Source organism: Uloborus diversus, unplaced genomic scaffold (genome assembly GCF_026930045.1).
Source record: "Uloborus diversus isolate 005 unplaced genomic scaffold, Udiv.v.3.1 scaffold_11, whole genome shotgun sequence".
Lineage (NCBI taxonomy): Eukaryota > Metazoa > Arthropoda > Arachnida > Araneae > Uloboridae > Uloborus > Uloborus diversus.
The window spans coordinates 197,682-268,514 of record NW_026557765.1 but is presented as its reverse complement, the minus strand read 5'-3'; the positions used below and the strand labels follow the sequence as shown (position 1 = coordinate 268,514).

General features: G+C 35.7%; 1 protein-coding gene across 2 annotated transcripts; it reads left to right on the top strand.

Annotated features, from left to right (window-relative positions):
• The first annotated feature begins 15,075 nt into the window (after positions 1-15,075).
• LOC129232193 (serine/threonine-protein phosphatase 6 regulatory ankyrin repeat subunit A-like) lies at positions 15,076-66,801 on the top strand. Of its 2 annotated transcripts, none has more exons than XM_054866434.1 (6): positions 15,076-15,158; positions 23,375-23,504; positions 28,294-28,392; positions 31,162-31,311; positions 39,899-39,984; positions 62,921-66,801. In XM_054866434.1, the coding sequence occupies exons 3-6, from the start codon at positions 28,384-28,386 to the stop codon at positions 64,980-64,982; spliced, it is 2,307 nt and encodes a 768-aa protein (XP_054722409.1). In that variant the 5' UTR covers positions 15,076-15,158; positions 23,375-23,504; positions 28,294-28,383; the 3' UTR covers positions 64,983-66,801. The 2 variants fall into 2 exon arrangements, with proteins under 2 accessions (XP_054722409.1, XP_054722408.1); XM_054866433.1 differs by lacking the exon at positions 15,076-15,158 and adding an exon at positions 15,242-15,491.
• Positions 66,802-70,833: the final 4,032 nt, after the last annotated feature.

Genomic DNA, 70,833 nt, shown 5'->3' with positions numbered 1-70,833 from the left:
AGTCTTTTCACTTCATTTATTATATTTGAAAGTAAATATTTGAACTACTAGGGCAGCGTTTCTTAAATTGTGTTCCGCGGAACCCCGGGGTTCCATGGGGATCAATCAAGGGTATCACGAAACTTGCTTTTTTTTCTACACAACTGTCAAATTAATCACTCAAAAATTAAGCTTGAGTTCAGTGTCTAATGAGTATTTTCCGCAGAGAAATTATCAATCGTGGATTAAAAAGCCATTTTATTGTCAATGTATGACCTTCAATGATGTCAGCTCCATAAAACGACTCTTTTATTGACATGGCAAATGATCCTTCCTTGCACCAGAAATTAAAAATAATACCATCCAGTGAAATTCTGGTGCAATTTTAAAGATGAATGTCAATTGTCACGAAATTTCTTGTTGGCATTTTTACTACTTGCAACGAAATTTATGTTTTCAACTTATCTGTCAACAAAAATTAAATATCACCACAGACATAGTACTGAACCTGATCTGAGAATGCAACTTTTTTCCAAAAAGCCTGATGTGAAGGATGTATCTGTCAAAGTAAAAATAAAAACTATATCATTTAAATAAAAACTTTAAAATTTTCTTTGAAACTAGTTTAGATAGTATTCAGAGAAATTCGAGTAAATTTTTAAATTCGTGTTTTAAGTCGAAAAATATTTTTTTCTGAACAAAAAAAGCTTTTATTGAAAGTAAAATGTTGCATGCAAACTATACTATTATGGATAACACAGGGGTTCCACGAAGAAAGTGGAGAATCAAAAGGATTCCACATATCAAACAAATTAAGAAACGCTGTACTAGGGTAAAGGCACCAGTAACAGACATGCTTAAGACATCGCTCTCAGATTAACTTAACTTTCTGAGCTTTCTAATGCATTTAGACTTTTAAAACTATTTTTCTCTCATGCAACTACATCTCAACTAACGTTTGGCTGCTTCTGGATCCTCTGAATGAGTTCATTCTGTGTTTATTTGCTCAATTTTGAAAATAAGGTCCGAGCCCCAATAACAGACACCGCAATTCTGATAATACCCAGTAACAGATGGGATGAGGAAAGGATGAGTAACGGACATAATTCCCCTTTTCTCTTCAAAATGAGCAAAAGTTATTTATTTCTAGATCTAGAACCTTATCAAATTCAAATGAACATGAAACACCGGCAGACCTCGTGGTGGCTGTTCATATAACCTTCCACCACTGCTTTGTAAATACCAACTGGCTCATAAAATTCACTCTGATAATACTAGATTTGCAACGTATTCAAGGATCGTAGCAACATCAGTTTTACCCGCATAGAATTCTTATTATTTAAATCCAAATTTACGACTGCCTGTTATACTGGACCCTCGTCTGTTATTGGTACCCAGAGCCCGATCATTCTGATATTGGACATGGGGCTCATTTGTATTTCAGGGCCCCCTAGGGCCCGACTAAGATTTTTGAAGACACTGCACATGAAATTCATTTTATCCACCTCCCGCCTCCTATAGTTCCGCATAGTCTGAAGCTATAAAATATTTCGATACTTGCGTATTAACACAACCATGCTAAATTTGGTGGTAACCTCATATCACAACGTTTAAAAAGTAGTAGAGATATAGTATACGATAATTATATAAGATGGGGTTAAACTTTGCCAGTTTACCGTAAATATCAAAAGTAGTTATAACTTTTAATAATAAATACAGACTAAACTTGGAGTGGTTTTGATATTTGCAAAGAGATCAATTTTTTAATGGGAATTTTTATCAACAAATAAAGAGATTGTTTCCTTGTCTTTGCTTTTGCAAAGATATCAATGACATCATTGTATTTTAGATTCTGAGTGAAATCACTATTTATTTTTAATTAGCGGTGATAAATTAAGGAGATTTTGTGCCCCCCTGAACCCTGAAATCAAAGAGCAGGGGCTAGTGCCCCGCATGCCCCTGCGGTAATCAGGCTCTGTTGGTGCCGTTACCCTGCTTCTTTTCATTGCTTATGAAATTCACTTGCAACACTTATGTCTTACTTCTTGCCGATTTGGTGCTTTTCATTGACACTCAAGCAATTTTTAGAAATGTTTCGTACCCTACACCGTAGGTTCGTTCATGGGAGGGGGCGGGAGCATCACCCTCTAAAATGGTAGTCTGCAGGACCGTCGCCATAGGGGGGGGGGGGTGAGGGGGGTGTCTCACCCTCCCAGAGATTTCATCCAGTCGGCAAAATCAGTTTAAGTCGGCATTTTCAATATTTCGGATTTTCAAAGCTTTTATTGATTGAATTTTTTTTTTTTTTAAGTTATTTTCATATTTCAAAGTTGCAAAAATCTAACCTTTTGGCCCCCCTTTGCGCAAGAGAAAATAATGAAAAGGATCTTTATTTACATTCATTTTCATTTTGCTCACACTACGTACAGCAAACACTATCATTCAGCATTCCTTCGCCGACTGTTCCCTCGAGCGTGCATCTTCAGGACGCTTCTCTTACCGAGTGCGTAAATACGGCACTGCCCAGTGCCTAATCATAAAATTCACCAGAGTCGGCATTTTTGAGGCCGTGGTAGCCTGATCGGTAAGGCATTGGACTCGGGGCCGGAGGGCCTCGGGTTCGATCCTTGCTGGTCGAAGACCCACCGTCGTCATTAAAGGGGACTGGGCGACGTTAAATATGCTCGTGGTCTCAATGTCCTCCAAGTGAAACGATACCTCTGGGGGTGCTAGTACCAGGTAGCTATTAGCTCTTGGACTAGCTCTAAATTCTCATTAACTGCCCGATCCGGTGATGGTGCTGCCATCTATCGGTATATAAAATAATGGAGGCAAGGCAGCCCTCGACATAAATGCAGTTGAAGTCAGTTGTGACTCTGAATCGAATCGAGTCGGCATTTTTGACTCATTAGTTTCAACATTCACGACACGAAGTGTTAGGTTTTTTAAAATATGTATAATACTCATATACACACATTTATAATTAATAATAAGCATTTACGTGAAGAAAGAAAACATGAAGAGTTTGTGCGGGTATGTATACCATGTTTGACTGCGCTTCATGTTCATTCTGATGAATTCATATCGCAGACACGAACATTTTTTTCATCTGCTCACTATGCCGATTGCTTACTTTGCGACAGCTCATTTTGCCGACACGATAAAGCATCGATCCCCTCAGAAAGTTCATCTATAGAATCGGCATTTTTGCTTTTTCAATTGATTCTAGATTCAAAATATTTGAGTGCAAAGTAATGTGTTTTAATAATGAAAGAAAAATCAAAAACATGTATATATTAGTATAGTTTGTATAGGCATGTCTAGTGCATCCTGTGATCATACTGAAGACTGTTCTTCTGAAAGACATAATCAACTCACCAACTGCTAATTGCACCGTATTCCCAATTTACCGACATTCATATGAACAAAATTTGATTTTGCCGACACTGATCCATTGAACTTAAATTTTTGGAAAATTCTCAATTTGGGAGAAGTTCTCAATTTGCCGAAGAATAAAATATGGGTATGCAACACTGTTAAAACTACAGGTTGCGATTGGCACCTTTCAGTGGTGAAACGCTTGTTCACCAGCGACACCCGATAGAGAGCCGAAATTGCACCCTTAGCAAGGGTGAAAAACTGGCTCCCTTCACCCAACGTACACCGTAGGTGAAAGATGGTACTCTAGGTGAGAAAAATGGCATCTTTATTGCTTCCTAGAGAGATCCCTCCCCCCCCCCCCCCGTGTTTGCGTTTTTTAATACAATTGTGTTTTATTTATTTTGATTTATATATACGAAGGCATTTGATCACATTTCAACTTTCGATCATAGTTTAGAAGTGTTCATGACTTTAATTTGTCTGTTCGTGCACTAACTTTCTTATATTCACACTTGGATTGCTCAGTAATGAATATGTTGTTGACTACTTTTACTGCATGATCCGTACTGGAAATTAATAGGGAAGGTAGTTATCAATCATTTGTCGGAACAACCAGAAATATTAGGTAACATTAGATTAGAATCGTGGGAAAATAAAAGCGTTCATAAACGTTTAAAATTTTAATCGAGCGTAACATATCAATACTTATTATAAGATTCGATTTTTGAGTATCCCTATGCGTACAAGATAAATACTAATTTAAAAGCCCTTCTTTACAATGTCAAGTTTTCCGTCAGATTAAAAATAAAAACGAGTAGATAACTACATTCGCTTCATGCAATAACGCCTAAGAAAGATACGTTAACCAAAACACGATGTGAAACTCATGAGTCAAACGCTGAGTGAGAAAGATGCTTTGTTCGTGGTATTTCATTTGAGAAGAAATAGATATTGGTATATTGGCTGCTCACGTCGATGCATTTTTATTCCGGAATTAGCAATTCAATTATCAGCTGATTTAAACGTTTTTATTTTTAATGTTGTTGTTGTTCAAGATAGTACTGATAAATAGTTTTAGATAACAGTTTTGCAGGATATAAATAGCAAGATATTAAATATTTAATAAGGTAAACGGAACAATAAGTAGTTATCAACATACTTTAAACACTTTAAATATGTTCGAAAGCTCTAAGTGCTACAATATGATCAAATGCCTTTACTTACGCGATATTTCGAAGATTAATCCACGAAATTTTCAGTTTTGTACTTCATTCAATGTGAAAGCAAATTTCGTTGCAACTTCCTTCGTTCGCCATTCAAACTGAAGTCGTCGTTGGACGATAAGTCAGAGCGCATGCGCAATGAGTCGCTCTCCTATTGAATCACTTTTGTTAACGTCGTTCACCCACTGAGGAACCAAAAGCACCTTGACGACACTTCCTAGCCTCCGTTTCACCCCGCGGCACTGTTTTTTCACCCTAGGGTGAAATTCTTTACCCCTGTGGCACTCCTGGTTTTAACAGTGAATGCACACATGAGAAGGAAAATTCAGGAATTAAAAAAAAAAAAAACAATAATGTCCCAAAACTTGCCGAATCATTAAACAAGTTTTGCCGAATAAGAATATTTTGCTGAGGCCACAGGGTCAGTCGGCAGTTTCAGCTACAATCGGCAATTTTTATTTTTAGAGTTAATTCTGAATTTCATGGAAGTTTTGGATTTGAACGTTAAGTCCGACATTCGTAAATTCTAATCGAGTGTTTATTCTGTAAAATCTAAACAGAAAACGAAACCTTAATATATTATTTAGAAATTACCCGAGAATCTGTATTGCACATTAAGATTACCAAACTATGAGCAGTCATGATGCACATTTCAAACATTTTTTTTTTAAATTATTATTTAGAATTATTACTTGAAAAACCCAGGGAACTTCTCAGTTTAAAAATACAATAGCTTCTGGCCGTCGATACATTTATGAAATTGTATCATCAATAAAAACCATATCAAAGTGGAAAACATACATGGGATGCCGAAACTAAAGCAAATTAAAATAGAGAGAAAGATAGGGAAAATATTGCAATACAATGTTACATTTGTACTCATAAGTGTTTATTTTTGAAACAAACTTCTGAACCCACATTAAGCACTATTTCCACTATTTCTACCCTAACGAGTAAAAATCGAAATAGTATTTTACTAGCTGCGATAATTTGTTGACCACACAAGTATCAGGACATTTGTCCGTCAATTGTAGTACTCAGAAATGTCGCCGGCGAGACGGCGTAGTCATGTGGGGGGTTCATAAGAAAGACCCGTTTGGCACCAGAAACACACAAATGTCGGAGCTTCAGGGGGGCCGTGGTAGCCCGATCGGTAGAGTGTCGGATTCGGAGCCGGAGGGCCTCGGGTTCGAACCTCGATGGTCGAAGACCCACCGTCGTCATTAAAGGGGACTGAGCGACGTTAAATATGCTCGTGGTCTCAATGTCCTCCAAGTGAAACGATACCTCTGGGGGTGCTAATTTCAGGTAGCTATTAGCTCCTGGATTAGTTCAAAATTCTCATTAACTGTTGGATTCGGTGGTGGTGCTGCCATCTATCGGTATAAAAAATAATGGAGGCAAGGCACTTAGTATGCAGATCCCTCGACATTATACAGTTGTAGTCAGTTATGACTCGAAATCGGAAATCGGAGCTTCAGGGTCTTTTCCACTGAAAACGTTTTTCTGGAACTAGGAGCTCGAGGGAAAATTAGGGAAATCCTAAATCAACTGTTCTTGTGTGCGTTTAGTTTAGAATGGTTTGTCCGGAGCCCTGCTGTGTGACCTTTCCGCCATAAGAAGAAAATGGTTATTGGCGCTGGTGGAGCCTTGATGACAAAAGTTGCATTGAGTTTGATTTTCATTGCTGGACTGCATCAAGGAGTAGAGCAGACGACTTGAATGACTATCCTACGTAGGGGAGAATTATTTTGTTTATTCAGCACTGCACAAAAGAAGTTTAGTTGAAATTTTGAACTTCACTTTGCAAATGAACGAGCAAAATTCTTTTTGTGGCAAGGAAGGGAAAATCTGAAAGCATTTGATAAGTTTGAGGAAAAAAAACTTATTGAAATGCAGCAGAAGAGGTATGATTATTTTTAATGTAATTTTTCAAAGCTTTATTTTGAGCTTATGTTTTTTATATATCTTCCATTAAAATATTGAAAAATAAAAGCTGTAAATTGGATGCAGGCCGGGATGGAAAAATGGATGTCTATTGGCCCCTGTTACACATTCGCAGTGTTGAAAGTTTTAAAAAAAAAGAAAAGAAAGAAAATTAAAGAAAGAAAAAGAAAACAAATAAATGTTTTTTTTTCTGTAAAATTTAAGAAAATGCAATCTTAAAATATTATTTAGGAACATTTAAAAATGTACATCATTAAAATTACCAAACTAAAGGCAGCTGAAATACGTTTCAAACACTTTTTTAACCAATAAAGTAGAAAAAAAAAAGTAGTGAGTGCGGTATTGAAACGCATAACAAACTTCAGTTTAAAAAAGTGGATAAATAAACGAACAAGACAGTTTCCGAGGGGCAACCCTCACATCCTTCTACTTTTTTACATACTTCTACTTTTTTATATAAACCACGATATCATCACGGAAATCAGAGTAAAGTGGAGCAAAGTAAAGACCACCAAAATATGTTTCGAATAGAGAAAAATATTTAAAATTTAGTAATGAAAAGTCACACCAGTCGCTCTAACGGTAAAAAATTAAAGCTAAATAAAAGTTATCGATAAATGCAGGCATTCAGGATTCCTGATTTTTAAGGGCAAAAAGTTATCAAAGCTATCACTGCAAAATACGTCGTATGAAACTTCAATTTTTGGTATTCAATTTCAAAAAGTGTTCGGGAGAGAGTCTCTGATTCTGAACCTCGTTAACCAAAGATGGCCTACCATCGCATTTTTAAGACCTCAATTTTCAAAAATTTTCGAGAGAAATCAGCTGATACACAACTTTTCCTAACAACACTTATGATCGTTTGACGTTTAAAACTATATGTTTAGGACTACAATTCGAAAAAATTCTGTGGAAAAATTTCGATCCCCCTTTCTCAAACCCAGTGGCGTAGCCAAGACTCTTTCGGACAAGGCTAGATTCTTACCTTTAAGAGATTATCACATTAACTAGAAAGTCGACCGTCGAAATATGACGGGTGAAAATTGCTTCTACATTTGAACGAAGCAGTTGCCTGTTTGATGATATTTTGATAGTTGAAATTTTAACCCTAACACCAGTGGATTAACCCTAAACTCCAGTAGATTGCGTTCATAGTTAACCGCTTTTTCGTTTCTTCATTCCCCTGAACAGACTGTAAATCGGTTGAGTTACCGGATCCAGTTCAGCCTTGTCACGATAAAGCCTTTCCCTGCATGTGTGTTAAACATTACCAAAATATATTATCAAATTATCATGCCAAAGCGCGAGTTTCATTTCTGAAACACGCGGGTTACTCGATCATAGGCTATTATTTATATGAGGATTATTTTTAATTTAATTGCTAAATAAGCTTCATTAAAAATTATGCTAATAATTGGTAGCTTTTAATTAGTAATTAGTAATTTAAATTTCCAGTGCACTCATATTTGTGAATCTGGGTATATTAAAAAAGATATCAATAGTCGCAAAATGTATGCAAGAGTATTATGATTAAAACTTAACTAGGAGACAGAAATACTGAAATGTTTTCACCTACAATAATGTTAATGATTCACTTAAACATGCTCAGAAAATATTTTTAAACATTAAAAATTGAAATAGCTCTTTTTTTTTTCCTTTTTAGTTATTTATAAATAAGACTTTGATTTCACTGTGTGCTGACATCAGACAGAGTTAGACCATTTTGACGCTCTTAACCATCAATACTGTTCTTTAAATTGATCCTCACTCGTTAAATGTCGAAATTGTACTTTCAGTTGCTGCCATAGATTCTAGGGGGCTTGTAAAAAGAGCAGAATGCTATTATTTGGGAAATTGACGTAAAAATCGTAATTTTAGGCACCATTTGGTAATGTGGAAAGAGGATTTGGAGTACCTCTTGGAATATTTGTAAAATTGAAGTCAGTTTTAGGACTATCTTTGCTGATATTAGAGGATTAAGAGTTTCTCCCGGAAATTTTTCGGATTTGGAAGTTTTCAAAACGCAATTTTAGACAATTTTTGCAGACGTTAGGTGAGAGGGGGTTTTTTTCAGAATTTAACTCGGCAAAATTTTGAGCAATTTCAGGCTACCTTTGACATTTGAGAAAGCGTGTGGCTCGGGAACCCTCAACTGGATTTTTTTTTAAAAATTGGAATCCTAAAACGCGTTTGAGGCTAATTTTGATGATGTTTGGGAAAATATAGGTCTTGGAGGATGTCTCAAGAAAATCTTTGATTTTGGAAAGGGGATGAGGGAGTTGTTCGAAATTGGAGGCCTGAAAGCAGGGCCGCCGAGAGCCAAGGCGGCTGGATCCCTTGTTGGTTGTTGGTTTGCTTTCTGGGCCCTTTCCTCCCTTAAAACTGATAAAATTTATACTAGTCTGATTTCGAGCCGGACCCACTGGTCAGACCCCTAGTTTCCTACTAGGTAGACATGGCCTCTCATCGCCAAGGGACTTTTAAACTAATGTTTCGTGACCTCAAAGGAAGAGATAGGTTTCCGTGGTTCTCGTAGCAAAAAATGCAATTTCAAGCCATCTTTGGTGCTGTTCGGAGAAGAAATAAAGTGTCCGGGAGCTGTGTCCCTGCTTAGAAAACTATGTTCATATTTCAGACTATGTTAAAACATTAGAAAACTATGTTCGGTGACGTTAGATGAGGGACAGGAGGAGAAAGTCTTACCGAAAATAGTTTCAAATTTAAGACTCAAAAACCCCACTTTTGGAGACAGAAAAGAAATGTTAAAGTTTTTCGAGGGACATCCTCTGAACATCATCACAGATCGTGTAAAAATACGTTTTTCGAACTTCAATCTCAGAAATTTTCGGGGATGAGCCTTTTAACCTCCCTCTCCCCCCTCCCAACACTAAAAAGATGTCATTCACCTCTTCTTTCCTTAATATGATTAATAGTGGTTTATGATTGCCTATGGAAGTTTAATTTCACAAAATTGCACAGGGAGTGCCCCTGGGCCCCATCCCTTCCCCTAACGGATCCAAAGATAGCTTAATATCGCATTCTTAAGTCTTCAGTTTCGAAAAATTTTCCGAGCCTGCTCTCACCCTAACATCGTCAAAGGTAGTCTAAAATTTCGTTTTCAGAATAACAATTTTTTAAATTCTCAGGGGGAGAACCTCCCGAACCCCGTTATTTCTAACCTTCCATTATTATCATGGTATGACTCATATTATATTCTCTATATCAGTGGCGTAGCTAGACCCGACTTTCGGGGGGGGGGGGGTTACTTCTTTTATATACTGTATATATATATATATATATATATATATATATATATATATATATATATATATATATATATGTATAATCGCTTGGAATTTTTTCCTTTTCTTTTTTCTTTCTTTCTCTTCTCTCTTCTTTTTCTCTTTTTTTTTGAGACTAACTTTTCGGGGGGGGGGGTTTGTCCCCAAAAACCCCCCCCTTAGCTACGCCCCTGCTCTATATCATATTATATACTCTATTTTTCGGCACACAATGCAATTCTCCTGATTTGTATACTTTTAACCTTATTAGTGCGCTATGGAAATATTCAATCAGAAACAAGGTATTTTTCTAGCCCTTTTTTCTAGCTAATCTGCCACTGTCAACTGGACATCTGTCAGTACCTACGCTCTCACCTACAGTCTCCATACCATAAAAAGCCTAAAACTGCATTTTTAAAACTTTAAGTTTGAAAACTTTTCGGGGGATTGCCCCCGAATCCCCCCCCCCATTACTTTTCTTCACGTAAACAAAGATAGCATAAATCTTTATCTCTAGAAATCTTTACACAAAAGCACCCAAAACCATCCTTTCCATAATAAAGCCTAAAATTGACCCCAGCGGAAAAGATAATGAGAAGAAACCTGCACCCTCTCTTTCTTAAAATACACAACAAAGCCTAAAGTCACCTTTTTCGGATTCCAATTCAGGAAATATTTCGGGGAAGAGCAGTATATATTGACTTTTATGGAAACTAATGCATCCCTTAGCATTACTAAAGCAGCATAGCATTACTAAAGACTTCAATCCGTAAGAAATTCCGGTTAAAGGCAATTATTTATATATATATATATATATCAGTGGCGTCACTACGGGGGGGCCAGGGGAGGTCCGCCCCGGGTGTCACCCGTCTGGGAGGTCACGTTTGCACCAAGTGTAATTGCAAGTTTTTTGAGAAATATGCACCTAAAATGCATTTTTAAGACTACAAATTTGGAAATTTTCCGGGGGTAAACCCCCGGACACCCCATTTTTATTCGTTTCTTGTACATTAGCACGCTTAAAATTTCGTTATTCTATTTTGAGACTGATATACATATTCAAATACAACATCACGCATGTTTTATTTGAAATCGCTGCATACGGCTGGCTCCCCATCGTCGATTTGCAGAAGGCATGCCGTGATATCAGCAAATCAACACGGCTGTTGAAAAAAGCTACCCTCATCCTACAGCACTTCGGATCGTCCACACACACACCGATGCGAATTGAGGAAATGACTTTATCAATATTGCTATCTACCCCTTTACCGATAATAGATAACAAACCCCACGTGCGAGTATTATTCACCCCCTAGCCTACGTCTTTCAAGTGTCGTCACTGTTTCTGACCCATTAAAATTAGTTCACGTTTCTCAAATATCAAGCACATAGATCGACAATAGCCTGATGTCAGGTTTTCCAAACAAAATTTTAGATTTTAATTCGTAGTTTCGAATTAATTTCTTTTTCATTTCAAACTTATAAAAAAAATTTCCAGCTTGTAAGAATATTTCTTTCAAAAACAGATTTTTGATTCAAAACAGTATTTTTTCAAACTTGTAATATTTTTCTACTTAGAAAATGAAATCAAAAAATTTTGTTTTCTTCAATCATATAAAATGTTTTTAAGAAATAATTTCTCAAACTTGTAATATTTTTCTACTAATTTAAAAAAAATCAATTTTTTTCAATCATATAAAAATAAATTTTTAATCTTACAACAATAAATTTTTCCACAAAAATATTTTTTTCAAAACAAAAAAAAAAAAAAAAAAAAAATAATAATAATAATATTTTTGTAACATATTATTTTTTTTTTCTTTTCAATCTTTTTTTTTTTTTTTTTTGCAAAACTATTTGTTTTTTTTTTTCAAAAATTACAAAATAAAATTTTTTCAACTGAATCTTCAAACGAAATGATTTAATTAAATTTAAAACTCAATATCACTTGTACTCTTAGTATTAATAACCAATAGCACTTAACCATTTACTCTTTGCACCAGGGTCGGACTGGGTCCTCAAAAAGGCGCATACCCCAATTTTTCTGAAGGCGCATGCCAATGGGGGGGGGGGGGGGATCGTGGAAAGGATATAAGACGATCATTTTAGAGGAGCGATCAGTGGCGGATCCAGACGATCCTGTTGAGAGGGGCGATTGCTTAATTCATTAAGGAGGGGGAGGGTGGACTAATGAAAATAATTTTTTTTAAAAAGTTAAAAATTTGGGTAACAATTTTTTTTTCCGCTCGAATAATGTGTAATGTGCTTCGCTCAAAGAGTTTGAATGAAAGTTATAAGTGTTTCGAGTATCACACACACAAGAATAAAAAAACTGAAAAAAGAGTTTCCAATTATCTAAATTAAACCTTTTAACTTTTGATTCGTTTGGAAATTCGTGAAGTTTTTTCAGTTGTTATTCAGGTTCTCAATTGTTTTTTTTCCTTATAAAAGAAAGGTTGCAGCAATAAAATGGCATCTTTTTTTACCAGTTTACGTACCGAACATAATGAAATACTAAAATTGCATTTGTAAATAAAATTTGAAGATAGTTTTGGATTTGTTTGTTGATTGAGTTTTGTTTAATATTCGCGCAAAGGAAGAAGTGTTTGCAGGCTTTCTCCCGAAAATTTTTGTTCGGAACGCATTTTTAGACTATTTGGAGGTTAACAAGTAAAACGGAGGTTTGGGGGGTCCCGTTCCGGAATTTTTTTTTAATTTAAGGGTATATTTTCGAAAACACAATTATTTGCTATCTTTGTGTTCTTGAAGGAAAAGATGAGAGACGAGTTCTCCCCAGTTGTTTTATGATAGCTTCAAAACGCAATTTTAGTGTTGCTAAAAACCAGGGAGTTCGGGGGCTTACCCCCGGAAATTTTTTTTGTAATTGAACTCCTAAAAACGCAATTGTAGACCATCTTTGATGACGTAGCAGAAGACATGGGGTTCAGAACTTTTCAACAGAAACTTTTCGATGTTAGGAGTTCCAAAAACGCTGTTTTAGACAATCCTTGAATGATGTTGAAAGATGAGGAAAGAAAGACATTGGGGCTCCTCTCCGAAAATTTTTTGAAATTGAAGTCTCAAAAACGCAGTTGTAAGCCAATTTTTATGACGTAGGGGGAAGGAACGGGGTTTGGAACTTTCCATCGGAAATTGTTGGAAATTGGAGCTTTGAAATACGATGATTAGCCATCTTTGGTAGCGCAAAGGGAAGGGATTGAGTCCGGAGTAAACCCTCAAATTTTCAATATTGAAACTTCAAAAACATAAGTTAGTGGGTTTTCATTGACGTTAGGAGAAGGACTCGAGATAGAGGGCTCTCCCCCGTAATGTTTTCGGAACTGAAATTCTAAAAACGTAATTGAAAGCCCTCATTAACGACATTTTCGAAAAAGTTTTCGATTTCGGCGATTTTTTCGAAATTGAAGCTCCAAAAATTCAAAAGTTTTGACAATCTTCGATGGCATTGGAGAGAGGGGGTTGAGGAACTTTCCCCTGCAAAATTTTCGGAATTAAAGTCATAAAAATACAGTTGTAGACGATTTTTCGTGATGTGTTGGGGGGGGGGTGGAGAGAGAGAGAGAGAGAGTTTGTGACCTTTTCCCGGAATTTTTTTAACAGAATTTTAGACGATTTTTGTTTATTTGGGAGAGGAGAGATTTTGTGGACTTCCCATTGAAGTTGTAAAATCTTGACTGTAGGCCATCTTTGTAAACTTTTAGGGGAAAGCACGTTTCATTAGTTTTTTCAATCAAGTGCCAAAAACGGCAATTTAGAAAAAAATAATGAATAAGTACATTCCGAATTTCTGAAGTCGCCCAGTGGTTTGATTTCGCATCTTCTGAGAGAGATTTTTTTTCACTCGACATTGATGTCAAGTGGTCATTATGTTATAAAATGCACTGCTACATATCTATACGAAATTCAACTTTTCCACTATGAAATTCATTAAAACTAAGTGTAGAAAAACTCGCTGACAAAGGTCCTAGACAACTGCATTCAAACGGCAACCCCTACCGACTCCACCAACAATAATAAACTTCTTCTTGTTATTCAAAAATGCAGTTTTAGACTGACTTCGATGATGTTAGAAGATGAAGAGAGAAGGTCTAGTGGCGTTATCTCCAGAAATTGTTTTTAATTTCAATCTTAAAACGCTATTGCCGTCCATCTTTAATGACGTTAGGGAAAAATTATGCGATTCGAAACTTTCTTCCAGAACGTTTTCGAAATCGAAGTTCCAGAATAGGCAGTCTTTTTGATTGAAGATTCGAAGGTCTATCCCCCCTTGATTTTTTTTTTTTTTTTTTTGAAATAAGAGTCTTAAAAACACTCTTGTTGGTCATCTTTGGAAAAATTACGGAAAGGGAGGGGAGATGGGATAGAAGGAACTTTTCCCGGCAATTTTTCGAAATTGAAACTCAAAAGACGGAAAATTTTAGACGATAACATTAGGGAAACCGGGCTCGGAGGAAAATTTTCGAAGCTTCAAAATGAGGGGAAGGTGTGGGAGCTTTCGAATCAATTAGAAAACTTCGTTTTGAATTTGCAAGACAAGTTTTTTTTTTCGTCAGCGAAGGCGTTTGTATTGCATTTCATCTTAAAAAGTAGGAAGGGCGCACCTGCCCTCGGGCAGGTTGGCAGGCGGGCCAGTCCGAGCCTGCTTTGCACAGTATTAATTAACACACACGCATTACAAATAATAATAATAATGTTTAAGATACTTACAAATCATCCACTCAAGCTTTCAAATATCCATCTAGCATGTTATTGTTCATTCGTGTGAGGGAACTTGTAATAAAACTTTACTCATCAACCGAAATTATAAGCGAAAATATCACATTTTTAGCACTTAATATAATCCTACAATTAGCAAATTGGTTTTAACTTTGAATTTAAGAAAAATAAAAACTATTACACACTATTATTCTGCGGCCGTGGTAGCCCGATCGGTAGAGTGTCGGATTCGGGGCCGGAGGGTCCTGGGTTCGAACCTCGATAGTCGAAGACCCACCGCCGTCATTAAAGGGGACTGGGCGACGTTAAATATGCTCGTGGTCTCAATGTCCTCCAAGTGAAACGATACCTCTGGGGGTGCCAGCACCAGGTAGCCATTAGCTCGTGGACTAGTTCTAAATTCTCATTAACTGTTCTATCCGGTGATGGTGCTGCCATCTGTCGGTAGATAAAATAATGGAGGCAAGGCACTTAGTATGCAGTCCTCGACATAAATATAGTTGTAGTCAGTTGCGTCAGTTGTGACTCTGAATAGGAATAGGATATTTTTTTCTGCAAACAAAAGTGAAAGAAAAATAAATCTACCCAAGCAAATTCCAAGTGGAAAAAGGTATGTTATTATCTGTTTTGTGTTTCAATACGTGACGTAATTATTGTTCATTTTTATACCCTTTCATAAAAATTTTTAGCATTAATAACTCTGCTGAATAATGATAAGCCTATTTCATGCTACACTGGTTTTTCATTGGGAAATTCGATGCAGATTCAAACCATCTCTTGTTACTAATGATTATGAAAACAGAAAATTTCCTTTTTATTCCTTTGTTTTATGTTTAAAATTATGTAATATTTGTGTGATTCTAATTGGTTTACTTGTTAGGAATTGATAAAGAATTAAATTGAAAACGTAACAGCACTGACCTTTTCAAGATGTTTGTATTTAGTAAGTCTTGTAGCCTCTTTTCGTGTAATTTTGTAATTTGTTTGTTTCCTTTGTTACAAAGTCATTGCTCTTCTCATCTCTACAATAGCAGGCTATTGCAGTTTACTTCTTTTAAGTGTCTTGTACGGATTGGAATGTTCTGGGAGGGGGGGGGGAGTGTAATGTCAATTACAGAAGGCAGAGGGAGTTTTTTTTTTTGGAAGGGGATTATTGCCCTCGATTGTTTTTTTTTTTTTTTGAAATAGCAGCATAAAATAATGTGTGCACAGACAGTAAGTTTAAAACATTCCAGTGCTTTTTTTCATGTAAATATTTTGTTGATTTTGGTTTCTCACATGAAAACTATCTTCGACAATGCAAGCTGTAGCATAATTTGATCTCCATGTATACATCAAGGCATTTTTTGCAGCTTTTTTTACATTAAAAGCATAGAGCTGAGGAAAATCACTAGTATTAATTAGTGGAAAGTTTGTATTTTTCTCTATTTGTTGTGTACAGTAGACCAGGGCTTCGCAACCGGTGTGCCGCGGCACACTGGTGCGCCGCAACAAGGAACCCGGTGTGCCGCCGTATTTTCGTAGTTATATAAAAAGAATGAGCCTTGAAGTTACGACCGAATAGCGTTCGATCGTTCTGTAACTTCTAAATTCACCCTGTCGATCATGTGCAAAGGGACATACCCGACAAGGGGAGAGGGGGGATTTGATGCCTCACTTCTGTTAAACTTCTTGTGATCCTATTGCTTTCAGTTTTTGAAAACAGATTTTAATTTCCACGAAATCAACAAATAATACAGAAAATTTTCTAAATCTTTCGCAAACGGGAGTATCATCCCCTTCCCCAGGAATTTTACCCCCAGCTTTAGCTTTTGTTTCCCTCTTTTCCAGTTCCGATACTAATTTCCTTTTATCGTAGTTTCGCAAAGCTCGGTTCTGAGACTTAGTAAAATAGAAACTAAAACCATATATTGTTTCCTCCATCATGAAGTTATCATGGCAGAATTTACCGGATAAGCCTGAAGTCAGCTTTGGCTGAAGTCGTGAAAATCGTGAATTTAAAAAAATTGAGACCGCGTAGTTCTTGCCTTTTCTCCGTATTTTGTAAAGAAATGAGGGCAGATCACCACCCCCTACTTCTTCATATAGAGATTCTCTAGCTTTCACGTGGTGAGGCACTATCAAGAATTTTTGATTTGAGGGACGGAGTTACGACAGTTTTTGATTTTAAAAAACGAAATTGCAGTACGCCAGTTTGTTGCAAGACAAATATTGGCTGGCAAAACTAGCGTACATGGCTGACATTTTTGAAAACCTTAACGAATTGAATCGGAAAATGCAAGGACAAGGAGAGAATTTGGGTTATATGTATGAACAAGCTATAAACGGGTTCAAATCAAAAATTCAGCTGTGGAGAGAAGAAGTAGTTCGTGGCTCATTGAACATGTTCAAACGGACCGTCAGCATGGTATGTGAAGAAAATGGGATGGAAGAAAAGCTGCTGAATGTGGTGGCAAAACATTTAGTCATACTTCAGGACAAGTTAAAGCACTATTTTAAGAATATTACCATGGAACAGTATGACTGAATTCGTGATCCATTCTCTTCATCTGGGGATGCATCAGGCTAAAGACCTTTCTTTGGCCCTGTTTATGCACACTCCGGCTTCAGCCCGGGTTCAAGCGGAAGGTGGATAAAAGGGAGATTGCAGCCGGGTTGATGGGAAGACCCGTTTTTGTCAAATCGTGGATTCTTTTTTACGTTCCCATTAGTCCATCCGCTTACGTTCCCATCAAAATATTGTACAATATCTTTTTTTTTGTGTGTGTTTGTCTTTTTTATAGTTAGATTGAGCATTAAAAAACATATTGCTTTTTCTGAAAATAATTTGGGGCATAATGGGTTAATTACTTATGACGACTACACTGTGAATCATATTATATTGCAATAATGAATCCTATTATTTCATCCTTTTAATTTATTACTTGAATTTCATAAATTTAATCAAAAATAGCTTGTGACAAATGCAATAGCTTTTATTAATTTTGACTGGGGATCAGCATTGTGAGAACTAGCATTAATCAGTAAATTGCGTAAAAATATGTCTGGATCTTTTAAATACATTTCTAAATTAAAATTTTTGCCTTTTGTGATTGTCAATATCATGGCCGCACTTAAGGGGTGGGTTTTTAGGGTTCCAATCCCCTCCAAAATTTTCACAACTGTTCCGAAATATGCTTTTATTATCCTTTTTTTTCTGAAAAAATTGTTTCAAATTGATTTATTTTAATTAATTTATTTTATTTTGGTTTTCAATTTCATTTAAAAATAAAATTTTTATTAACGAAACAAATATACAGAACTTCATCCCTAGTAATTACTTGTAATTGTACTTCTTGTGGGAAACATCCGCCAATAATCTTTCAATGTAGGTGGAGGGAATTCCCTCCTGCATTGAACGCGGCTTGAAGCCGGGTTGGATGCATAAAACGGCCTTATTCCGCGAATCCGGGTTGACGCTGGGTTGAATCCAGCTGCACAAACAGGGCCTTTGAAGGCTCAAGAAGAATTTATGGACCTCAGAGAGACAGTACTCTTAAACTTAAGTTGAACGAAGTGAATCTGGAAGAATTTTGTTTGCTGGTTCAAAATGAGTATCCCACTATCTTTTGTCTTGCTATTGATGTGCTGCTACCATTCTCAATTACATATCTTTGCGAACTCTTCCTCTTAGCCCTCGCACTTATAAAAAACAGTAAGAGATCACCTCTAAAGAGGCTGGATCAAGAACTTCGTGTAGTTCTTTCCCGCATAGAGCCGAACATCAAACGTCTTTGCAAAAATTAGTGTCAAACGGAAGTTAGGTGCATGGTTTTAATTTCTTGCTTGCTTCTTTTTTGAAACATTATTTGATAAATTGTTTAGCCGCAGTGTGCACTTTAATGACATGTTTGACAGAAATGCTTTTAAACATATGAAGCATAATTTTCTGTAAATAGCTATAGTTTTGTTGTTTATTATCAACCTCAATATATTCGAAATATTTCTGCTTTCTAAATAAATTTAAATACACTACGTTTGTTATAATTGTTTTATTCATATGAGAAAGGTCCCCCCCCCCCCCCGTCTTTTTATCAGTGAATGATAAAAACATTTCTATACTACCATTACAAAATTAAGTTCAGTGTGCCCCGTTGATCTAGAAATTTCTTAAGTGTGCCGCAAAGTAAAAAAGGTTGAGAAGCACTGCAGTAGACCTTCGTTTTATGCGGGTTTATTTTACGTCGTTTCGATTATATGCGGTTTAAGATTTGACACCTTTATTTTATTTTACGCGGATGAGTTTCAGTTTTACGCGAATGCGGCAATGCAAACAGATAACATTTTCCTCTGTTTAAAATCCAAACTCCTAAAGAATGCAGATTACACGTAATAAACTGTATTTTGGCATGCTAATAACCGAACTTGGGCCCTTGGAGACATTTTATGTGATTGGTTCCAGAGATCTTTCCAGAATTGAAGCTTTTTAACTCACACAGGTCAGAACTCATGGGAAGAAGAGCTTTTGGAAGTGATAAAGGAGGCACAAACCTACAAGGATACTGATGTCGGTGACGCACAACTAAAAACGATCACATTGAAAATTTTGAGCCATTCCTGGACGATAGAAATGATCTTTCTGATTTGCTAGAGAAGGAAGATTCTGTCATGGAAATGACGCAAGTGGCCATGGATGCATTAAAACTCTGCAATGAGTTACAGAGAAAATTCTTAATGACTGCCAAAAGACTATCATAGCCATCTCCTCTTTTTAAACAAAATACAAAATTAGTTTATGTTTTCTTTATACATGTTATGCATAAAAATCAATATAAGTACACATTAAACTTATTATACAAATAGTCATCACTAGAATGAAGTATTTTTTTATCTACGAAACCTAACCCCTATTTTAACACTACTATTGGGTCTCAATTTACGCGGCATTTGCTTGGAACGTAACCCCCGCGTAAAACGAAGGTCTACTGTACTACTATCCCATCTTCATTAAATTTGGTTTAAATCAAAAATTTAAAAAGTAAAATATTTCAGGTTTGAATTATATGCTGCCGCGAATTGTGTGTGTTTTATTTTCCTTAACACCAAAGCCAGACTTAGATGAAATGAAAAGCTTTCTGCGAACATAAATCCTAACTGGAAAATTTTCTGCAAATAATTATTTTGCCTAACTCACCCTTGAATAAGGAATTAAATTTATATTCAAATATGAAAGAGACAAAAAAAAAAAAAAACACTTTGATTTTTTTTTTTTTTGCTATAACATATATAGTTTGTGCTTATTTTTCACCAACTGAAGAAAACTGCCAAAAACATTACTTTTTTTTCACACATGTGCTTTGAAAGGCTTTTGGAGAAAGGATTTAATAGAAATAAACTGGGATTATTTTTGACATTCCCTTTAAAAAAAATCATAATGTTAGCAGTTGAAAAAAGATTTCTGCAGAGCCAAAACTTTTCTGCGAACGCTGTTCGTGTGTTCGTCTATGTTATGCAAGACTGACCAATGCATTGAACCCCAATACATTTACCAGGATTTGCCAAGACCCTGCCTGTGCGCCCAGTAGCAGAAACTTTCTAACCAGTCTGCGACACTATTTCGGGCAGTTGAAAATAATCTGCAGCATTATCATCAGTTTTAATTATTTTAAGTTTTCATAAAATACACAAGCAAAGGTCAAGACTCAGAAATTTTCCAACTAGCCAGTGGCCACTAGACCTGAAAAACTTAGTGGCCACCACTGTCGCCGCGTTTTAAAGTATAAAAAAAGGGAAAGGGGACAGTTTTTTCACTACTTTCATAAAAATAAATAGAACTCTGCGCACTATGAAAAGCAGTTATTCAACACATATTTATTTAAATGTGGAAAATTTAAGTTAAAATAGGTTTTTGAATTTTTTTTCTGAAAATGAATCAATAAATAAATTAGTAAATGAGAAATTGGCAGGAAACTGCATTTTAGATGAATGTTTCAGTTTGTAGCAAAGCTTCCAAAGCAAATACAAGTGTGCAGGTAATAATTCACATTTTTTATGAAAATCATTTAAAAAGAAACATGATTTACTGTACATTATATGGAATCTTCAATAGTTTGTATTGAGGTAAACATCAAATTATATTTTTGGAAACTTAGGAAAGTAATAGTCTCGACTATTTCCATCTTGCAAATGACCAAACATGGCGTCAACGCGAAAAATGCATGATTCTAAATAGATTTTTGAATTTGTAACATAAAAGTAGAAAAAAATTCAAAATCCTTAAAAAACTACAACTTAGATGAAGTAGTCAATTTTTAGCATGTTAGCCTCTAAAGCAATGAAGATAAGATAACATTCTGAATATAAAATTTTGCATTTTTAAAGACAATAATTAAGAATTATCCGAAAAAATGGCACATTTTGCATAATTTACAACAGTTTGCATTGCAAAAAACATCCAGTTATGTTTATGAAAACGTAGGCACTTACCAAGTCTTGTGTACCAACATCTTGGGAATGATCAAACATGGCGGCTACGCCGAAAATTAAGATATAAACTTCTGAATTTGTTGCAAAAAAATAATTAAAAAATAAAAATCTTCATGTGATTACACTTTAGTTGAAAAGTTTTTAGCGCTTTTGCGTCCAAAGCAATGAGGATAACGTGAAATTTTAAATCTAAAACTTTTCATTTCTCAAAAAAATTACTTTAAAAAATAAAAATTAAACGATTTGCTGCACATTTTAGTTATTTTCATTAGTTTGCTGTTAAATAAAACATCCAATTCTGCTTCGTTTTTGAAAACTTGGGCACTTAAGCATCTTATCTACTTTGATCTTGTGAATGACCAAATATGGCGACTATGTTTCTAGCTGATATGCTGAAAGCATCCATCGACGTTCCGGTCAAAAAATGATCTCTAAAGGAACTATGCCAAGTTGTATTTCTTTTTTTTTTAATTTCATTTATTTATTCTTTCTTTCTTTTTGTTCTATAGTAAAATTGTCTGCAGGCCGCTGAAAAATCTGCGACGCACGTCTCGCAGTTTCTGCTACCGGGCCTGTGCGTTGTTTTTTTTACGTTGCTTGAATGTTTTTAAGTCATTCCAAGTGAACTATTTAGAGAAGAAATCAAAATTTTTAGATTATTTTTTATATTAGTTTTGAATATACCTTTTATAAATTGTTCACCTTTTTAATTTTGTTACTAAAATTGTATGTTAAATCAAAACTTCATGTTTTTGTATCATTTTTGCGGATTATATGAAGATTTATTTTCCTTCAGGCAGATTTTAGAACTTCAATTTTGAAAACAATTCTAGGGGCTCCATAACTCCTTCCAGTAAAACTTTTCAAAGCTTGTTTACAATTGTGCTTTTGGAACAGCAATTTCAAAAAATTGAAGGGGGGAGGGGAGAGGAATTGATTTCTATTTATTTTCCAAAAAAGAAAAAAAAACAATCGGGAGAGTCCTGGAGCTCCATTCCTTCCTCTAACGTCAATAAATATGGCCTATAACTGCGTTTTGAGGCTTCACAATTCTACAAATTTCTACAATGTACTTTGTAGTTTTTCCCTATCTGATTAGTTAAATTTTGTTTTTGAAAGTCAGGGTGTGAAAGTACACCACCATGCCATCAATCATAGACATTTTAACAAAACATGATATTACAGGGTTCGTACGCTCCTTCAAAACTCCTCCAATACTCCTTCATTTAGAAAATTTTCCAAACTCCTTCATTTTGGTTTAAATTCCTTCAAAACTCCTTCTTTTTTAGTTCAAGACTACATAATTTTTCTCTATGACAGTGACTTAAAATACTTCAATCGACAACTTAACATCGTCACTAGGGCAAAGGTATATTTACGATTTTGATGTAGTAATTTGGTATGTTTATTTTTTTTATAAAGATGTGATTTAGAAATTGAGCATAGGAGTCGTAAAAGTTAAAGATGAAAATATTATTAGATGACTAAGACATTTCATAAGTGAAGTAAAACATGCTTAAAGGGTGCTTAGCTATTTTTTCAAGTTTTATAACTATTGCTTTTCCCTCCACCACACTCTCAGCAGCAAAAGTCAGTTTGTCTAATTATTATTTAAATATTTACAAATACATAAGTACAGATGTACTATATTAAGCAATTGTGTTAAAGAAAACAATTGTTTAATAAATCACAGTTCGGACAATGTAAAAAGGGTCATCCATGTTTGATGTCATAACTTGAGGGGGAACCGGGTTCATGAAAATGTGACAAGGGTAAGAGAAAGAGTGATAAAAAGTGACATCACACAGTTGTTACAACACTATGTTATGTCATGTGACGAGGAGTAGTAAGGTGAAGTGCAACATTTTGTGACAAAGGGGAAGGAGGTCAAATACGATGAATAAAAGTGCAACACCATTTAAGGACAGCCCATTAGTACTCCTTCAAAATCTCATTTTTACTCCTTCAAAACTCCTCCAAAAATCCTTCATTTTATTTCTGAAATTGAGTACGAACCCTGTATTACATAAAAATACAATAGAATGATTTTAAAAGATGAACATATAAAGAGAAATGTTTCAAAGTTTTATTTTATTTCATTTTAACCAATTGATACCTTCGTGCCTGCCATTTCTAGCTTAACCGGGGAAGGGTACCATGATTTTTTTTTAACAATACCAAGGTGAATATTGAAAGATGCATTGAAAACACTCTCTAATTTCCAGAAAATATTTTTGTTTTCAAATTGAAAATTCATTATTTTATTAAATTTACCTTGTTAAAAAAAAGACTTCATTATCGACTCGGTTAAATCGAAGTTCTACTGTACTTTGTTATTAATTTGCAGTTATATTTTTGCAGGTCAGAGTTTCTGGAAGTTCAGTTGAAATTTTTCTCTTTGCAAGTGTCATCACCAGACTCCACACATGAAACTAGCAGCAAGTGGGCCGACATTGTACTTTATGTAACAGTGAAAGATCGTCCATTGGAGGTAAGATTTTTTTGCATCCCTAAAGATCTTTTTCTATAGTTACAGAGTTTTTCTTTTTTTGTCTTTAAATATCTCAAATTAGCTATGTGTCCTTTTTCTACGACTTGTTCTCGCGCTTTAACCCTTTAATCGTAAGTCCCACAAGACTCGCTAGCTGGTGAGGTTAAAATCGCGCAAAGAACAGCTGCAACCGAAAGTTTCCCAAAATGAATATTGCTTCTTGAACTTGGCTTTCGCCGTCCCAGAGGGGTCATATCAATTGACACATACTCGGGGTTCGTACGCTCCTTCAAAACTCCTCCAATACTCTTTCATTCAGGAAATTTTCCTGAAGGGCCCTTCAAACTCCTTCATTTTGGTTTTAATCCCTTCAAAACTCCTCCTTTTTTAGTTGAAGGCTACGTAATTTTTCTCTATTACAGTGACTTAAAATACTTCAATCGACAACTTAACATCGTCACTAGGGCAAAGGTATATTTACGATTTTGATGTAGTAATTTGGTATGTTTATTTTTTTCATAAAGATGTGATTTACAAATTGAGCATAGGAGTCATAAAAGTAGAAGGTGAAAATATTATTAGATGACTAAGACATTTCATAAGTGAAGTAAAACATGCTTAAATGGTGCTTAGCTATTTTTTCAAGTTTTATAACTATTGCTTTACCCTCTGCCACACTCTCAGCAGCAAAAGTCAGTTTGTCTAATTATTATTTAAATATTTAAAAATACATAAGTAGATGTACTATATTAAGCAATTGTGTTAAAGAAAACAATTGTTTGGTAAATCGCAGTTCGGACAATGTAAAAAGGGTCATCCATGTTTGATGTCATAACTTGAGGGGGAACCCGGTTCATGAAAATGTGACAAGGGTAAGAGAAAGAGTGATAAAAAGTGACATCACACAGTTGTTACAACACTATGTTATGACATGTGACGAGGAGTAGTAAGGTGAAGTGTAACACTTCGTGACAAAGGGGAAGGGGGTCAAATACGATGAATAAAAGTGCAACACCATTTAAGGATAGCCCATTAGTACTCCTTCATAATCTCATTTTACTCAACCTTCAAAACTCCTCCAAAAATCCTTCATTTTATTTCTGAAATTGAGTACGAACCCTGTATTAATTTCTTTCGTGATTTACCTAGTAGTTTAAGTATTTTGTAGCTTGTCCTGTGTTTCCAATTTTATGTTACTTATTTAACACAAATAATTATTTTAAGAAAGTTAATGGTAAAGGCACCAGTAACAGACAAGGGTCCAGTAACAGACAGTCATTAGTTTGAATTTAAATAATAAGAATTTTAGGCTTGTAAAATTGAAGTTGCTGCAACCCATGAATACAGTGCAACCATCTAGTGTTATCAGAATGAATTTTGTGAGCCAGTTGGTACTTACAAGTTAGTGGTGGCAGGTTATGAACAGCTGCCACAAGGTCAGCTGGTGTTTCACGTTCATTAAAATTTAATAAGGCTTTAGTTCTAAAAAATAATGAAATTTTGCACATTTTGAATAAAAAAAGGGAATTTTATTCATTACTCATCTTTTCCTCATCCTATCTGTTTCTGAATATCATCAGAATGTTTCTGGGTATCATCAGATTTTTTGTTGTCTGTTACTGGGGGTTGGATTATTTTTCAAAATTGAGCAAATAGAAATATAATTCACGAAATCAGAGGATACAGAAGCAGCCAAACGTTAGATGGGATGTAGTTGCACGAGAGGAAAAATAGTTTAAAAAGTCTAAATAACATTAAAAGGCTCAAAAAATTGAGTTGACCTGAGAGCGATGTCGTAAGTATGTCTGTTACTGGTGATCTTTACCCTAAATGTTAAAAAAAAATCTTTATTTTTTCAGAACGGGAAGGGGGGGGGGAGGAGCTCGAGTGCACCCTTGATCTGGCCCCCTCACTTTTCCAAGCCACAAGCCGCCACTGCTTGCCCCAATCCCCTATTCACAAAATTTCTAAGAAAAGGGATGAAAAACATCAAGCAATTGTCCCTGGAACTAAAGGTCAAGATTCACGGTCGCCTAGTTTGAAAAAATGGCAACCTAAAAAAACGTCCTCAGTCGCCATTCCCCCCCCCCCTGTTGTTCCTAAGAAAAAAAATCTTGGGATGAACAGGAATTCAGTAAAACAGTTAAGTTACTGGATCGAGTTCAGCCTTGTCACGATAAAGCCTTTCCCTGCATGTTAAACATTACCAAAACACATCAAATTATCATGCCGTGGCGCGAGTTTCATTGTTGACACACATGGGTTACTCAAGCATCGGCTATTATATATAAGAGGATCTTATATTTGAAAAATTTGTAATTGCTTTTTCTTTCTGATTTTTTCTAAGAAAAAACTCTCCTCCTCCCCCCCCCCCTCTGCATCAAACTTTCATAGCTGCCAAGTGCTCCGTTTTTCCCGGAGTTTCTCCGATTTTTATTGCGTACTCCGAAAATCCGATTTTTTCCAAAAAACTCCGTTTTTTTGACTTTGCTTGTACACTTTTCGATTTTTGAGGAAAACGAAGAAATTTCCCTATCCTCGAAGGCAGGAATTGTGCGCAAACTCAACAAAAGAGAAGACAATTTGATGCTTTGGAAACTTAGTGTCAGGATAAACACTGAGGGGGAGCGCCGATTGGAGATCGTCGTTTTTTCATCGAGCATTTCAGCTACGTGTAAAACGTTGCCGCCATGTTTGGTCATTCACAAGATGGAAGTTAGCAGACGATACTTAAGCGCCTTCGTTTTCAAAGACAAAGCAGAATTGGGTGTTTCTTTTAACTGCAAACTAATGAAAATAAGCAAAATATGCTGCAAAACTTTTTTTTTTTTTGGTTATTTTAAATAATTTTATTCAGAAATCTGAAAACAGTTATACCATTTAAAATTTCATTTTATCCTTATTGCTTTGGACACGAATGTGCTAAAAATTCGCAATTAAATTGTAGTTTTATGAGGATTTTTTTATTTTTGAATTATTTTCATGCTATAAATTCAAAATTTTATATCTGAATTTTTGACTTACTCGCCATATTTGGTCATTTGCGAGATTTTAGTACACAAGACTCTTAAGTGGCCAAGTTTTCAAAATCGGAATTAGATGTTTATTGCAATGCAAACTATTGAAAATAATGCAAAAATGGTTTTTTTTTTTCCCCGGAAAATTCTAAATTTTTTTCTTGAAAAATGCAAAATTTTTTCTTCAGAATATTATTTTATCCTCATTGGTTTAGACTAATGTGCTAAAAACTCGCTATTTCGTCTAAATTTTAGTTTAAGGGTCATTAATTATTTATAATTGCTTTTCATGCTATAAATTCAAAATTTTATATCTGAATTTTTGACTTAGTCGCCATATTTGGTCATATGCGAGATTTTAGTACACAAGACTCTTTTAAGTGGCCAAGTTTTCATAATTGGAATTAGTTGTTTATTGGAATGCAAACTATTGAAAATAATGCAAAATAGGCTTTTTTTTTCGGAAAATTCTAAATTTTTTTCTTGAAAAATTCAAAATTTTTTCTTCAGAATATTATTCTATCCTCATTGGTTTAGACTCTAATGTGCTAAAAACTCGCTATTTCGTCTAAATTTTAGTTTTTTTAAGGCTCATTAATTATTTATAATTACTTTTAATGCAACAAACTCAAAAATCTATTGTCTTGACTTTTTCGCGTTGTTGCCATGTTTTGTCATTTGCAACATGAAGTAGACAAGACTATTAATAGCCTAAGTTCCCGAAAACAGAATTAGTTGTTTGTCTCAATACAAACTATTAAAAATAACAGAAGGCAAAAAGTTAGGTGTTTTTTTTTTTTTTAATTTTTTCTTGAAGGGGAAATTTTATCTATTTGATCCTTATTGCCTTGTAGGCTTTGCTATAAACTGAAACTATTTCATCCAAATTGAAGGTTCCTGCTGACTTCTCATTCATTTATTTATTTTTTATATTTTTTTAAATAAATCAGAAACCTATTTTAACTTAAATTTTCCATGTGCAAAAAAAGTATTGAATATCTCTCTTTAAATCCTATTCATCTATATATATATATATATATTTTTAGGGAAGTTGTAAAAACTGCCTCCCCCACTCCAGTTTGTATTTCAAAACTTAATGACATTGGTGGCCACTAAGTTTTTGGAGTCGAGTGCCACTGGCCACTTTCAAAATTTCAGAGTCTTGACCTTTACTATGAAGTTGCTTTACTTCCAAGTATAAGAAATAATTGTTTTTTTTAATCTTCAATATGTTCTTATGCATGTAGCATATGTATAAAAGCATATTTTTAAAAAGGATTGCAGTTTTATTAAATCAAACAGTAATCATGTTTTTTTTAAACTTTTCAATATGTATCTATGTAATGTTGCTTTTTTAATGTAAAATAATTTTGTTTTAAACTTGATTGTAGTTTTGTTGAAAATCTAACATGAAAATTTAGAAAAGCATTTTATAAGTGCTTAGAATTTATGGAAACTTATGGTACAGAAGGAAGGTTTAGCGCCGGCCACGATTTCATGCTCCTATTTTAGCCCTCCGTGCTCCTATTTTTTCCTTTAAGTGCTCCTATTTTTTGTATCTTGAGGTTGGCAGCTATGAACTTTCCAGAACATTACATTTCTAGTCTTTGTGTGTCTTTCTCTTACTTAATCTTTGCCAGTGCAAAAATATGTATTTATTATTGAATTTTTCAATAATAGTGACTTATGAAATTATGCAATTATAAAAATATAATACTGTGAGAATTATATTAAAATTTATGTAAGTTTTTGTATTTTCCCTTTTGTTTTAGTTCTTACAGAGCAAACTTGAAAGGAGAAAAGGTCAAAGTTTAACTGTTGCCAGTACAAAAAGAAAAACAAATAAAGAACGTAAGAGCAGAATGAACTCTGTAAGTTTTACTACTTCTGGATCTGAATTGTTAGCATAAGCCTATATTTTATTAGGTTCTTGGAGCAATTTCGTAAAAAGATAGGATGTATTTTAATTGTTTAAAACTCACCAGTAAATTCTAACTTGTCTGAGAAATTGATTCTCAGTTTTAAAAGATAGAATTACCCGGCGTGCGTAAAACCCCGAGCGTGAGAAATCCCCAAGTGACTAAACACCCGACAAGTCAATCACGTGTTTCGCCCATCGGCGGACGTGATGTCAGGCCTCATGAATTGAGGATCTTTCTGCTGGTAGCAGTCAAGAATGTAAATTTAAGAAATAGCAACAGTTAAAGGATTAACTGTGAGTTGCTTTCAGATGCAACAGATGCAAATTTTGATGACGTCACGTCATTGCGTCAAGGTAACAGAGAAGGTTTAAATAGAAAGTCGATCAATCAATCGATCTCTTATGATTTGCTTCCGTTCTGCAGACGGTGTGTTTTGATTTGAGCATGTGTGCTCGAATAGATTGATTTATCCACGCAGAGGACGTGGAGGTTTCCAGATATGTTGTAACAAGATTCAATAGCCTGCTAACAGCAAAAGTTCAAAAGCAAAACAACTGCTGTGAGCGATTTTGAGCTTATTATGCAGGGATGCCCCCCCCCCTCCCCGCGAACAGAATATCCACGTACCTCCAGAAGGTCTGACGGACATAAGTTCTATCGATAGAAGGTCCTGATTTTGTACAGGTACAGCTAGGCCATGAGGCCAAGTTGTCTGAACAGGCTGGGCATACGGTCTGGATTTTGAAGTTTAATCTTTGTCTCCAACTAATTTTGTTTAATATTAAATTGATTTAGTGACTTAACAGGTAATGTCCCCTACAATATGTGCCTCCCGGAGAGCCATATTTCATTTACAAGGGCGCCGTGGGAAATTGCAATAGCATAGCAAGTAATTATTATTTACGAGGTTTTAAATAATTATGCATATTTGGTGGTCCAGTTGTAGATTATTGCTCAGTTAATAAAGTATACCACCTAAAAAATTAGAAAATCCTTAAAATGCTGCGCTTTAGAAGCCTCCTCTCTCAGCCAAAATCATTAAAGGATATATCAAATCTCGGTTCCAGGGATTCACTTATGCTGCATTTCCAGGGGAAGAACTACCAAACACACTCACCTGAACAATGTCAAAAATCTTAAAAGACTGCTTTTTTTGGAGCTTCAACTTTGAAAAATTGCAGAGCCCCCCTAACATTACCAAATATGGTGTACAGTTGCGTTTTTAAGACTCCTGTTTCGGAAAACTTCTGGACAAAGGCCTTGCGCCTCGAACTTGTCCTTCTAGTATCACCCAAATTGTCAAAAAAAATTGGATTTTGAAAAACGACGATTTGTTAATGTGTTTAGCATGCAGTCCTCTTTGAATAGAGTGAGACGATGCTCCCGCATGAAATTTGAAAATGAGCAAACTATAGTTAAAAAAATTTACGGTGAGACTTAAAACCCTCACCGCAATTCCTGAACATCGTCTGATGAAATTGCGTGGTAGTTTCAATTTCTCGCTAAGACATTAGATATGGCGCTTTTCTTAAAATTTTGGCAGACTTTGAGACCTTATATCTCAATGGCAGGCATGAGGGCAAATAATGTTTGGATGAAAAAAGTGTCCCAACATGCTCTTTCGATTGCTACCTCTTTCAGCTGTTCATTATTGCTCTACAGGGGCGGATACAAAAAAATCTTTTGGAGGGGGCACGGGACATTAAATAGCCCCCCCCCTGCCGCCTTCGATGTTTTAATGACTTTATTTTTAACTGTGCGTGTTTTTTATATATTATTTTTTCAGGATTCCTTCAGGTCAATGAATCAACTTCAAGTACATGAATATTATGCGCTAATATACTTTGAATGTGGACAGAAAACATCTTTAATGTTTCAAGTCATTTAAATATTAAACCCAATATAATGTCACCAAGATGTTAAGTAATGAGCAGCTTTACTTAGGAACATTGTCATAATAGTTATAACACAAGGGCAAGGTTATTAAATAAACCCATACCTCACTTGAGTTTTTTAAAATTAATTTATAAAGAAAATAATAACTTCATAACATATAAGTTTTACTGAGGAATTCAAAAATTATTTTTGTGTGAATTTCAAAACAGTGCTGATTTGTTCTTAAAGCCATGATACAGTAGAGATAACATATTAATACTATATGCGGTTTCCATTAAAAATCATGGTTTTTCCAAGAAACTACTATATGATTTCTTTCATTTGCTTTTTTTATGAGCTGAAAAAGAAATCTATTATTTTGCAAATAGGTTATTGGATCAAAATGACTCTTTTATGTGCGCCTACACATTAAAAAAAAAAAGTTAATTATTAATTCCATCAAAGAGGAATTAGTGGATGAATCGCGATAATACGCTCCCTTGAATTCGAAACCAGCGAGTTAAATGTATTCTGCCACTCTGGGCCCCTGACTCTAGTAATACTTCTTTAGCAAACAAAAATGCTTTTATTCAAAATATGCTGTGTCTGTTTTGTGTTCTTTTTAATTAACTACACAAAAAATGCAAAAGAAAGGTCAATTAAAAAGTAATAAATAAAATAGTGGAGGGGCACGAGCCTCCTGGGCCCCCTAAAATCCGCTACTGTTGCTCTATGCATGTGGTTCACTGGTTGGAACTTTTAAAGTGTTAAAATCACACCCTGTTCAAAGTCAAGAATTTTACGTAGCTCAACCATTCATTTTTTCCAAATACTTTGTTCCAGAATAGGCATCAGTTTGCTAGGGAATGTCCGGATGATCCTCTAGACTGTATCAAAGAAGTTTTCAGAATCGCAATGGAAGCCGCTAGGAAGCAGCAACATCAGCACCCCCTCGTTGAGAGAAAGTCACCAGACCCAAGTAACTTTTCAGAGGTGAGCTGATACACCATAACAGCCAAAAGTGCCCACTCTCCACATTTCTTCGAATTTATGGAGTAATACATAAAATTTTTGTAATTACATTTATATATAAAGGACATGTTTGAGCTCATGCCATAAACTAGGTATCCCCAAACGTGTTGCACCTAATAGCACGTTCTAGAATACTGGTCGGATGGCGGGCACCACTTGTTTTTTCTAGGTGAATTAATTGCTGAAAAATATAATTCAACCTATAAAAACTTACAGTTTAAACTAGCCGCCTTCACCAACCACCTCGACCTCACCCGCAGCGGATTTGTGTATACTAATTTCAGCGGTGCACTTTGAAGCTTCACCCCTTCTTGCCGTTTACAGAAGTACATTAATTAATGAGCAGCACATTAAATTTTCGACCCACTGGGCCTCTGACACAACCCACTTTCCCTCGAACAATTCAAAAGTTAATTTTTTCCTCCCCATCTAGGGAGTCACTTTTATTTTAAGTAGAGGGAGAAATTTTTGGCAACTGGTCAGTAGCAGTTACAAGATTTTGTACAAAGAAAGGGGGGAAGAAAACGATGTTTTTAGTTAATATCTTCACTAATTAAGGTTGTACAAAGATGCAACTTGGCTAAAGATGATCTCCGACAAATCACACCTCTTTCAATAGCTCACTCAAACCTCAAATTGCTATCGTTCTCAAGAAGTTAGAAGGATATGCATGTATTGTATACGTATACTAGGTGTTGTTCTATTTCGTTTGAGAACTCGTACTTTAGGAATTAAGATTTTCGTGTTAAATAATTAATTATAAATTCGTAAAAAATATACAAAGTATAAACATTTATAAAAAAAAATAGGAATTTCTAAGTCAATACCAGTTTATCATCACATTTCATTTGTCATTTGCATGCTTTTTTATGACAGTGGTTGATCCAGGTTTTATTTTTTGGGTCCCCATTTTGTGAAAAAGCAAAATATTTTTGTGAGTTTTCTTTATTTTTGTAAAAAAGAAATTATTGTGAATTCCTCCCCCCCTTTTTTTAATGGAAAGAAATTATATTGGGTAAAAATTCAAATGTATGTAACAGTTAAGCATTCACATGCATACAATGTTTTTCACTAATACGTTTTTATTAGCTTCGCCTGTATGTATGTATCCTGTAACAAAATCTTGCAACTCAAATTTCACCCACTTCTTGCAATTAGATTCTTTCAAATGTATTTTGAACTAGTGGCACCCGCACGGCTTCGTCCGTAATACAAAAATTAAAGGTCTTTTGGTTCGCTTGTATATTTACAAATAATGTATGGTGAATTTTCTCGCCAATTGGCTTGTACCGACGTTACAGTTCCACGTTATGATAATTTCGTATCTCGCCAATTGGCTTGTGCCCATGTTACGGTTCCACGTTACGATAATTTCGTAATTTATGATAGTTTTTTTTTTCTTAAAATTGGAATAAAAAAAGAACCACATCGAATTTTCGAAAAATCGCTTCGAGGTGCACACCCCCATGCTACATACTATGTGCCAAATTTCATGAAAATCGGCCGAACGGTCCAGGCGCTATGCGCGTCACAGACATCCTACGGACATCCTACAGACATCCTACGGACGTCCTACAGACATCCTACAGACATCCAGACATCCAGACATCCTCTGGACAGAGAGACTTTCTGCTTTATTATTAGTAAAGATAAAGAAGATTCATGAAAATCGGCCGAACGGTTTAGGCGCTATGCGCGTCACAGACATCCAGACATCCTCCGGACAGAGAGACTTTCTGCTTTATTATTAGTAAAGAAGATAAAGAATAATGTATGGTGGATTTTCTCGCCAATTGGCTTGTACCGACGTTACAGTTCCACGTTATGATCATTTCGTATCTCGCCAATTGGCTTGTGCCCATGTTACGGTTCCACGTTACGATAATTTCGTAATTTATGATAGTTTTTTTTCTTAAAATTGGAATAGAAAAAGAACCACATCGAATTTTCGAAAAATCGCTTCGAGGTGCACACCCCTGTGCTACATACTAACTTTGTGCCAAATTTCATGAAAATCGGCCGAACGGTTTAGGCGCTATGCGCGTCACAGACATCCAGAGAGACATCCTACAGACATCCTCCGGACAGAGAGACTTTCTGCTTTATTATTAGTAAAGAATAAAAAAAAAGGCAAGACATCTATTTTCCACTAATGTGCAGGAAAATATGCATAATACAGTGAAGCATTGTTTATATGTTTCTGAAGGAACTGTATGAAAAAAGCGTACAAATGGAAAAAACATATAGCAGGATACATTAATATGTAGTAAACTCTGCAGGTACCAAATTAAAAAACGTATAAATGATAAAAACGTATAGAAGAGAAACGTATAAACGGTGCTTCACTGTAATAGTTTTTGTTGAGTAACTTTAAAAGTACATAGAAATGCTAGGGACTTGCATCTAAACAACAAAGTGAATATCGAATATCTCTGGGATGCTGTATTTGAGAAATCTCTTTGTTGCTACAAAGGGGTATGAAACCCATCCTTCCTTTTCCCTTATCGTACTGATTAAGTCATTGGTTTCTTGAGATTCACCTGAACTGCACGTCTTTCAATATTTTCCTAACTTCTCATTATTTATTCGTCTGCTTCATGTTGTAAGCGTGCCCACCTGGGGGGGGGGGGCGATCATAGTGCAGACTATGCCATTGAAAGTTTTAGGGAGGTTGAGGGGTATTATTCTCTTTTTTTATGGGTGGGGGGGGGACTTGAAGGGGGAAGTGGGCACTCCTGATGTTGTAATAAGCAGACATCATTTCATGGAAATCAAGAATAATTATTTAAACAGAAATTTTTAATTTTAATTTCCTCTATGATCTTACAAACTTGAAAAATGCATGGAGGCAAGCTCCATTTGGTTCCCTTTGTTTACCGTGTTACTTCCAGCATTGAAATTCATTTTTTTCCTGCTCTTGTGAGAAATTTAAGATTTTTTTTAAAGCTTTAGATTGATAAAGTTGTTGTACAACATGTGCCATTAAGATTACAGGGTTCGTACGGGTCATGGAAATCCTGGAAAGTCATGGAAAAAAATTTAGTGAATTTCAGACCTGGAAAAGTCATGGAAAATTGAAATTTTCGTTCAAAGTCATGAAAAATTATTTAAAGTCATGGAAAAATGTCCTGGGCAAAGAGAAAGTAACAGTTGCTAAAAGAGTATCAGAAATATTGAGTGATTTAACAGTCTTACATATTAAAACTGGAAAATTGAACGATCCCAAAAACAATTCTGAATTTTGAAATCTCATTACATCCACTTCTGTAGCAGCCGCTCGTCTTTTTTTGCAATGTCATTTTACTGCTTGGACATCACTCATTTTGCATTTACCATTATTTTCAAGACTTTTTATATTCTGTAGTACCGAACTTGCATATTCTTGATTTTGCCACTCCCACTTTAAAAAATGCAATTCAATTGCATCCGAGTTTGTTTCCATCACTCGTAAAAACTTGATTACTAAACTTATCAGAGTTTAATTCAATTTGTTGAAAGTTTTAGAAAATGAAGATCTTTAGTCAGGTGATAAAACACAGAAATAGGGGAATTCTAATACTCTAAAACAGTACTGCCCAACATACGGCCTGCAGAACTCCATGTGACCCACTGCTACATTGAATGTCAGGAATCAAACCCTATGTTCAGGAATTTCTCAACCTACTAATTTATATGCATTTAAAAATGTGCAAATAAGTAAACAAGAACATTTGAATCAGAAGATTTATTCGCTACTCAATGTTTTTCCTTTTTTAAATATAAATATCTGGTTTAGAAACATGAATTTACTAAAGAATGGCTTTTCTTTAATGAACCAAAATACTGTCAAGCTATGTGTATGCTTAAATGCAATGCTGGTGCTAAAAGGCAACCTTTGAAGCAAATGTATTGAAACTTAGTAATGACTAATTCAACCTCTGTCCCATTCATTATCATTCTACCTGTTTATAAAGATTATTAGACATATAAGCACCCTTATATTTCATTCACTGTAGTTTTACTAACTTTGTTGAAGACAAAGTTAGAAGACTTTTATGATGAAGACAAATAAGAATAGTTTAGTTTTTAGGTGTACACTGATATTTTTTCAATCACAAGTGAGTGCTTCGATGAGGTAGAAGCATTCACGTAGAAGTTTCGCTAATGCTCATTTCCAAAAAATTTCCAGTTTGAAATTAAATAGTACTATTCTCTTCATGTAAAAAGGTCATGAAATTTTTTTATGAAGTCATGAAAAAGTCTTGGAAAAGTCATGGAATTTTTTCATCCAAATAGAGTATAAACCCTGTAAATAAGATAAATAAATACCTTTGTTCTGAACAGTAAAGTAAGAAAAACAACATTAAAAAAAGCACAAATTTGCCAATTACAGCAGACACGTGTTTCGACGTTACAGGGAATGCCTTTTTCAATGCAAAAAGTAATGAGCTTATGGATGAAAAGACATCTGACAAAAGCCAAGAGCAAATAAGCATGCAGCTTAAAAGATAAAAATAGCGGATTAGCCAAACACCAATGAGAAAATTATAAACCGATCAGGAACCAATAGGAATGAAAGCAAAGGCCAAGAGCTTTCTCTTAGGTACGAACCCAGAAAGAAAGAATTCAATTGGACAAAGATTAAGCTGAAGCTTAAACAAAAAGAAAAGAAATTGTCAGTAACCGTGAACCGCAAGAAAGGAAAAGCTGTGCCATTGTTTATCTAAACTGTATTTCTGATTAGGGCTTGCTTTCTAAGATAGTTGCAGTTGCATTGTTGAACCAAAGAAGAGTATATAGCACATGTGAAGGTCCCCCGTTCCTATTGCAGCAGTAACTTGCCCGGATAATGAAGAGTACAGTAAACTCCCCATTAATGATATGTTGAAGTATTCTATTGAGATAAATAACAGAGCCCCACTGAAATATCGCATAAAATGTTTGGCAAGGCAAATAATTGAAGTCATAATTAATAATTAACTATTTCATTTAGAACAGGGCTGTCCAACTGCAAAGAGCCCATGGGCCAGAATTACTGATCACCTGGCGGGCTGTAGTTTGAAAAAGTTGAACAATAACCTCTTACACAATAACAATTAATAGTTGAATTACTAATTATTAAACAATGAAACAGAAGGATTAGAAAACGATTTGCATTCATTTAATGGGAAAACTGACGAATAGGAAAACTCATTAAAATAAGAAGAAAGCAGTTCAAAAATGCTTATCAATATCGAAACATTAAAAACTACTAGTGAGAGAATAATTTAAACGCCAAAAACCTAAAGTTATTTAATAAGACTTGAGACCCTCACATTCATTTTGAAAAGGAAAGAAAAGAACCAATTTTCGATTTTTTAAAATGAAAGAGAATGAAGGGAAGAGCAAAAGACAAGTTTTTGAACGTAAATGTGCGATTCTTCTACTATAGTGTATGAGAGAATTTGTTTTCATGAACACGTTTTTTTTTTTTCACTTTTTTGTAATGGTTTGGCGTTGGCGATTATTGATAACTATTGCTTTTGCATTACGTTAATATTAGTTGAAGTTTAATTTATGAGTTCCTGCAGCCTTATTACAGTCTTGCGTTTAACAATTTCTGGATTCCATCATCAACTATCGGGAAAATTCAAGAATCGCGGCGTTTCACGCGCTTTTGCGACGTCACTTCCGCTCTAAACGGTTTTAATTAAAGGCCATTCAATAAAATATTGCATTATAATCTGACAATATTCATTTCTTTAGTTTTCAGTTGGAATAAAACACAAAAATTTCAGACTTACGTGTGTACTTTTTAGTTCAAGAAAATATTCCGGAAATGTTTCCCTGCGTTAAAGACAACCCTTTGAAGTTCATGTTTGTAAACATTTCCCCGAGTTATAGATGAGTAATATAGTATTCATTAAGAAACCGCTCATTTTCTTTTAATTATTTCAAAAAAAAATGCTTAGTTTTTCAAATATCCCCAAAAATGCGTATTTTTAAAAACTGGCGGGAAAATCGGCAAAAGGTTGCCGGTTTTCTGGTTTCCCCGGTTTTTTGGTTCCCGGATAAAAGGTTGTGCACTGTATTAGAACTCAAGCAATGCAATGGAAATTAAATTTAGACTAAAATGTACTGTTTTGAAGTGGATATTTCGTTGTATTGGTATTCATTGTAACAAAATTTCACTGTTCATTAAAAATCATTGATTTTTTTAAAATTTTTTAAAAATTTATTAAAATTTCTTTAAAATTTAAATCAATGATGTTTAGTGGAGTTGGAATTGGGGAGTAGTGATATATCATGTTACATTTATGTGACATAGTAGAACACTGTTGTTTTTTTATGGTGTTATATCATGCCACCAAATTATTTGATGTTATAAGCGATGCTAGAATCCCCCCTTCCACCCCACACAAAACACTACAACAATTGTAGTTACTTACACATGTGTCTATTTATGTGTTTATAAACTCTTTCCACAATGAAAAATTTATTGCTACGCCACTGGTGTGAAGTAGCATGAGCCTGAAAAAGGCCATATAAAAGAAAAAATTACTTCTGAAAATCAAAGAATATGACAATACAAGCCATTTTCAAAAATTGATATTCATACTGTAATATTTTGTTCTAAGTCAAAAATTAGTTTTTATCATCTATTGAATGATAATATTCTTGTTATTAACATTTATACAATATTAATTTCGACCTTCTAATATTCAGTGCCGTATTTATTTGCTTAATATTATCTTTTTTAAAAAATTCTTTGCACATAGCATGCCAGACAAAGTGGATGAGCAAAGTGAAATAGTTTGTTTCATTTGTGTATACAGTCTTTTATCAAATCACTTACGTATTCATTCATTATTTCCTTCACCATCCTTCATTTAATAATTCCCTTGTTTATTCATTCATTTACTTATTTTTTTTTTATTAATTCACAATTTTAGTTCTCATTTACTTTTTCTCATGTATTAACTTATTTATTTGTTTATTGTTTCCTTTTTATTAATTCTTTCTTTAATTTTACTCATTTGTTTGATCAATGATATCTTGTTACAATCAAATAGAAAATATTTCATTCAAAAAAAATTTATTTTTTTTCACTTTGCTCCGTATAAAAAAGAAGTGACAAATTACCACCTGTTTTTGAAGGTACAAATTTACTGCCAAAAATAAAAAATAATGTTTCAATGCAGGTTTTATCTTCCAATACATTGTTCTTTCTTTTGGTACTGTAACTTTCAGCTCATATTTCCAATTTGTTCATTTTGAAAAAAGTAAGTTCTCTTAACTATTGCCCTTGGCTCCACATTTGCCTATTTATAATTTACCTAGGGGACCCAACAGACGTTGTTCTGTTCAAACTTTATAAATTGAAAAGTTAAAGAATTTCAATATACTATCAAGTGTTTGAACCGTTTGCTGAAAAAAATAAGTAAAAAGAAAAAAGCTGTTTTAAGCTGCTTGGTGTCAGAATGTGTATAGTATTTATTACAGCTTGATTTATCTAATGCCCACCGAGCAGTTGTTTTATAAACTATTTTTCTCCCGTACTTGATGGTTTGTTCCTTCAGCCATTCTCAAAGGATAAAAAGCGTCCTCAGATATTAAGTGTAAAAAACTAATTACCCATCGAGAACAAACGGGAAATCCCGCTGCCACGTCCGCCTCTTGAAAAGAACAAAACAATCGAAAGGATATTGTTTAAAAAAATGATAAAGGTAAAAAGAGTTCTCTGAATAAGTAAAGCCCCCTCCCGATGTAAAATAAACATTCTTCAACTAAAATGACTAACCACTAGGACTGGGCGATATCAGAATTTTAATACTGCGATATATCGCTCTCCAAATATCGATATTTTCGATATATCGATATATTCTTGGGGGGGGGGGGTGCAAAAGATCGAAAAACATTTCCAAATTTAATATTTCTCTAATTCAAAACTTTCCTGGAGTGGGGGAGGGGAGGAGAGCGTGCTCAATGGTAGAGCTCAATGCATGACAAAAGTGCTTCTCAACGAAAAAGTTTTAAATACTCAATTCAATAATTTGAATTTACTTTGAACTATATTTCGTATTGATGTCTTAAATAGTTTGTTTTTAGTCATTTAATAGCTTTTGCTTTAAGACTTTTTACTTTTTAGTTGAGTAAGATTAAGTAAAATACTAATAATAAATCTTTAAAGAATGCAGCTATAAATGCACTGCAATTTGATATGTAACTTAAATCTTTTCGGGGGGGGGGAATTAAAATTAAAAAATGTATTTATTTATTTTAAAAATCTGAATATTATCAAAATTAATGCAGTAAACTTTTTTTTTTCGGCATTTTTAAATAAATTTTGAGACATTTTTTTTTATTTTGATGAAGGGAAGGATAGAAAGAAATAGATATGTTAAAAAATATATTTTGCACTTTGTAAAATTAAAATATGTGCATTAATCTACATTGAATTAATCGTGGACAAAAAAGAAATTTTTTTTTAAAGTGTGAAAGGCCGCACGGATAATTACGCGTTGACTGTATTTTGTAACATCACACAAAGTCCTCCCTGTTTGAAACTAATCATTGTATTGTATTACAGGCTACCCCCAGTGGAAAAGATTTTGACCCAGGGACAACACGTGCAGCATCTAAGCGTCGTTCTGAGGATTCTGATGAAACTTCAAGGTAGGATTTCTACCCATAAACATGTGTACATGACACTATAATTCCAACTTTATGAGTAGGAAGTGAAATTCTCTAATCCTTTCTGATCTGCACATTAAGCCTACGATTTTCATTCACCTTCCTCTTTACTGAAGCGAACAGTGATAGTTTTCTGTTTATTCTTCGGAATTACGGTATTCGTCTATGTGTAACTACCAGAAATCCTGTATTGTTCGGTTCCCTTTGTAGGGCTGAAGGAAGCATTTCAGTCCTCAGAAATTTGTAGCAGAGTAGTAGTTAAAATAAGCACATGACAAACAAAGTCCAGAAGAAAAAAAATATCCTTTTATTTTAGCAGAGCTAATTCTTAGACAATGTATTTTACTTACATTGAATCCAGTTCAACAGGAACATTAAACATAAAACATTATACTGAAACGAACAACATCTCGTCAAAAATGGCTAAAACCTTATTTCGAATTACTTTAGAATAGATGCATCTATACGAAATAACATTCCAATATAATGAAGCCATTTTCATCTGAACTGGATAGGACGACACAAACGTGCACACAGTACACACAAGAAAAATATAGGAGAGAGAGAGAGCGAGCTCTCAAAAATGCAGCATTAAATACCGTGAAACCACATGGTGGAACAACCAACAGTCAAAATTTCAATCGCTTATGCAAAATAACACGCACTGTTGCCACTCACGAAAACTTTAGAAAAACATCACGGTTATCACATGCGGGAACTAACCAAAACCCAATCCATTTCAGATGAGTGAATCGCCCGAATGACGTCACTACCGATTCAATGTTGTTTACATCAGAGCACTTTGTCCGAACACGATCTGCAATCTCTGCATGGGGAAAAAACGTATTTTAGAAGAAATAATAATGGGTTATTTCTTTTTTTTTTATTTATCTAAATGAAAATTTGACTAAAATACTAACACCCTTCAATTCCTCATTTCGGATTTTTTTCCATCATATTTAACTTACTTTAAATATTAATGAGTTAGCAGTAGACTGAGTTAGTAGTAGACTGATGAGTAGACTGTTCCAAAGTTGTATGGGGGGAAAAAAGTTTGGAATTTCAACTCGCATACCATGGATAATTGTGACATTTGATGTAAATAACTGTCTTGCAAAATTTTATACCATTTGAAGAGTATTAAGTGAGGACTCAACACCCTTAAAAGTTTTAAAAACCTAATTTATTGAGAAATATTTTTGTTTCTCTAACTTTTATAAAATTTAACACAAGAACATTTTCTCTCATACTTTTCTTTTAATAATGTTAATGAGCAATAAATAAAATTTTAAATATTCTTTCTGCTGAAATTACTTTTTAAAAAATTTTAACGGAAATTCCACCAATTTTCAGTTTGATTTCTGCTATTTGAAAACTGAGTTGACGCTGTTCTTCATCATTAGTAAGTTTCAAATTAAAATCTCTCGCCAATATTTAACTGCTCACTCAGCACTTCAATGCCAACACTACTTCCTAATTTGGGTGTAATCATTTCTTTTAGCTCACATATGACAGGGTGGCAACAGATCAGGGAGATGAGGGAAAAGTCAGGGAACTTTATCACTCAGGGAAATATCAGGGCATTTTGAAAAAATAACAAAAATTCAGGGAAAATTGATGAAATGAAGAAAAAAAATGATTCTTTGAAAACTGAAGTATTTTTATTCCGTACGAGTTTTTTACTAATTATTTGTTTTAAAAAAGTAAAATTAATGCGGTATGATTATACACTGCCCCATATTTGTGCATCTTTTTTCCTCAAGGTCAAAGTGTTCAATCTTAGGATGAGCTTCCTAAGATTGCTTCTGTGTCTGTAAAGTTGTTCACTTTAGCTAGCTTGAATTTTCTTTCTAAGCATTCCATGCTACGTAAAATAAACACCCTACAGGCAAAGAGGAAGCCGTCATTATTGACTTTGCTCCCTTGCCTTTATTCATTGTCTTGAATTATTTAGCATACTGTTATCACAATTTCAAGGTACAATCTTTTTTTTTTAATAAGGCTGATAAAATCTTAAAAGTTATCACTTGGCGTTTTTAATTTAATAGCTAAAATTAAATTTTGACTGAAAATAAATTTTTTTTTTTTTTTTTTTTGCTATGGTATTATTCGCTGTCACTTCAGATTACACGAAGGGTTTTTTTTTTCAGACTTTAAAACTCTTTTATTTTAAAACCATATATATCCCCCCCCCCCCATTTTCTTCTATTTATCTTTATTTTTCCTTTTTTCGAATATTTTTTGTTTCTGTTTATTTTATTTCATGGTTTTCCGTTCAGCTTTTCCTTTCTTGCGGTTCATGGTTACTGACAATTTCTTTTCTTTTTGTTTAAGCTTCGGCTTAATCTTTGTCCAATTGAATTCTTTCTTTCTGGGTTTCGTTAATGATTTACGTAAGTAAAACTACATTACTTCTATACTTGAACTATCACTTATCATTCTTGCAGCAACAACTATACTGCTTGAAAATTCAGTTCAAGATTATTTCCATTTAAATTTTTTTATTTGCATCATGATTAGATATGTCTTTAAGAGTGGTTTTGATAATTTCTTAAAATTCTTATGTTAACTGGTTCCCTCAATTAAAGTATTTGTTTTAGATTTCCTATAAGATTTCTGTGTCGAAAATTAAATGTACTGTTTTTACCAAAAAAAAAAAAGGAGCATCTTTTCAATATATATTTTTAATTTACAGCTTAAACCGTTGTAAACACTGCATTTTATTTAATATGCAAAGGGTAGGGCAAATTTTCAGGTAGAGCAAAGAAAGAAAACCATTATCATTGGTAACGTAAATCAGGGAAATTTGGTGAACTTAATCAGGGAAAAGTCAGGGAACTTTTTTTTCCAGTTCCTGTCGCCACCCTGTATGAAAATCAGCTTGTAAAAAATTAGTATAAAATTTCATTACGGTAAACAGTTTCTGAGTCTGTTCTGTAACAAAATCTAACAATGGTTCACTCCGAAAAGATTTAATACCTTTGAGACTTCTAGTCTTCTAAAATCCTTTCCAGATTTTGGTAGTTGTAAAGCTTTAACCATGGCAGCTTTTTTCTTTGGAGGGACGAAATCTGAGAAAAAGCATAATACAACTAAATCCACACTTAGATACCAAAAGTTGTCCTTTAAATTTTTTAAGTGCTATGCGAGTCACTTCACTATTAGTTTCTTTATAGTTCTGGTATTTGTAGAAGATGTAAGTCATTATGAGGCTTGGCTACAGGGGGCATTGAATCACATTTTTACATAGATTTGTTGTCATGAGCGAACATATTCTTTTCAATGCTTGGATCTCTATTATGCTAGCTTGAATTCCTTGCAAAAGCACAAAATCTTCAAGCAGTAAATGCCTTTTGCGATCCATCTTGCCCAGTGATGAGCACCAGGTGAACTAAACGTACTCACAAGAAATGTGATCAGCCTAACTAAGAGCAATCAGTGATAGCTTTAAAAATTCTAAACAATCACGCTCTTTTAGTTGTTGCCTAAGGAACTGCACAACATGATTTTGATTATTCTATTACCACTGCTTTTCATTTATCATCCTGGTTATGTTTTATTAAAATATAATCAGGAGTGTGTTAATCAAATGATTCATAGTTTTCTTGGCTTATATAGGAGAAAAAGTCTTTTGATTGATCAAATATGGCAATTTCTGGTCCTGATGTATAGACAGTGATGTTCTCATAGGGTATACACCATATATGCTGTATACTCTCAAACATTTTTTTAGAAATATAGCATATACCCTCAAACTTCAAAAATTTTCATATTATGACATATTGTGTATATGATCATATACATGTATTGTGCATAATGGATTACTGGGTGTATACCCTAAGAAAAATTGATGGGAACATCATTGTGTATATAATAGTTCAAGTTCATTAGTAGCCAGGATTTCTAGTATGTGATGCCTATATCCCAAAAAAAGGAGATGCTTTCTGAATTTTAAAACTTAACTATAATTTTAAATGAAACTTAACTATAAAATTTAAAAATAATTAAAACTTAATCAAAAATGAAAAGAATGTAAGCTTTAGTTTGTGTACAAAATGCTAACATACAGATTTAACTATAGAGCTGCAATAAGTCAGGAACAAAACGAATAAGTTCTGCTACACACGATGGCAGTTATAATTATGAGGTACAGAGTTCTGAAAATACTAAAGTTAACTAGAACTGATAGCTTTTAATGTGAAAAACATTATGTTTCAAACTTTATTATGCTTTAGATGTACACAGGGGCGGACTGGCTGACTTTGGCCCAGTCGACAAAGAAGTATTTTGGTCCACCTCTGTAAATTAAAAAAGTTAAATTAACTAGTACCGGATCTTGATTCTTCCAAGTCTAGCAAAGACATCAAACTACTGCTAGTTCCCATTTTCCTTTAAGTTTCTAAATCAACTTTTAAAGTTCTAAAACAAGAAAATTGTGATCCGTAAAATAAAGTTAACTGTGATGCATTTTTTATGTGCTTTCAAAGAAGGATACTAATGGTTATCTGTTTGAAAAAGCACATATTTAGGCTTCAATACTGACAACAGAGAAAGGACACGATAAAGGGTAAATCAGGTAAATTCCCCTGGAAAATTTTCGCAATTGGTTGGTCTATAAGGAGAAAATAATCAGGAGAAGAGTTCTAGTTGCAATCCATAGCGATATTTTCAAAGTCGATGTCAAAAACCGCAATTTTCAATGTTGAGTGGAGGGAAAAGAAGGGGTTCCCCCACAATTTTGTTTGCTTAACCTTTCTTTTTTTTAAAATTGAAGTCTATTTTAGTCTATTTTTGTTTACAATAGTATGTTGAGGGCTCTTTCCAGAAATTCTTCGAAATAGGAAGTTTTAGGATTGCAATTTTAGGTTACCGTTGGTAAAATTAATGGAACAGGGAAGCATCTGGAGCTCTCTACGAAAATGTTTCAACTTTGAACTATTAGAAAACGCAAAACTATCATTGGTCACATTTGAGAGAAGAGTAGTCCCAGTGATCTCTTTTGGAAGCATTTAAAAACTGAAGTATACTCTACCCAATTTTTAAACTACATGTAGTTACTATAGGGACTCCGGTGACTCTCTTTCGGAAATTTTCGACGTTGAAATTTTAAAAACATAATCTTATAATTTGTTTGAAAACATTAAAAGGAAAGGGGACAGGTTTCCCAATTGTTTCCCCCAAGAGTTTTTAGGAGGGTGCTGCACCCTTCTGCTTTTAACCCTTAAAAGTTTAAACAAAACTTCACAAAAGCGATTTTTTTTTTCGAAAGGTAAAAATTCATGCAAGCCTGTCCTTAAAACGTCACTCTCTCATTTTAATAACTTATCCACAAGAATCTGATTACAATATATTTGAATGTTTTTTGCATTACCTTTAAAACTAAACATCAAAAAACTTTTCAATATTTTAAAAATAATTACTATCAAAAATACTTAAACTTTGTATGTACCTAGAAAACTAAAAAATAAAAGTAACTTTTGTGTTTTGCAAAACTTCTCTTAAAAAGTAGGGGAGGGTGGCCCAAAGTGGTTTTCGAAGAACGCTGGAAAGTTGTAGTTTTTGGATTTTTATCGCAACAATTTTAGTTTTATTTCCTAGCAGGGATCTTGAACTTCAAAATGAAAAGTGATTTTTGTATTATTTCAAACTCCGTATTTATTTATTGTCAAACTTTACAAACATTTAAAAAACCTGCTTTGCTCTTCCAGGGAGCCCAAAGCGGGTAAGCTTAGCTAATTTAGATTTGATGCATTTGCCAATCAAATATGAAGTTATAAATGATTAAAATTGTTGACTAGCTACCTGCCATTATCCTGTTGAAATAGAGATATTGGAATAGACCTCCTTAAATTGGGGATGCAAAATAATAATTTTCTAAAGTAATTCTGGTTACATGAATGCAAAATAGCTATATTTTTACTATACAGTTGTCTTGTAATAATCCTAAAGATTGCATTGAAACCACTCATACTTTTAGTCTTTATTGCTGTTTTCAGAAATTTCCTCAAGATAAAAGTTGAGGGAGAGCTTATTCTTAGAATTCAGTACAATGGGCTATTTATGAACTTGCTCCTTGAACTCTGCCCAGGAGGTCACTGTAAGTTCCAGTCTTATCACTGAAATTCCATTGACTGGTCAACAATAGGGGTATGTTTGAATAGCTGATAAATAGATAAGGTCATTTTAATCCCTTTCTGTTGATTCTCCTGGTCATTGAAGCTTAAAAGCATTTACTAAATAGATATTTAGCACTTTCTCCAATTTTTTTTTTTTTGGGTCCTTGGGACCTGATTTTTCGCAGGAGTTGCGTCCCTTTTCCTGCGAATTTGCGTAAAAAAACCCTCTATAACACGTAAACGCAAACCCTGCCTATAGCCTCCCTCTCAATGAATGGACTATTCAACACAAAAAGAATTTTTCAATTCGAACAAGTAGTTCCTGAGATTAGCTCATTCAAACAAACTCTACAGCTTTATATTATTAGTATAGATGTGTCTTAAATACAGGGGAGTCTCGCTTCTCCCCCAGAAAGTTTGAAAACTTGTAGTCTTGTAAAGGCATTTTTGAAGATCTTTGGTTATTAATTTACTTGGTCACGATTATGAGGGGGCCCAAAGGGGATTCATAAATGCACATAAGTGATTTATACATAGTTGTGTGATTAGATAAAGAGGCCTCCAAAAGTGCATTCGTGCTTTAAAAATGTAAATCAAACACTGTAGTCTCCAGGGGGCCTCCAAATTAATGTGGGCCCAAGACCTCTTTTTTAGTTAGACGGGTCCTGGGGCTGCCAATATATTTTTACTGGTATAATAAAAAATAAATGAATAAATTAAAAAAAAAAAACAGGGAAACCTCAGTGGTTGAAAAAAGTTAAAATACTGTTACAAATTCTGTAAATAGTAATTATTGTAGGAACGTAACCTGTAAATAGTTTCCCGTAATGAATATACAACCCCTTTTTCATTCGGCTAAAGTATACGACCCCTATTTTCTTTCTTTTCATTGATAACGGTCTACGCATTTCGCGAAGAGGTAAGAATGTTGTGGAAAATTCTTTTCGGTGTATTTAAGCCGTTAGCGATGGATAAACAGGCAGTTTCGATTGATATTTCGAACTGATAGCATTTTGCTCTGTCTATAGCGAGGCATTTTCGCTGTGTTGTTTTCGTATTTGGAAGTAAATACGTGTGTAAACGTTGAGTTTACGGTGTTGTGTGATAATTGCTTAATTGCTGATGAATAATTTAGCAGTTGTTGAAGATCTTTCCTGTACATAGTGTAAATAAATTTCCTGTGTTTTTATCAAGAACTGTGTCTTCATTTCAAGAAAGTGGAAGTCGCACCGAATTCGTTACAATTTGGCGCCCAACGTGGGGCTACTTCAGGACTTTCTTGGAGTAAGTGTGACTTTGGACATTTTTTTCATAAAGACTGTTTGAATTTATAGACTTTGTTTTTATGGTGATTACTCGCGCAATGGATGACCAATTAAAACAACTTCTGGAAGCAATTAATGCTGTGAAAAGTGACTTGACCGAAAGTTTGGCGGCTAATCAAGACCAATTAAAAAGTGATTTGACTGCAAGTTTTACTGCAAATCAAGAACAATTAAAAAATGATATGGCGGCTAATCAAGAACAATTAAAAAGTGATCTGACTGCAAGTATGTTGGCAAATCAAGACCAGTTAAAAAGCGATTTAACGGTGCTGAAAAAGGACTTAACGTCTAACCAAGGAGAAATTAAAAACGACCTTATTTCGGTAAAGACTGTGATGGAAAATAAATTTAATGACATAGAGCATCGAGTTGATGCAATTGAAGAAAAATTTGATACCGTTGAAAGCCGATTCAATGCTGTAGAAAATAAATTTGAAGATGAAGATAGAAGATTTCATCTACTTAAAGAGGAGATCTTTAAAGACCTGGAAAGGAGATTGGCGACCGCGGAAAGCAGCTCTGTACAGTTTGGCGCTCCCACATCGGTTGCTCGACCGTCCATTAAACTTGCCACATTTGATGGGAAAACTTCGTGGCAGGTTTACAAAACTCAATTCATGATAGTGGCGGAAGCGAACGGATGGGACTCTGCTACCAAGGCCTGCCATCTTGCAGCATCCCTGAGAGGTGATGCAGCGGACATTCTCCAGACCCTTCCGGACGGCCAGCGCCTGGATTTCGCCGCCCTCACATCTGCGTTGGAGCTTCGCTTCGGTGAGAAGTGCCAGAAAGATTTCAGCCGACTCCAGTTGAAGTCCCGTTTCCAGAAAACTGGGGAAACCCTGCAAGAGCTAGCGGCGGACGTCGAGAGACTGTCTCATCTTGCTTTTTGCGACTGCCCTGCGGATGTTCGAGACCACCTGGCACTCAACTACTACATCGACGGGGTTCGAGATCCGGAAATCCAGAAAGCTCTACGGATGGCGGATGTCAAAGACCTGAGTTCTGCTGTTGTGTATGCGATGAAGTGGGAGGCCGCCCAGCAAGCAACCCGTGTGGATCGCCATCCCATCCGAACTCTGGAAGCTGATGAGTCTGATTCCAGGTCGTCCCACCTCGCTGAACTCGAGAGACAACTCGATGACTTGGCAAGACATCTGAGCAGCATAACAGCCGAAAAGAAACAAGAGCAGAAGTGCTAGAAATGCGGTAGTGAAGGACACTTGCGAAGGAGTTGTCCGGCTCGCCAAGCTACACGAGGGAAGGAAATCACCACCACCAGAGCTCTGCAGATTTCCTCTTCTAGTAGTGGCAGTGATGGACTTTTCATTCACGCCCATGTAAATGGAAACCCCTGCAGACTGATTGTCGACACTGGAGCCAATGTGACAATCATTAGGACAGATGTGGCTCGTGAATTTGGATTGAAACTGCTGTGGACATCGCCACGCGTAAGTCTCCAGACTGTGACAGGTGACAAAATCGAGATTGACGGTAAAGTGGACTTGGAAATAGTGTTCGGGAATGCCACCTACCATCATACGGCATTCGTCGCTAATATCACGGACCCCTTCATTCTCGGATTGGACTTTTTGAAGAAATATGACTTCACTCTCGACTTCAAGACTAATGAGCTGCACTCGATGAGAGAAGACATAGCCGTTTTCCCCGCAGAAAGTGATGTAAAATCCGCTCATCAAATAATAGCCCAAACAGATTTATCGATTCCCTCAAGGTCAGAATCATTAATACCTGGCTCCCTTGAAGAAAGCAATAGTTTTCGATTTGGACTCATTGAATACCCTAACCTAAGCAATAGCCTAAAAGGAGTGCTGGTAGCATCTACGCTTGTGGACCTTTCTAAGGATGTAATTCCTGTGAGAGTCGCCAACGTGAGTGAAAGGCCAAGGAATATCCGAAAAGGTGAAGTGTTGGCAACTTGTACTCCAGTAAACTGCATCATCATAAGATCTCCAGTAAACTGATCATCATCAATAGAAGAATCAATTCCCCCGAGACTGTGTCTTCTGAGTCCTTGACATCGAAGTTAATTGGGAGTGCACCATTAACGAAAAACCAAAGAACTGCTGCGGAACAATTGGTGGATGACTTCAAGCATCTGTTTTCATCTACATCGGAGGATGTTGGCCGTACGAATTTAACGCAGCATAGGATCTACACTGGAGAACACCCCCCTATTAAACAGCATCCAAGACGACTACCGTTTGCCAAGAAGGAAGAGGTTGAGACCCTCCTGAAAGAGATGAAGGAGAATGATGTAATCGAACCGTCATCCAGTCCTTGGGCCTCTCTCATCGTCTTGGTCCGAAAGAAAGATGGCTCCACCAGATTTTGTGTTGATTACCGACGGCTGAATGAAATCACCAAGAAAGACAGTTACCCTCTTCCAAGGATAGACGACACCTTGGACACTCTTTCCGGACACAAGTGGTTTTCGACCCTGGACTTGAAGAGCGGCTACTGGCAGGTTGAAATACACCCTGATGACCGAGAGAAGACAGCGTTTACAACTGGACAAGGCTTATGGCAGTTTAAAGTGATGCCCTTCGGCCTCTGCAATGCACCAGCTACGTTCGAGCGTCTTATGGAGACAGTGTTAAGAGGACTTTCCTACGAATCCTGTCTGGTCTACTTAGACGATATCATCATCGTGGGACGCAGTTTCGAAGAACATCTGGCAAATCTTAGGAAGGTGCTGCAAAAGCTTAAGGAAGCCAATCTGAAGTTAAGCCCGTCCAAATGTAATTTGTTCCGCCGGGAAGTGAACTACCTTGGTCACATCATCTCTTCTGAGGGTGTACAAACCGATCCAGAGAAGGTATCTGCGGTCAGCAGTTGGAGTCGTCCCGAAAACATCCATCAGTTGCGAAGTTTCCTGGGGCTCTGCACGTACTACAGGAAGTTTGTGAAGGGTTTTTCCAACATTGCACGACCTTTGCATAAGCTGACGGAGAGCAAGCAAAAGTTTGAATGGTCAAAAGAATGCGAAGATGCATTTCTACGACTGAAGGAGGCTTTAACATCAACGCCTATCCTCAGCCTGAAAAATCCTTCATCCTGGACACTGATGCGAGCAACGAGGGAATTGGAGCTGTTTTATCCCAAGAAATTGACAGAAATGAACTTGTCATCGCTTACTGGAGCAAATGCTTATCAAAGTCGGAGCGAAATTACTGCGTCACCAGAAAGGAGTTACTGGCCATAGTGAAAGCTGTAGAACACTTCCATCATTACCTCTACGGCCGAAAATTTCTGCTTCGGACAGATCATGCCTCATTAACTTGGCTTTTGAACTTCAAAAATCCGGAAGGCCAGATAGCCAGATGGATACAGCGGCTCCAGGAATATGACATGGAGATCAAGCATCGAAAAGGGTTATCTCACGGTAATGCTGACGCTTTATCAAGGAGACCCTGTCCTGAGAACTGCCACTATTGTTCCCGAATCGAGAAACAGTATGGAACGACTAGCCCTACCGCCTATCAGGTGACAGTGACTCCAACATCATCAGAACCTGATCCATGGAGTGATGACCAAGTTCGAAAAGATCAACTTGAAGACCCCGACATAAAACCAATTTTAGAGTTCATGGAAAGTGACAGTCGACGCCCTAGCTGGCAGGACGTTTCCATCTTCAGTCCTGCAACAAAAAGATACTGGGCTTTATGGAACTCACTCCATTTACGGAACGGCGTGCTACACCGGAAATGGGAATCTGACGACGGTAAAGCATCTAGGTGGCAGTTACTACTTCCCCGATCAAGGATTTCAGATGTTTTGAAAGAAATACATAGTAGTGCGACTGGAGGACATTTTGGTGTCTTGAAAACCCTCAATAAAGTTCGGGAGCGCTTCTTCTGGAGCAAGGCGAAGGATGACGTGGAGAAGTGGTGCCATTCTTGTGACGCCTGTCCTGCTCGTAAAGGACCGAAGAAGAGAAGCAGAGGGAAGCTGCATCTGTACAACGTTGGAGCTCCTTTCGAACGAATTGGGATCGACATCCTGGGTCCTCTACCAAGAACTGCTGATGGGAACAAATACATTCTTGTTTCCATCGACTACTTCACCAAATGGCCGGAAGCATATCCCATTCCAGATCAAGAGGCTACCACCGTAGCAGAGACTCTAGTTCAACATTGGATCTCGAGATATGGAACACCTTTGCAGATTCATTCCGATCAAGGGAGGAATTTCATCTCTGCTGTGTTTAAGGACCTATGTCAAATTTTCGGAATTGAGAAAACTAGGACAACACCACTACACCCACAATCGGACGGCATGGTGGAGAGATTTAACCGCACAATCCTGAACAATCTCTCGCTTATGGTATCCAGAAATCAACAGGATTGGGACAAGAAGCTACCTTTGTTCCTGCTGGCCTACCGAAGTGCTGTCCACGAGACTACCGGATTTGCCCCATCTCAGATGCTCTTCGGACGAGAGCTTCGGCTACCTTGTGATCTCGTCTTCGGTCGTCCTCCGGATGCGCCTGCATCGCCTGAGGAGTACATCCAGGATCTCCAGGCCCGGTTGGAAGACGTTCATAACTTCGCACGAGAGCGAATCAACATCGCGGCGGAGAAGATGAAGACCCGATACGACACAAGGTCTACTGGACATGAATTCAACGAAGGCGACAAGGTTTGGTTATGGAATCCCATCCGACGGAAGGGTCTTTCACCCAAATTGCAGTCGCATTGGGATGGACCCTACAAAGTCCGTAACCGACTAAATGACGTCGTAGTGAGGATCCAAAAAGCACCTAATGCAAAACCTAGGGTTGTACATTATGATCGGTTAGCCCCATACTATGGCCATAGTTCATGAGTATTACGTAAACAACCATGGTTGATAACATAAAAGTTGTAGATAATTTTTGCTTTTAATGTTAAGTAATATTTCTTGTTATTATTGTGTTTTCTGTATCTGTTAGTTATTAATTAATGTGTATATTTGTAAACTTGTGATAGAAGTTTGGCACCCTTTCTGGGGATTGTACTGCCCGGGACGTGCAGTCCTTAGGAAGGGGGCAATGTTACAAATTCTGTAAATAGTAATTATTGTAGGAACGTAACCTGTAAATAGTTTCCCGTAATGAATATACAACCCCTTTTTCATTCGGCTAAAGTATACGACCCCTATTTTCTTTCTTTTCATTGATAACGGTCTACGCATTTCGCGAAGAGGTAAGAATGTTGTGGAAAATTCTTTTCGGTGTATTTAAGCCGTTAGCGATGGATAAACAGGCAGTTTCGATTGATATTTCGAACTGATAGCATTTTGCTCTGTCTATAGCGAGGCATTTTCGCTGTGTTGTTTTCGTATTTGGAAGTAAATACGTGTGTAAACGTTGAGTTTACGGTGTTGTGTGATAATTGCTTAATTGCTGATGAATAATTTAGCAGTTGTTGAAGATCTTTCCTGTACATAGTGTAAATAAATTTCCTGTGTTTTTATCAAGAACTGTGTCTTCATTTCAAGAAAGTGGAAGTCGCACCGAATCCGTTACAATACTTTTGGTCTCTTTGACGCTTTTATTTATAAATGACAATTCAAAATTGCTATAAAATGCAACTTACAACAAGGGTGGACGTGAGGTCATGAGGCAATCTTAAAGTACCATTGAGGAGCATGAAATACTCTACATTATTAAGACCAAATCAAATTTACCAAATCAGATTTACCAAATCAAAGACCAAAGGCCGCCGAAATGTGAGTTTCAAACAATTTTGACGAAACATGAAGTATTCTGTACGCTGTACAAACTCACGGTTTCGGGCCCCTCAGTTTAAAAAGAAAATAAGTTGATAAAAACCAATGTCGAAAGAATTTCGGTGGTCCCCAGAACCTCCCCCCCCCCCCTCCTAATATCATCAAAGATCGTATAAAATTTAAATTTTTGGGCTTCAATTTCTTCAATTGGGCTTCAATAACTTCGTAAGAGAGCAGCCGAATCCACTCCCACCATAACATGGAATTCCAGTTTCGAAAATTTGCTGGAGGAAAGTATTCAGACCTCTCCAATTTTTTTAAACATTCCCAAAGATGGTCTAAAACTGTGCTTTCAAAATAACATTATCAAATTAACACTATCAAAAATTTTCTGGGAAAGTGCCCCGTCCCCTCCTCTCTTGGCATCATCAATGAAGAACGTTTTAAATCTCGTTTTTAGTACTTCAATTTAAAAAAAATTCCGGGGTGAGTCTACTGAAAACTCCTTTTCCTAACATCACTGAAGGTCAGCAAAAATTTCGCTTTTGGAACTTTTCGAGTAACTGCCGGTGCTCTAGTCTTGACCAAAAAAGGCTTTTAAGACTTCAATTTGAAAATTTTCTGGTGGATGGCATCGGAATCTATCTCGACTTAAAATCACCAAAGATCTTCTGAAACTGTGTTTTCAGAAGATAATTTAAAATTCTGCTTTTGGATTTCCACTTTCGAAAAACTGCAGCAGGAGAAACCCTGAACCTACACTTCCCTAACATCACCAAATATTGTCAAAAATTGAGTTTTTAAGACTACAATTTCAAAAAAATTTCCGGGGGAGAGACCTCCCGGACCCCCCTATTTCAGACTTAATGTTAATATTTCTATTAAGTTTATATTGCTAATACTTTAATGACTCCCAGAAGCCAGAAAGCTAAAGTCCACTCTCTCTCTTTGTATTGATACATGCGTTTGAAAAAAAATTAAGGGGCTGCCAAACTCGTACCCGACTCCTCCCACCAGATTTTTGACCTCGCATCGAGTCTGGGGGTCGTCAGGGTATGGCAATGTAAAAAAAGTAATGTTTATGACAGGGCCCAGTAATACATGTTTGTGTCGAGGGACCCATCACGTTCTAAGACGGCCCTAGTATTTCACCCATGAACATTGTTAGATCAGTTTCATAAAAACAGGGCAATTAAGTTACTTGTTATGACCGCAGAAAAGGACATACTAGCCAAGCAGTGTTATCATTACGGAAATATTCAATCAAGTTCCGGGCATTATAAAAATACTTAAAAATGGACAATTACAATCACAATTTCCCCCCAAAATAAGGTTTAGCTAATACTGTACACCATTAAAGTGCAGAAGTGTTCCTATCTGTTGAATCTTGTTTAAACAAAACATATTTAGTTGTTAAGAATAATTTCCTCATATTTAAGTGATATCCCAATCGTTAAGTTTACTACCTATAAGAGCTATGGGGCCGCTACATCTAATGATGCCAGGGCCGATTTTTTCAACCAATCCGCTACTGTATAGAAATTGCAATTCTTCATTACAAAATTCAATTAGTACTCATGAATTGAAATATTTTTTAAAAATATTAGTAACTACATTTTACTGACCTTTTATGCATGTGTAGAAATGAGAGCATTCAAAATCTAGAACCGATTTCTAAAGCGAAGAGCGTAATTTCCCCCAATTATCGGACAAAGCGCTAGGAACTATTTCTTTCGCTTGGCCGCAGCTCATTTCTCCATAGTCAAGTAAGCTTGCAATCGAGTATAAAATGGATGGGAGGAGGTATTATGCAGTCAAGGTCAAAAGTCCCGAAGGATTGACCAATTAAACAGTTTCATGCTGTCGAAAGGGGCATAGCAAAAAGGAAGTCCCCTTTGCTTGAGTCAGAAGGGGTCCGTCCGATTTGCTCTTAGAAGTTATATATAGCTTCGGGCAGAAGACGAAACTTAAAACCACAGAAGTACAGCTGGTAAAAAGAAAAATTTATCTGGCTGATTCTTCCAACGCTACAAAGGAGAGACAACTGCTCATTTAGGAATGGATTTTCTTGGTTATATGTTTGAATTTGGTTTCAAAAATAGTGTATGAATTAAGACTAGACCATCGTAGTCTTAATACACAAAACAAAACATAAAACAGGTATTTTAGCTGTATACTGTAATGATCAAAAATTATAAACGTGCATCTGTTATGCATTCGGGGTTTGTTTGTTTTTTATATAAATTGTTTGAAAAAAAATGCATAAAACTTTGCTGAAAGCACTTAACGAAATAAAAGCAAACGATTTTTATAGGTTTGGTTAATTTAAAAGTTTGGGGCCCCATTAAATTCGTGGCCCAAGTGCTCATGTGCCTTTGTACACTTTGACGGGTCACTGTGAAAAAAAAAGTCATATTTAACAAAATTTATGATATATACTCGCATATATAGGTAACTGATTAATATTTCTAATCATGATGTATATGACAGGTCTATTGGGAAAAAATAAGATACAATTTCGGGACCTATGTCAAAGCGGGGCCTGTGGGACATAATTTGCCCTCTCTTTGTTTAGGCAAGAGGCACTGAGAAAATATTCATTCTACGTAAAAAGACAACTTTTTATTTATCTAAACCATGACATAAGGCAGGTCTGGCGAAAAAGAAAACGAATTAAAACTTTGAGGCCTATGTCAAAGCGGGGCCTGGGTATCATAAACCCTCCATTGATCCCGAAGAGGAGTCACTGTGAACAAATATTTGTTCTTTAAAAAAATTATGATTTATTAAGCTAACTTGTTTAAGCATTCAAACCAAGATATGCGACAATATTGGTGAAAACCAAAAATTGAAATTCAGGGGCCTATGTCAAAGCGGGGCCTGGGGCGGACCGCCCCCTCCGCTCCCCCCCCCCCTCGGTACGCCACCGCCTTCTTCATAAAACAAACAAGCATAACTTTAATCACAAAACTATGTTTCTGCTGACTGAAAACCAAATGTACAGGGTGCGGCAAAAAAAAAAAACGGGCAAGCAATTTTTCAAGAAACTTTATTAAAAATAAATAAACTAACAAAACACAAAAAATAATAATATGAGAAGACCTTTAGCAATCATTGAATTTAATTGGTTTCTAACTAGCAGCCTTTTACAATAATACAGAGATGCAACTGCTTATTGAAATTTTCATTCAAGCGATGCAAGTCCTTTTATCAATCCTATTTATTCCCTATGAAGCAATTGGTTTAGAGAGTTCAATTTTGTGTGTAGTATAGGGTAGACCTTAGACTCTAAAATGGGCCATACAGTGTAATAAATGGGATTGAGGTCGAGCGAGTAGAGCGTCCAATCATAAGATGATATCTTGTCAAAAACAATGCGCTTTGCACCACTCTTGTCTTTTTGGCCATATGAATCGGTGTGGAGTTAAAGGAAAATGTCCAGCCTACAATGCTGAAGTGCTCTTAGGCCCACAGAAGTACAGTAACTTCTAAAATGTCCTTCTGGTTAACTTCTTGATTTATTTTACGGCTCTCACCCAGAATTTTTTTTTTTTTTTTTTTTTTTGTCGCTTGTCCTGATTCCATCTCAGACTAAGCCTGACTTCAGATTTTTGGCGATATCTAACACTTTCTAATGTGTTTAGAGTGCCTACCAAGGGGGCCCTTATGAAAAATTTTAAGGGGGAGGGGCTCTGATATTTTCTCCATGGTTTAGCAGGATATTTTCCCCATGGAAACCGACTTTAGTACAGATTAGAGCTGATAAAATTTAACATTTTTGATAACTAATTCATTAATGGCTGGAGAAAAATGTTTTTACATTTTTACAAACAAAAAAGTATTAAAAGGAAGGAAGTTCTCATTTCCAAAGGGGGGCTTGAGCCCCCACTTTCCCCCCTGTATGGGAGCCTATGGTGTCTACAGACCAAATTATATGGTTCTGGGGAATATGAACCGGTTGAACGGTAAATCAGTGAAAGGTATCTCTTCCAGCGTGGACTTGCGGGCCCGTCTCAAACGTTTCTGGCATCTTTAGAGTCATAAGAATGCCTGAATTTTTGAAACTTGCAAAACTTCTGTTTGAGCTTTTTTTTCCCCCTTAGTTGCATTTATCGGTCACAAATTCCCACAAACGACTGATCTCGTGGACACCCGAGGATTTCATTGAACTCACTTTTGGATGACATGACAATAAACAAATGTTCACTGTTCGTTTTTGTACACTTTCCAGACATCGACTATAATTTCCAAGCCACTTGAATTGGCATGCCGTTTCAAATACTGTTTGTCGAGGCACAACAAGCAAACAAACTGTCGTTCTACTTGGTTAAACAACTTAAAATAGTAGGTATTTTGCTTAAAATTGTAAGAAAACCGAAAAACAATACATAAACTAGGTAACATATTGTAAATTATTAATAAAAATTATAAAAAATGAAATTACCTTTATTCCATTTGATGATACAATTTTTGTCCGATATTTTTTTTACCGCACCCTGTATACTGCCATGCTAAGCAAAAAAGGGGACTTTGCAGTTGGGCTCAAGCTGAGATATTGTATTTTAAAATGTGGCTCTTCCATATATTTATATACAAATACAAATACAAATGTGACGACCAGCAACAGGCTCTGGACCCAGCTAGGCTGGTCCTAGTCAATTAATTAGTCCCCAATGAAGATCAATGGCCCTCTTAAAGCTATCCACTCCCTTGCTCATTACCGCCTCTTCCGGTAAGCTATTCCAAGTGCCCACGACCCTGCTAAAGTAGTAGTTTTTCCTGATTTCCAAGTTAGCCTGAGATTTAAATAGCTTAAAACAATGACCCCTTGTCCTGCTTTCCCCGCAAAAATTTAATCCATTTACATCTTTCATTTTGATAAATTTAAATAACTGAATCATGTCCCCTCTGACTCTCCTTTGCTCCAGGCTATACATGTTAAGCCTATTAAGTCTGGTATCATAATCTAAATCTGAGAGTCCCCTTACTAATTTAGTTACCCTTCTTTGAACCCTTTCCAATACAAAAATATCTTTCTTCAGATAAGGCGACCAAAACTGAACAGCATACTCCAAATGAGGTCTTACTAAACTCCTATATAAAGGCAGAAGAACTTTCTTAGATTTGTTTGAAATAGATCTATTGATGAACCCAAGCATTTTGTTGGCTTTGTTACTAGCAATACTGCACTGTTGACTAAACTTGAAGTCCTGATTTATAAGGACACCCAGATCCATAACATTTTCTGCCTGATTTATGACTGAACCCTGTAAACGATATCTCATACGCTTATTTCCATGACCTAAGTGTAGCACTTGACATTTCCCTACATTAACTGCCATACCCCATTTATCAGCCCACTCCGTAATATGATCTAGATCCTCTTGCAGCTGATTTGCTTGTTCTTCATTTTCGACAATCCCCATAACTTTTACATCGTCAGCAAAACAATTCATGCTTCCAGAAATATTTTCATTGATGTCATTCATAAATATAATAAACAAAAGAGGCCCTAAAACTGATCCCTGAGGAACCCCACTTAAAACATCACTCCAATTAGAATGATTTCCTCTCACAACTACTCTTTGCTTCCTACCAGTAAGCCAATTTCTAACCCAAAGTAAAGTTTTTCCTCCTATTCCAATGTCAGCTAACTTGCTGAGAAGAGCAACATGCGGTACCTTGTCAAAAGCTTTTTGAAAGTCAATATAAACAACATCCACACATTTTTTGTTATCTAAAGCTGAGGTAACCTTGTCGTAGAAATGCAATAAATTAGTAGTACAGGATTTACCTTTCCTGAAACCATACTGCAAACTAGTCAACAGACTATTAGTCTCTAAGAACATCATGATCTTAATTTTGATCAAAGTTTCGAAAATCTTACAAATCACCGAAGTCAAACTTACAGGTCTATAATTCCCAGCAAGACCTTTAGACCCCTTCTTGAAGAGTGGCGTTATGTTAGCCAGCTTCCAGTCCTCTGGCACCGTTCCCGAGTTATAAGATGCAACATTGAAAATATTCAAAATAACATCCACTAATTCCTCTGCACATTCAACTAAAATTTTTGGATAAATATTATCTGGTCCCGGAGCTTTAGTTGCTTTAATCTTTTTCAAATGAAATAAAACCTCCTCCCTGGAAAATACAAAATCCTCAAGCTGTATAATAGCTTGTGTCTTGTTAGTGTCAACTGTTGAGATACAGTTATCGTTAAACACACTGGAAAAAAAGTTATTCAGAACATTTGCAATATCCCTATCGTTTTGGATTAAATTTCCATACTCATCAACCAAAGGCCCAATTTGACTGTTTCGAGCTTTCCCAGAATTAGCGTAAGCAAAAAACCTCTTAGGGTTCCTATGAATGTCATCTGCCAGCCTTTGCTCCAATTCCCTTTTCTGAATTCGTACCAAATACTTAAAATTTCGCCTTGCCTTACCATACTGGAGCCTCTCCGCACTCTGACCAGTTTCTTTAAACTTACGAAAAGTGGCTTGCTTATAATTAAGAGCTTCTTTAGTCTCCCTGGAGAACCACATGGGCCAAATTTTGGTATTAACACCTTTTCTCCTGAATGGAACATAGTTCCCAACGGTTTTAGCAAGTTTATCCTTAAATTCCGTCCACTGCTGATCTACGTCGCTATTTTCCAACCCTGACGAAAAAACCTCTTTCAAGCTCTGCCTAAGTGCAACAAAATCGGTGTTTCTGAAATTGGGCACAAACCTAAAATTATCATCTTTGCACACTTCAAATTTAACCCGGAACCTAATGCTGTTATGATCACTATCTCCAATATGCTCCCCTCACTCAACCCCTGAACAAAACTACCTATGTCACAAAAAACTAGATCCAAAATGGCCTCCTCTCGAGTTCCCTGAGTTACAACTTGATCTAAGAAACAGTCACCAATTACTTTTAAAAATTCCTCTTCTTTGCCATTACCAGGATAAAAATTATTCCAATCAATACCCGGAAAATTGAAATCCCCCATTATGATAACGGATCCCTTACTGGACATGTCACTAATAATACGGTACATCTGCTCATCTTGTCCCTGGTTTGAATTAGGTGGCCTATAAATGTTTCCAAAGCGTAGCTTTTTGCCCTTACTGCTCATCAACTCCAGCCAAACCATATCAATATCAGTAGGCTTATCATTTATGACCAATTCATTGCAAATAAAATTGTCTCTAACATAAAATAAAACCCCACCACCTCTTTTACCTACTCTATCCTGTCTGAACAAATTATACCCAGCAATATGTAATAACTCTGCATCAGATTCGGTAGCCCATGTCTCTGTAATTCCAATAACATCCAACTTCTCATCCATAACTATGCTTTTCAATTCATCCATCTTGTTCCTAATACTGCGAGCATTGGTATAAAAAACTTTAAGCATGCCTAAGTTGCTTTTATTTAACACCCTGAAATTTCCTAAATTACAATTGTTAACATTACTACTCTTGTTCGTCACTTTATTTCCATTTCTAGCAATACCCAAAAAAATTTCATTCTCTCGATACCTGATGCTTGAACCATGCCCCCCATTCCAACTTAGTTTTTTTGACTCCGAAGCCCTTAAAATTAATCCACTAACCATTTTGACCCCTGTAGAGCTCAGATGCAGGCCATCCCTAGCAATCCAATCCCGTTTACAATGACTCCATACATCAATGAACCTGATACTGCGCTTTTCGCAAATTGACTTCAGTAGCAAGTTCATACACCTCGCACGTTGATTTAGCCAGCTCCTATGCACTCCATACCTGGGAAGCAAACCAACCACTTGGACATTCGTCGAAAAGCTGGTTGCTTTATCCAACAGGGATTCCCATTCCTTAGAAAACTCCTCATTTTTACTGTGGCCTACATCATTTGTTCCCACCCACAAAGTAACCATGTCCTCCTTATTCAATACTCCCTTCTTTTCAGCAACCATATTAACGTCTTTTACCCGAGCCCCTGATAAACAACACCTAGCCACCTTACGCTTTACTCTCCCAACTGTGTTACCCACCTCCCTTACCATAGAGTCCCCCAAAATTATACCCTTAGCTTCCCAATCTAACTCCTCATTTGAAACTTCCCCCTGAATCTCTGGAACATTTATACCCTCTACAACTGGCCTACACCCTAATGCTAACTGGGCTTCCAAAACTAGCATCTTAAGTCTTAAGTCTGAGAGTTCAGCACATTTAGTGCAAATATAATCCTCCTCAAAAACAGACTCATTTTCCCCCTTATACAGGCAGAACATATGACATAAATCACAAGAGATCCACCTGTCCCCCTTCCCACTCTTTACCTCTTTCATAATGCATATAACACCCATTTCTACTCAGTGAATATGTTCCAAAAGGCAAAACAGAAAGATAAAAATGCAAAAAAACACAGAATAAATACTAAAAACAGCAGTAAATAAACAGAGTTGCTACACCCAATAAAGCACACAAGATCAAAAACCAGGAGATCACCACATGTTAGGCTTAGCTCCAAAAAATGCAAAAACACTTCAAGAATACAATAACAGCTAAAATAAGCCCCCAAAACACAATAAAACTAAATTACATGATAAAGTGAAGTAAAAAAAACCTAAAACTAGACAGTAATAATGAAATTTAAATATTTTTCAAAACAATAGCTCTTGATTAAGTGACCCTAAAACATTTTATTAATTAAGTAAAATACGAAACAGAGAACAACTTGGATAAAATAACTCAAATTTGTTCAAAAGGGTTGGTATGACTACTTTTACTACTGTGCTTAGCATGACCGTATGAATAAACTTAAACTCCAGTTTAATTTTGGTTCAGCTTAAGAAAAACCAATTTAGCTTTGATTTAGACTTAGATTGGATTGGAAAAAATCAAAACTCAATAGCTTTCATTTTCAGGTAGTAACATTGTATTATTTTTCTTCCAAAAAAAAATATCAATCATGTTTGAAAGTCGAAAATTTCAGAAGTTTCAAAGGCAATCTAAAATAGAAAATGTGATTGTTATGATTAGACACACATTACTCAATATTATTGGTTGAGTGACGACTTGACTTATTTCTGGGTTTGACCATGAAAGCCCTCTACTCAGTTATAAAACGAAAGGTTTTTTCTTCTAATTAATCTTGCTATTATGTGTATTTCTGTCAAGCAGAAAACGAAGATGTGTGGATAGCATATGTTTTTTAATGCTTAACCCTTTATACGTTACAAGAAACATAGAGCAATTAAGAAACCTAAATTTTATTCATAAAAAAAAATCAAATTTTCCATTTTTTCCAATTTTTCACGAAAAAAATCGGTAAAAAAACGGTTTTTTTTCCACCACTTCAAAATTTCCGGAAATTTTACATCTCTAATTTGAATAAATCCTAAACTATCATTAAAAGAATAAAACATAAAATATTGCTGTCGCATTTTGATTAATAAGGGAAATAGCTAGTTTAAGCTCACTTTTATTAAGGCTCAGAGTTTATTGAAAAAAAAAAATCCCAAAGTCAATGCTTCAATTGGGGAGAGTGTTGTACCTTGGGAACATTGCTAATTTCTAAGAATCTATTTTTAGCAGCCATGTGTTTGTAATCTCTAATAGTAACCTTCGCCATTAAATTTTGATCTATACCAATCACCCAACGTCATTTTGGGAAATTAGGAAACTTTTTACATTAGACATTCATCAATCATTGTGTTTCTTCAGTCATTTTCAGTTTGTATAACCAAAGAAACTTTTCTTTTAGGAAAAATTTTCGAATGATCTTGCCTTTGTTTCGAGCTGCGTCAAGGAACTATCCTGTTGAGCGTACTCGATTGCATGAAGTAGCAGAAAAAGGGGATGTAGACTCAGTGAGAGATCTTCTAGTTGAATGCGACTTCTTGAGCCGTTTCCGAGATAATCGTGGCCGAACACCCCTCCACATTGCTCTGGAAAATCAGAGAAAGGATGCAGCAAGACTCCTCGTGGATCCATTCTGTGACAATGACTTCCAGGATGAAGAAGGAAGCACTCCCCTACATCTCGCTGCAAGAAATGGATATATAGAAATTATTGGTAAGCTACTTGCCGGAGGTGTCAATATAAATCTCCAAGATAAGCTTGGCTACACGCCCCTCCACACTGCACTGAATCATCGAAACAAGGATGCTGCGTCACTCCTCCTGGACGCAGGCTGTTCTATTGACAAACAAGACAAAGTCGGGGACAGTCCTTTGCATCTTGCTGCAAGGAATGGATATGTATGTATAGTAAGGAGATTGCTTGACAGAGGTGCAGATGTCAATCTGCAAAACCTTAATGGTGGGACACCCATCCACACTGCTTTACATATGAAGCAAGAGGATGTTGCAAGACTCCTCATGAATTCAGGCTGTGCTAATGACATGAAAGATGATGAGGGGAACACCCCTCTACATCTTGCTGCAGGTAATGGATATGTATGTATAGTAAGGAGATTGCTTGACAGAGGTGCAGATGTCAATCTGCAAAACCTTAATGGTGGGACACCCATCCACACTGCTTTACATATGAAGCAAGAGGATGTTGCAAGACTCCTCATGAATTCAGGCTGTGCTAATGACATGAAAGATGATGAGGGGAACACCCCTCTACATCTTGCTGCAAGTAATGGATGTGTAGAAATCGTAAAAGAGCTGATTGCCAGAGGAGCTAATACTCATATCCGAAATATATGTCGCCATACTGCTCTACAGATGGCTCTCATGCGTAGGCAGGAGGGTGCAGCAGAAGTCGTCTTGGATGCAGACTGCAAATACAACATTCAGAATGAGTATGGAGACAGTCCGTTGCATTTTGCTGCCGAGTTTGGATGTTTAAAAATAATCAGAAAGCTTGTTGCTGCCGGGGCAAATACAGGCCTTCAAAATAAAAAAGGAATGACACCTCTCCACCATGCTGTGTACCAGGGCGAAGAGGATGCCGCAGAAATCCTCTTGGATGCGTGCTGCAGAAATGATATTCAAGATGAAATTGGGGCGAGCCCCTTGCATTATGCTGCACAGTATGGCTACCCTAAAACACTCAGGAAGATGCTCAGCAGTGGCGCAGATACGCGTCTCCAAGACAAGTGGGGCCGGACACCCCTCCATGTTGCTTTGGAAGTGCGGCAGGAGGCAATTGCAGAAATTCTCATTAATGTGGATGGCAAAAACGACATTCAGGATATTGATGGGAGGACACCCTTGTTTCTCGCCGCAGAGAAGGGGTACGTAGAAACGGTAAAAAATCTTTTGTTGTGTGGTGTGTGCCCACTCATTGAAGATAACGAAGGAAAGTGTTCGCTGCAGATGGCGCTGGAGAGCCGAAAGAGTGCAGTTGTGGAAATAATTCTGTCAGTCTATGCCTGGAAAGACATTGCAGTGAACTGGAAGGAACTAGATCTTAAAACGGGTGACACAGAGCACTGGATCAAAGTACTGTCCAAATGTTATGAAGAGATCCAGCAGATGAAGTACACCAAAGTGTGCGGAACGACTGTCAGCTACCACGACCTTGCATCGCGACCCTTGTGCAAAGTTGCTCTGTGTCTCGAAAATGAGTGTCTAAGAAAGATTTTGGAGTGTGATAGCACACCATGGAACTTTCCGACCTACGGCGACTTAATTGCTTTCAAAGTGAAGAAGGCTGAATTGAGGAGGATCCTGAATAGTCAGTGTTTGGAGTGTTTCGACAAATTGTCCAGAAAGTTGCCTTCTCTGCCGAGAATAGTGGTTGACATCATTTTCCTTTGTCTGAGTAATAGAGACATGCAAAACTTTATTAGTGCTTTCAAATTTGATACTTGAATATTCCATTTGGAATAAATAAAATAACCACCTTTATCGGCGTATCCCATGGGTCTGAAAAATACTGTGCTGAATTTCATAAAGTGGAAATGAAAAAAAAAAACGCCAGACCAAAGCCAGGATTCTATGTTAAATCTGCCCTTGCAACAGTTTTGACTCGCACTTAAGGGATCCATTTTGGTTTCGAATAAAAATAATTTAGCCAAATTTTCAGCTCTTTATCTCAAACCACATTCGAGTTTTTCAAAAAAAACCTGTTTTTTCGATTTTATTTATTTTTTTATAGTAAAATTCAAAATTAATGAATGGTAATTTTTTTTCCTCTTTCTTAGGAATAAAACACATAAAAAATTCTTATAATCATAATTTTTAAACGAAAAGCCAATTTTTGACGACGGAAATAAAACTTAAATATTTTTTTTCAATGCTTTTCTGAAAAGTCACTCACCAAATTTTTTCAGAAAATGTCTTTTATACTCCTCTACACTTAGGAATATTTTCGAATTTTTTGAAGTGGTGGAACAATGCGAAAAAAAAAATAAAAGCGATTTTTTTTTCATAGTTTTGAGTTTAAACAAGTTCAAATATTTTTATTGCCAAAAAAGTCATTTGAACTTAATCAGTAAAAATCGTGTGCTCAGTAAAAAAGAAAATGAAAGATTTTTTTTTTTAATTTTGAAAATACTATCTTACCAGAGAAAAACATTAAGAAAACCATAAAAAAACTAAGACATATCCTTCATGAAGTTATTAGGAATGTGAAAAAAATGATTAGAGAGCTTTTAAATAAATATTCTTTAATGCTAAATTGTACATAAAACGGTTATATAATTTGTCCATGCTATTGGAAATAATTCTTCAGCCTTGATCCAATAAGAACAAAAATTTCGAGCGTTAAAATAAAATAATTATAATTTAGACAGTGTTCAACATAATTATGTTAAATAACTGACAGTTGATATAATAATTTATGATGATTTTTTAAGTGGGCAATTCCACAAAAATGTTAACCTTAGCACCGAAATTTCAATATTAACAAAACTATAAGTATTATATGTCATTTAAAAGCGTGAAAGATATATTTAAAAATAGTACCAAGTTAAATTTTAATTTATAGTTTTTCGTATTAAAACTAAGCCGTAACAGTTGTCTATGTTCTTTCTGCTGCGGCATCCATGGCAACGAGCAAGCTGACTTGTTGGCTAAAGAGGCTTCAACATTAAATCCACCTTGCCTCCTGATCCCTCTTCGAAACGCCAATCGACATCTCGGGAGCAATATGAGGCTCAAAAGAATTTCATCTCTCCGTGGCATTGCCAGTGGAAAATCTTGGGCGTGTCTTCTTGAAGACCAAACAAGACTGCAACTTTCCCTTTTCCCTAGAGTTGAAGGGGTTACATCTTTTCGTCTCATTACGGATCACGACTACTTACAAGCCCATCTTTTTAAAATCGGACTGGCCAGTTCCCCGCTGTGCTGACTATGTGAAGGGACTAAGCAAATGACAGGGGAGCATCTTTTTGATTGCCCCGTTCTTCTAGACGTGCTGAAGGATGTCGTCTTCAGGGAGCTTCTCTGTTCTGCTGCTGCATCATTGTTGTATTGGACTGCAAGGCGCCTATGTCCGAGAGGACATTGGTGGGTGTGAATTTAAAAAAAAAATGTTCTTTCCTGATTTTTTGGAGAGAACTTGGTATGTAGTAATCAACCTTATTCCTAAAAAAATTCTAACTAAAAGGAAAAAAAAATGTTAGGGTATTTTGTTATACTCTTAATGTAGTTTTATACTGGAAGTTTATAATAAAAAATATCTTTATAGTGTTTAGTTCGTAAACAATTTTAAAATCAGTTTATGAATGTCAGTCAGTTACCGTAAAAAATCAACTCCCCCCCCCCCAGCATGAAAATTATTGGTGGAAATATTCCAAAATTCATATTCTCTGCCTACATCAGGAGTATTTAAATGCTGAATAAGTAGGATTGGAAGTTTACAACCGGAACACCGAAAATTTCTCGGTAACTGTCTGACACACTTGATAAGGTGACTGACTGACATTCTGTTTAACTTTAAAATGGCTGCAATGTATTTATTTTAATAACTCCTGAAAACGGAATCATTTTATTTTTAGCCTTTTTAGTGATATCAAACAACCCAACTCTTTTCATTTTTAAGAATGATAACATATTTTATTGATTTTGTTCATCATTCATTCTCACATAATTTAGTAATGCTTGGGCCTAAATTTCAAAAATAATTGCCTAATATTCGAAAAATACATCAACTCGAAACAGAAGAGGGAAGCATTTTACAGTCAGTACAGCCAAAAGACAAATTTACAATATCACAACTTTCACAGGGGGGAAAGAAATTCATAAATATGGGAAGTGACTGCTAGTAAAGAAGATTTCTATGGAGTTTCTTGTGATCTACAATATTTTGTTGTAAAAGTGGTAGATGATAATAGGGGAAAGGCTAAGGTGAACTTCTTGAAAAAAGGACTTGTTCAATCATATGAGTGGCTAAGATGATCTAGAGGAAATCGAAATACAGTATACTCTCGATTATCCGTGCATTAGGGCCTGTTTTGTGCATTGTTATTATGAACGATATTCACAAAAATATTTCTGGGAACATGAATTGTTTTGCTGATGATGTCAAAGTTATGGGGACTGTAGATAATGAAGAACAAGCAAAACAGCTGCAAGAGGATCTAGATCATATTACTGAGTGGGCTGATAAATGGGGTATGGCTGTTAATGTTGGGAAATGTCAAGTGCTACATTTAGGGCATGGAAATAAGTGTACAAGTTATTATTTGCAAGGTTCAGTCATTAGTCAGGCAGACAAAGTTACTGATCTGGGGGTCTTAATAAGTCAGGATTTAAAGTTTAGCCAACAGTGCAGCATTGCTAGTAACAAGGCCAATAAGATGCTTGGGTTTATCAATAGATCTATTTCAAACAAATCTAAAGAAGTTCTTCTGCCCTTATATAGAAGTTTGGTAAGACCTCATTTGGAGTATGCTGTTCAGTTTTGGTCTCCTTATCTTAAGAAAGACATTAATGTTTTGGAAAGGGTTCAAAGGCGAGCTACAAGGCTAATAAATGGACTTTCTCACTTAGACTATGATTCCAGGCTTAGAAGGTTAAAAATGTACAGTCTTGAGCAAAGAAGAGACCGAGGGGACATGATTCAGTTGTTTAAATTTATTGAAATGAAAGATGTTACGGGGCTGAAATTCAGCACTGAAAACAGGACAAGGGGTCATTGTTTTAAGCTATTTAAATCTCAGGCTAACATGGATATTAGGAAAAATTATCATTATAGCAGGGTAGTGGAACCTCGGAACAGTTTACCGGAAGAGGTGGTAATGAGCAAGGGAGTAGATAGTTTTAAGAGGGCCATTGATCTTCACTGGGGATTGTAAATTGACTAGGACCAGTCTAGCTGGGCCCAGAGCCTGTTGCTGGTCGTCACTTTTGTATTTGTATTATTTTGGAATCATACTTTTTTTAAGCTCCTTTCGGGCACTAAAATCAAAGTAATACGAAGAGTACCCTACTATTCGTGCACAGAGGTCAAATCGGACACGTGTCCTACCCTCATGTGCTCTATTGTTGCATTGTCCATTAAGGGGATATCACACGAGAGAAATTACGGGACATTGCAACCGCAATAGGAACCGTCAACGCTATCTGGAACTGGTTTTTCGGGCGGGAAGTTGCCTACATTGTTACTGCCGGTTGCTCGGACGGTTGCTCGATTTGCTCACAACGGGGGCTACCATTTTTTAGTGTACATCCATGTGCTTGCGCTTGTTCATCGCTTTTCGTCAATTCCGCATTTGGTTATCACGCTGCGTCGCGTTAATTCGACACTTATGGATGAAATTAGTAATTGAATACTTAATGCAGCTCTTGCAGCTTTAATTGTATGTGGATTTGTGAAAAGATGGCAAAAAAAAAAAAAAAAAAAAAGGGGGGGAAATGATCAAGGCAATGATTGATTTCAGAGCTAGAGCATCAATTATTATTTCATGCAGTCACCGAAGCTCCTCCTGTTAAATTCATATTTGAGTTTTAACATTAATTTGTAGAACTTATGGTGAAAATTTCAGAAAAACAGAAAACTTTTATTACTATTAATTGAATGTTTGATTTAAAGTGATACTCTTGTTACATTTAAAGAAGACATACAGAATATATGACTTCTCTAGGCTTATTTTTTCCCATAACTACTAAATTAAATCTTAATTTTAGATAGGACTTATTAGTCACTTATTGACAGGTAAGAAAAAATTTTAATTCTAACAAATTATACCTAAATTCATAGCTAAAAACAAACATGACAAATAAAAAAAAAAAAAAAGCCAGCAAACTCTGATCAATAGGCCTTTCATAAATATTTTTTTAAACTTCGAGTTCATAAATATATTGAAGATGTGCTAACACTTTAACTTACACAAATATAACGCCACTAGATACATATTGCACACAGGAAAATCTGTGGCCGAGTTTATTAAAATAGTTCCAGACATTTAAAAATAAAGTGACGCTTTAAAAAAATGTAATGAAACGATGATTCTATACAAGCATTTATAATACAAATAAGCTTAATACTGAGCAAATTAACACTGCATTGAATATTAGTATGTCTCAATCAATATTTCAAATGTTAATAAAAATAACTTTATCATTTAATAATGCCAAACATAATTTTTGACATCTCAACAAAATATTACAATGTGCGTATCATTTTCAAAAAATTCTTTGTATTATCATATTCTTTGATTTTCAGATTGATTATTTTTCTTGACTGGAATAGAGTACATGTGTTACTACACAGTCAAAATATTACTAAATAGGTGGAGCTAAAAGTAGAGTAAATATTTCACCATTTCACTTTGCCTCACATTCTCCTACATTTTAAGTATTTTCAAATGGTACATACTGTATGTACCCATCAGTTTGAATTAAAAAAGAAAAGTACAGCTTCAATGCTATGATTTTTAAAAAGGAATTTTCACGTAACTTTTTCAAGGAAAAAATTTACTGTAATTGTTCAAGTATCAGAATGGGGTGGCTTCCTCCAGTCAAAAGTAGTACTTTTATCACTGAAATTGATAGAATAAGCAAAAAAAAAAAATAATAATAATAATAACTTTGACCCAAAAATACTTTCATTTTCCCAACCGTTATTTTTTAATTAATTTTTTTAAATGTCCGATTTTTCAAACAAAGCGCGGTCTTGATGACGTTACAACTACACGTGAGTAAAGATGCGAATTAAATATTTTGCTCTGTGAATGTCAACACGAATGGCATTTCATCATTCGTGACGTCACACGAAAGAAATGTAAACAATGAAAGCGCCACGATTTAAGTAATTTTTTAAAAATATTAAACAAAAACAAATTATTTAAAAAATGGTCAGATCCTATGTTTTTAAACATGCTCTTTCAGAAAAAAATACGTTTAAAATTTTAGAAACGACCCCATTGTAACATTTGTGCAAAACAATTTTCAAAAACCTAATGAAACGAAAAACACCAATATAAATTAAGAAATGCATAAAATTCGCACTGATGTTAACTAACATATAAGTAGCAATTTAAATTCAAAATCAGATGCAAAACCAAAGATTAAATGTCGCTCATCCGTTTTTTAAAGTGTAACTGAAAATTTTTGAACCATAAAATAAATAGAACAATAAAAAGGAATCCCCACATTTCTGTCGCCACGATAGCAAATATATTTTACAGTGACGCTGCCTGACGTCACGAAATCCCAGCGCCCTGATTGGTTCCTTCGTAACTTGCCCAGAATTAAAGGCAATTTTTTTCTAGCGGAG

Coding starts and splice junctions, on each gene's coding strand:
- LOC129232193 (XM_054866434.1), top strand. Junction 31,312..39,898: donor ACCCAAGTAACTTTTCAGAG/GTGAGCTGATAC, acceptor ATTGTATTACAG/GCTACCCCCAGTGGAAAAGA. Junction 39,985..62,920: donor GATTCTGATGAAACTTCAAG/GTAGGATTTCTA, acceptor CTTTTCTTTTAG/GAAAAATTTTCGAATGATCT.